General features: G+C 50.3%; 1 protein-coding gene and 1 long non-coding RNA gene across 2 annotated transcripts in view; both read right to left on the bottom strand.

Moving 5' to 3' along the window:
- The window catches only part of LOC116668635, a 5,724-nt gene extending 867 nt beyond the window's left edge, over positions 1 to 4,857 (bottom strand). The window contains exons 1-2 of the long non-coding RNA XR_004325865.1: positions 4,388 to 4,857; positions 711 to 849 (exon numbers count right to left, since the gene is read on the bottom strand). This is a non-coding gene — a long non-coding RNA (uncharacterized LOC116668635). The remainder of the gene's footprint in view (positions 1 to 710; positions 850 to 4,387) is intronic.
- Positions 4,858 to 26,151: 21,294 nt separating this feature from the next.
- IRS2 (insulin receptor substrate 2) lies at positions 26,152 to 56,977 on the bottom strand. The gene is made up of 2 exons (XM_032496670.1): positions 52,490 to 56,977; positions 26,152 to 28,597 (listed from the first exon to the last, which is right to left on the bottom strand). Exons 1-2 carry the CDS (start codon positions 56,484 to 56,486, stop codon positions 28,593 to 28,595), a joined length of 4,002 nt encoding a protein of 1,333 aa, XP_032352561.1. The 5' UTR covers positions 56,487 to 56,977; the 3' UTR covers positions 26,152 to 28,592.
- Positions 56,978 to 71,324: the final 14,347 nt, after the last annotated feature.

Genomic DNA, 71,324 nt, shown 5'->3' with positions numbered 1-71,324 from the left:
TTTATTGGTCTGTCGTGCGGCGAGCAGCACAGCTTGGACCCAGTAACATTTTGTCCATAAACTGTGAGTGCTTTTCAACTAGTCCCAAACTTTTAAGAAGTTCTGATTGGCCCTAAATAATGAATTGCATATTCATCATCATTTTCCTCTCAAATGTTTGATTTCATTAGGTTCGGATCATTCATTCATTCACCCGGTTCAGAGCCTTATACCGGACAGCAGCAGAATTGCAGGGAAGGTATAAAACTATGAATTGACACATGGTAACTGACTATACTTCAACAGATTAAAAAAACCTTTTTAAGAAAGGTATAAAACCATGCAGGGCCCCTAAATTATGATTATTTTTAACTTTTCTAAACCATTAAAATGCAGCTCAGTACGTAAAGATACCTGCCAAGAAAGGAAGCAGGGGGGCGCTGAGCTTTCCGATAGATGAGGACAGGGCCGTGGGACTCCTTGGGACTTCAGGCTCTTCTAAGTCACGCAACCACGCCAATGACATGGGAGCAGGACCCTCGACCCACCGGAAAGGCTCCCATCCGTGAAAGCAGAGCTGGGGTGAGGGAGGGCCAAGAGCGGGCCACCCACCCCGCAAGCTCCCTGCTGGCGGCCACTCCCAAAGAAACCAGAAGGCTCGACCTTTCCTTATGCAACGTCTGAAATTAATCTGGGGCTGAGAATCAGAGGCGGATCAAAGGGTGGATTACCTGAGGCTGCCTCTGTACTAACAAAGGCCTCTTCAGCTGGTGAATCGGTGCGGTGGCCCTGGGCCCAGGGCAGCGATTTGAGAAAATCACCCACGGCAACAACTAGGCCAGGAGTCCTCAGTGGCTGCCAGCAATCGCGCTGAATGTTGGAGGGAGAGAGAACTCATACGTAATCCAAGTTAGAGCAACAACAACTGAATGCTCCCAGTTCTGCTCGGGAGAACCCAGCCCAGGCCTGCAGGGACGCCCAGGGAATCACCAGCCGGGGCGGCGGGCTCACCAGCCCTGCCTCCCGTGTGGCACCGCTGGTCTTCGGGGAAACACTGCTTCTGTAAAGCCTTGGTTTCCTCATCAGTAAAATTGAATATCAGCAAATAACAGCTATTATTACTGTGGTCCTCCAGGTGGCTGTGAGAGATGGGAGGCCACACAGGGGAGCAGAGGACCTGGAGGTAGTTGACTCTCCTCCCCAAAAAAAGAGTACCCTAATTCCCCTAATAGAAGCCCCACAGAGATGCTCTCCACATTGGAGCTCAGAGGGGAGGCCTGAAGAGAGAGCTGCGGAGCTGAGGTTGTCAGCCCCATCAGGAGGGCGGATGTAACCTGTGAACATCCCGAGTCTGGGGGAAAGCATCGTCAGCAAGGAGGAAACAGCAAAAGCCACACAGAAAAGAACATGAGCAGCGGGGGGAGCCCCTCCGGGCCCCAGCATCTCTGACCAGAGGGAGGCAGATCCTGACAGGTATGAATTAGATGAGTGCTGCTTACACAGATGCCTCATTTTCCAACAAAGAACCTCAGCCCACACATGAATGGACGGAGAAGGTGTGGTCACTGGTCAAGGAGCAAGAGATGGGTGAGGACAAAGGACAGGGCAAGCAACCTCAAAGGGGCCGCACTCTGTCTGCTGCCAGACACCTAAGGAGCCACCCTTGCCGGGAGAGGCAGGGGCCCAGGATGAAGCAATCCGCCCGTAACATCCAGCTCTCTTCTATTCCACGTATGCTGTGTGGCAGGCAACGTGCTGGCTGCTCAAAGAGGGTGATATTTTTCATCCACAATGATCCTGAAAGGTAGTATCACTGAAATCGCGTACTTGCCCAAGATACACTGATACGCACAGCGCGTTCCATCATTCGACGTTCCCGCCTTTTAGTAAGATTCTCACTGCAGGTGGGCCGGGGAGCCGCCACTCGGGGTAGACTCCTGGCCCAGGCTGCAGCTGGGCCAGCCCTCAGGGTCCCCAGGTGACTGGTCCGGGAGTGAGCCTGGCACCCTCATGGGGTCAGTCATTTTGAGGGAAATTTGTGTGGATACTGGGAAAATCTCTTTCTGAAATTGCTAACTCTGAAGGGAATGTGGGCCGAAAAGTTTTGAGTTATTTTCATTAAAAAATAAACTTAAAGTCTTTCTGTAAATTGCAAGGAAACAATTATTTCATACTGACAAACTTTTCAACACAGAAGTTCCTCAGGGGCTGTTTTAGTTTTGTTTTGTGTCTGCTCGTGTCTCCTTGAGGCCTGCAAGAGAGAGGCGATGGACGCCCCGCAGACGCAAGCCCTCTCTGACATCGCAAGCGCGAAGCAGTGGAAAGGGCTGCTGGGCACATGGCGTCTGAGCGGCCCGTCCTTCGCACCGGAAGCAGTTAGCAATGTGAGTCTGGGCCACAGAGAAGACAGGGGTGTGGATCTGGCCATTGGATAATACCATAATGAAAAGAGCACAAAACTCTAGTAAAGAAGAGAAAGGTGATAGAAGATGAAATCTTAGAAGGAAAATTTGAAACATTGGAAATGAAACGCATCCTTATTTCTGCTAAATGCATTGAGAAAGAATGGCCCAGAAAGACATCACAGGAGACCAGAGAAGCAGAGTGTGGCCAGTGATTTAAAACACCTCCCAGAGGCCCAAGGCTGTAGGCTTACAAGAGGCCTCCGGATCTGCCAGGGGAGAAGGTTGTTGCGCTGTTTCCCAGCTTAGCTGGAAAGTGAGGCAGGAGACGCCACTGAGCAGTTGTCCTGGGGGTGAGGCTGCCGCCCTGGGGTGCAGGGTGGGGATGGCCGGAGGATGCAGACGTGGAGCCGGAGGAGGGGCGGGGCGGGGGGGGCGGGGCCTGCCAGGCGCTTGTGAAGCAAGTGGACGAATGAGTGCAAAGCAACGGAAAAGGGAGGCGATGTGGAATCTCCTACAGGCAACATCCTTGAAAAAGTGGGGAGGCTCATGGGTGCAGGTGTGGGGGCAGAGAGGCATCACACTCCCCGGGCGGAGGAGGGCGGGGACCCCTGACTTCTGCCCGCTGGGCTCTGCGCCTTCCACCCACAGGTCTGCGCTGGGTCCCCGAGAGAGGAGGCGAGGCAGCTCACTGACCCCGACTGATCAGCAAGGGCAAGAAAGTGCCAGGCTGTTAAGGAAAAAAAGCAAAATAGGTGGTTTCTCCTATTGCCCAGCTGGCACCTTGGTTCCGAGGACACAGCCGCACAACAGGACATTCTATGTCCCGCAACTGCTGCCTCAGTCCCAGGCTCGTCCCCACTGCCTCCTTCTTTCGTTCTCTTTCCCGCCAAAGTTTCTGCTTCAGGGCTGAGCTCCACGGGAGGAAAGAGCCCGTGACCGCGGATGACCGGCCCCACCGGCATGAGGGTGACGCAGCGGAGGCCTCCCGTAGAGGACCCCGCGGCCGATCTGGGGAAGGAGCTGTCACCCACCGGCCACCAGCGGACAGCTCCCCGCCCAAGCGTTTACCCTTTTTTTTTTTTTTTTGCTTTATTCCGCCTTCTCTTTCTCTCTGGGCAATAAAACAGCCTTTTTTTTTTTCTTTTCCACTTGGTGCCTCTACTGAAAAGTCTTTCTCAATTGGCAGGCAAGGACCCACACGTCTGTGGGGGAGGCCTGCTCACCCGTCTGGTGGGCTTTCCAATTTGAGGTCCCTCTAACTGCTGACATCTCCAGAGCCACCCGTCTATTCATCCAACAAATGCTCAGTGAACACCTCCCCAGGCCAGGCAGTGTGGCCGTGCACGGGGAGGTGCAGCTCCCAGCCGAGGGGGGTGGGACTTGCACAGTGGGGACTGGGGCTCTCACTCCCGGCCTGTGTCTTTTCCAACGCTTCAAGCCACTCCAAATATATATATATTGGATATAAGTTAGAACATGGCACTTGCTATGAAATTCAGCTTCATATTCAGCCCCTCCTGGGGCACCACCTCCCTGCAGTCCTCCCTGTAGAAACCAGGGGCTGCCCCTGCCCGGGAGGTCTAGGGATGAGGACACAGAGGACAGAAAGGGAGATCACAGACACCCAAAGTCACGTGAAGGAGGCAGACACTCAGCCAGCATTGAGAAAGCTGTCGGGAGGGCGGGAGGTCCACCCTGGGGGGCTCCAGTGTATTCCTGGGAGGCTCCGAATTCCATCAGAGCAAGGAACTGCCAGAGGGGATGAGAAGGGCCTGAGCAGTGGACAAGTAAGGGCTATCCAGCCAGAGGAGAGCGGGCTTACAGAGGAGCCACTGGGCGAACTGGGAGAAGCAGGAGGGCAGAATGAGCAAGTTCAGGAAAACCCACGCCCAAGGTGTCTGGCGCGCCTGGGGCCAGAGAGGAGCCGCACGGGACCTGACTCCGAGCGAGTGCTTGGCCGTTCTTCTAAAGGGCATGGGGAGCCCCGGGGCACTGCGAGACACCTGCTAATTCTCAAAGAAGTATGTCCGTATCCAGTTTGAAGATGCTTGGGGTCCAGTGGCTCGGACTGGGTGTCTCACTAGGTGATGAGGGGCTGGAGGAGTAGAACAGGAGTCTTAAGCTTCTGGCTTCTCCTCTCCAGGGAGTCTAAGAGCCAGGCAGCCCGCATCACCCCACTGAGACGGCAGAGCCGGAGGGCACAGGCATCCAGGGGTCGGCAGGTCTTAGCTGCTCGTGGTCTTTAATGGGATTCATTCGTCCCAGCACCGAATGAAGCTGTTTCAGTTCAGTCCAGGGAGGACTTGCCAGCCCTGCTTCTTCCCTGGAGGAGCCACATCTCAGCCAGAGGCCGATGCTCAGCACAGGGACGATGTCAGACACTGCACAGGTGAGGCTTCAGGAGCTCGGCCCAGGAAAGGAGCCAGTCTCAACCCCAGGCAAGTACAGAATGGCTTCCCGAGCCGAGAACGAGGACTTGCTTCACACATTCCAAAGGCAGCCGGCAGCCGGGACAAAGGAAGCGCGCGTGCGCGCACGCACACACACCCGGCCGCGCTTTCTGGCTGGTCCCAAACAATTGTCCGCAGCCACTGGGAGGCCCTCGGTGGCTTCACCAAGTGGAGGGTGCATTGCAAATGAAAACAACAGTCTGCCAGTCAAAGGCGATGTTGTTAAGCACAGGAAGAGGAATGCCACCGTGGGGGGGGCGGATAAAAGGGCTCCGAGCATCTCTAGAGCGGTTCACACACAAAAGCACCTCTGTGCCTTTAACAGCAGCTCCCCGGTTTCATAACCTGAATGCTGCCCGTAGTGATGTGGTTTGGAAATTAACCTGGCTTTTCTTCCCACTGCTGTTTTACATATTAATTAAAGTGTTTTCCTCAGATCAGGAATGCCTGCAGGCTGGCCGAGCTCTGCAAAGGCATCCTGCCGCCACGCCCTGCCGGGCCCCAGCCGAGGGCCTGCCATTCGAGGAGTCTGCCCCGACCCTGTCCCCTCCCTGGCATCCTGAGACAGACCACACACTAGTATGGCCTTTAAACAGTCATCCATCGCTTCCCTCCCCCAAAGATGACTGCAGAGCACAACTCAGGGGAGGTGAATTGTGGGAGAAATTGCTGGAGAGGGGTCTGTGTCTCTCCTCGGCACCCGCCGCCTCCCTCCCCAGCCCACTTCTTTCTTTTTCTTGTTTCCTGTTCCGGTGGTGCTTGGAAAACATGTGCAAACAACTCACATTTTAAGAGTAAGTTGACTTGTTATAGGTTATCACAAGCTATTTACACCAGAAACTAACACAATATTATCAATCAACAATGCTTCAATTTAAAAAAGAGTTAAGTTTTAAATCATCTATTTTTAGGGAATCACGGTGGCTTAAACTTTAAAGACCATGGAGTTCCTGAATCCCCAGCATGCAAAACGGATCAGCCCCTCAGGATCCAACACCCGCCCTGCGGTCAGCCTCCGTATCCCGCTTTGCATCTCGAAGTATCTTTCTTTACAAGTTGAAGATTCATAGCAGTGCTTCAGTTACACAGTAATGCCAGGAGTAATTTTCTAGTTCGGCACATGTGGCTCATACATCTGCTTCCCAGGGTAATGCAATCAAGTCACAGTTACTGCCGTGGGCTCAGGATACTTTAGCCCAATACATCCTTTTCAATTTTGAATTATATTTTGGACTGAATCCATGAACTTCTTGCATTATGTTAAATAAATATGCTTCTTTGTGATTTTAGAAAACTTTGTTCCCCATAAAGTCAAGGGTGAAATGATTTAGACTCAAAAATGCAAAATGCAGGGCTAACTGGTCACCTGTAATGAAGGTAATTCAGTTTATATACCGAAGAGCAGATTATTCCAAAATATATGTCATGGATTTCTACACATGGATGTAGACATCAGTATAAATAAGGAAATCCAGTTGATTTATCGAAAGTAAAATAAAGCTACTCTAGTTCCCTACTTGGCGTTTATTTATAAAATTCAAAAAAGGTGAATGAAAGTCAGATTCAACGTAATAAGCGTCTGGGGGCACCGTGGAGAGGTGACCTCCATGCCAAAGGTCAGCTGCAGAGGACAGATCCCATCACTTTCTTGGAAAGATGTCTACAGTATATCCCCCTGCATAGCGCGCCTGTGCCAGCTCCAGTGACAGAACTGTCTCAAACTACTTTATTAACAAGGAAGTGTAATGGCTCCTCTGGCTGTGAGTCCAGAGGCAGGGCCAGCCTCAGGACCGGAGGGGCCAGGAGCCCCAGCCATCAGCCTCGGGTATCTCCATCCTCCCCTTCCTCCATCCCGCATGAGCCCCGCCCCCAGGGGGCCACCTCTCGGGTCCTGGGCTGATTGCCTGAGAACTTACCTACATTCACGGAGCTAGTCGCTTCCAGAAGATTCTCAGTCGTGCTGGGGAAACCCTTCCAAGAGCCCTAAACTTCCCTCACAAGCCATCCAGCGCCCAGAATCACCCAGCAGCAAGAAGACAGATGGCTGGGTTGCCCCGGAGGTGCAGGAATCCGTCTGGAAATCAGCCTTCTCTTAGGAATGCTTGCAGAATGGAGCAGGGTGCTCTAGCAGGGGACAGGCTGCGCACAGTTGCACGTCCCCATCACAAGAATAACTCAAGGAGAGGGAAACGACTGATTACCTGTCGGGAAGGTCATCCCGGGATTTCTGCCCTGAGAAACAGGACTCAAGCCCACCTGAGGCCTCTTCCAACTCCGAGATCCTGTAATGTGACACCTGTTTGAAAAGAAATGCCCCACTTTGTCACGACAAAAGATTCACAGAGGATTTACTGAATGACTGCTCCAGGCAGGGCGCTCTTCTAGGGTCTGGACAGCAGGAGTGACAAAAGAGACATCACTGCCCCGGGTCACTTACCTTCTGGGAGGAAAGACGGACAATACACAAGATGCATGAATAAAACACGCAGGACCACAGAGGGGGGTGGGGGGAGCACGAAAAAGTAACAGGGAGGAAAGACACGCGTGAAGTGTGGAGGCAACGGCCGGAGATTTCATTTTAAATAAGTAGCCAAGGAAGTACTGACTGAGAAAACAGCCATCGTAACTGCACCCCGCCCCCCAACAAAAGGTCCCTGCAGCACGGATTAGGGCTCAAGTCCATCTGGAAGGCAACCCCAGGACGCCTGGAGGTGAGCAAGGGGGCATGGAGAGACAGCTGGCCCTGGGGCAGCGGCGGCTGGGGAGGCTGAGGAGGGAGCACGGCCCAGGACGTCCCACTGACGGGGACCCGGAGCTGCCCCGCGTGGGTGCCTTCGGGACACGCGGCCATGGGGTGTGCTGGGGAAGCCAGCAGGCGGGGAAATGGCAGCTTCGAGGAGAAACGTTAAAGATGGAGCCGGGAAGCGAACCAGAAAGGTTTTCAGGACACAGTGAGACTTTTACTGCAAGCGAAGAGGGGACACATCTAACCTGCTTTCTTCACAGGGTCACCGTGCTTCTTAATGAACAATCCACCGAAAGGGGGACAAGAGCGAAGCTGGGAGGCCAGTCCGGGAGGGAGCCGGAGGCGGGGCAGGAGGAGTGGGTGGTCCCGAGAGCCACGTGGAGAGGTCAGGAGAGAAGGGTCAGGTGTCCCAGGTCAGATCTACAGGATCCCAACGTCCGCCTGCAGCGAGGGAGCTGGAGACGGGGGTGCGGGAGGGGTGGGGGGGGGGAGATGGAGAGGGAGGAAAGGAGAGGGAGAGAAGCGTGAGCAGAAACACAGACCCTTTTGTCCCCGTGTGTGTGTGTTTGTCTCTGTGACACCTAGTCAGGGCTTCCAGTCTTCAATGCAGTCTAAGAACGTGGAACATCCAACTTATGAGAGTGGGGGGTTATTTGTATTTGCTGCTGACAGGGTAGGAAGTGCGGGTCTGGGGGACAGTCCTCTTCCATGAAGATACCTCGGCCTCAGGTGGCGGGGGAAGCCGGACCCTGCGGCCCCCGACCCAAACTCTTATTTTATTCCTCGTTATGTTTCCGCATCTTAAAAAAAATTAATGTGTATATTATGGAGTTTAACTGAATTTTCAGTGAATGAGGGAATCCAGGTAGAGGGTTTCACAAAATACCAGTATCAATGGTTAGATCTTCCAAACAAACATCTAGGATTCTTCTTATGAACAGCTTTTTTAAATCCAAGAGACTAAAAACCAATGATCCACACTTAGGATACATTTGCCCGAGTTACACATGACCCTACCCCTCAAGAACAGACCTCCCGAACGAGACACAGCAGAGAGTAGCCAGGTTAGCCAAACTGGCCACAAAAGTCATTTTTCAAAATCCAAGGGTAGTTCCCTACACAGCTGTCTTTTCATAGCAACACACAATTCCACGGCAAACCATCCTGAAGACCTAAACACCCACCTTCTCCAAGAGATTCAGCAGTGCTGTGCGGACACCTGACCAGCGCGAGGCCGGCCCCTCGCTAGGTCTGAGCCCCCGTCCGGCAGTTCGCCCCTTGGCAGCCACGGGGTGAGCCTCTCTGGGCCGCTCTCCTCTCCAGGAACGTTTTCGCGTTTCTAGAAGGATTATCCCTGAGTTGTAAAAACTGTAGTTACCACCATGCTCTTATCTTAACTTTTTATTTTGAGTCAATTTTCTGAACATTTACATCCATGAGAGTCGAGGTTCATGGTCGACCAGTCATCCATCCTTACCCTCAAAGACCATACGCTTCTTGAAGGATAAAACAGGGACCTCAATTCAGGGGCAACCAGGAGACCCCCCAAAGTGCTATGGGTCAGTCATGTGTGCGAGGCGGTCAGGGAAGTCTATGGAGGAGGTAGCAGTGGATAAAAGCCTTCAGGGTTGGGAAAGCTTTTACTGGGCAGAGTTAGGGGACAAGAGGAAGCAGCACCCATGAAGACAGGGCAGGCAAAGGTGCAGGGGGGCCCTGATCCCTTCCCGCGCCTGGGTCACACAGCACAGGAGTTCAGAGATGAGCCGCTGGAGATCCAGGCCTGGAGCTCCAACAGGGAGCATTGGACTTTGTTCAGTAACAAGAGGGATCTGTTGAGGTTTCGTGCACAGGGCAGTGATGTAACCTGAGCTGAGCTGGACAGGAGATAAGCTGGAACCGGGGGTCCAGCGGAGCAGGCGAAGTAAGCAGCGTGTTGTCGGTGGAGTGGCCAAGACAGGACGGATTCGAGGACATCGCAGACACAGACCTGACTGGATGTGGAGGAGGTAGGGCAGGGGGCTGTCAGAAGTAACTTTAAGCCTCAGTAATTCAGAGAAAATGGTTGGGAGGTGGAACTGGCTTTCAGGGAAGACAATGATCCATTTCCAGACACGCTGAATTTAAGACACCATTAGAGAAGCCACACTAAGCCATCGTGCAGGCAACTGCCAATGAGAGATCGTGGCTTCTGAGATTCGGCGGCAGAGAGATGGGCACAGAAGCCAGGAAGGGGGTCACAGAGGAAGGAAAGGCAGGCCCAGGAGGTGACGGAAGGCTAGTTGGGAGCCAAGGGTGTGGAAAGGGTGGAGCGAGGAGGACAGCAGAGAATGGGGCCCGGGGAGGGCAGGCGCTGCGCGCAGCTGTGGAATCAGACAGACTCCATGTGAGCCCTGATCCTGCCCCTCTGGAAGCGGGGCCAAGTGCTCTCCATCAGCATCCCCTGCAGAAGAGATGCTGTGACCACATGACGCAGATGCGGAGGTGGAGGCAGCCCCTCAGGAGGACCTGTGACCTACTGTTCTGGTGACTCGGAGGCTGTCAGCATAAACGTGTCACCAGCTGGGGGTGGCCGAAGCCACTGTGGGTCTTCCTTCTCTCCCTGCAAAATTCTTCCTGCCTCCTTCCAAGCTGTAGTGGACAGTTTCTCTCTCAAAAGCACTCTTTAACTCTTCTAAACAGAACTCGTGGCTCCAGCCTCCGGTCTTTTTCTTTACTTGAGGCCCAAGGACGCGGTCACTGTCTTACCCGCGAGCGCTGCGCGGCCCGCCCACCCCGACGGGGCTGAGAGGGACTCAACCAGGAAAGATGTCCTTGTCCTGGAACAGCTCAGATCAAGTACTGGTTGAACGGCTGGTGGACGACAAGGGCGGCGGAAGGGAGGGAGGGCGGGGCGGGGGGGGGTGGAGGCGAGGGAGACTTTGGGGGAGAAGGACGGAGAGGCAGCTCTTCTCGGGGAGCAGGACTGTGTGGAAACTAGGGCGCATGCTGGGTGGCAGGACGGGCAGGGGTGGTGGGAAAACCCAGGGCTTGAGCACCCTGGGGACTCAATAACAGAGGAGTAACAAAGCACCAGAGACCCGAACTGAGATGAGAAAGTACAGATTTGACTGGGGTGTCACCTGTAAGCGAGCTCAGGAGCGTGGCTCCCCGGGTCACCTGGGGCCAGGAGTATGCAGCCTCTCCTGAGCCTTCCTAGGCTGATTGCTTGACTCTACTGATGTTCGCACATCTGCTTCGGGAGAAATGTGGATGGAAAGGCATATGAAACCACGGAGGCACAGTCCTTCCCCGCTGCCCTGAAGGGCTAGCTCTGTGCGTCAGCTGGGTGACTTCTCATCTGGACCAGGCTCTCGGGCGTGTTTGGGACAACCGGCCAGACGGGTGTCTGCTCTGTGCGGTCTCCCATCAGCCAACAGACGAGCCTGGGCTTGTACCAGGGCAAGGGCAGGACTCTAGGAGAGCAAGCAGAAGCTGCCAGGCTGCAGGAGGACCAGGGGTGGGACGGGTACCCGTCCCTCCCTCCACAGTCTACCGGCCACAGCAAGTCACAGCTGGGCCAGACTCAGGAGTGGAGAAACAGACTCTGCTTCATAGAGAGAGAAGCCTCCAAGTCACGTCTCAGGGGCTGGGTCTGGGGCAGGGCTGGAGAGGGAAGCATGCGGGATCATTTTTGCAAAGAATCTACCCCAGGAGGCTTGAGAAAGAAGAAGGGGACAAAGAAGAATGGTGCAACGGTAGTGTCATCAGGCAGGGAACTTTGGAGTTGGAGATCTTGGCGATGGATCATTTTCAATGCCTGATAAGACTGAACGCTTTGATAAATAAACCTAGTTACCTCCCCGCACCAAAAAATAAAATAAAATAAAATAAAATAAACACCGAATGCCTTGCTGGTTGATACTATCATCTGTCAGGAAGAACGTCATTTAGCGAATTGGGTGATGGGTCTTTGGTGTTTCTTATGTGATTTATTCTCATGCTTGTCACTTTATTAGAAAATTCATGACCTTTATGAAAGACCTGTGCCTGAAGCAAGGTTGGTGATTGGTATAGATATTTGCTGAATGAATTTAATTCAATCCCCTGTGAGATAATTCACATATTAGGAAGGTAAGGCTCAGAGAGGTAGAAGAGTCGGCTCAGTGTCACACAGTAGAGTCTTTTCTCCTGAATCCTAGTCAATCCCATCTTCTTTTCATTCTTTCTTAATTGACTTTTTTGCAAGTGATAAGAGAAGAAAAAATGACTGAAGACACTAACATTAAGTCACATAATATGCTTTATCATTTTAAATTTGTCTACCCTAGCTCCACCAAAAGCAGTGTGGCCATGATGCTGTATCGCCTGGTATGAAATAGGCTAGCCTGTAGTACAAGGAACCAGATTCTGTGCCAACCACCTAACGCCACAGCTTGGCAAATCAAACCCAAGGATGCTGTTCAATTATTTTATCAAACTGTGTTTATTTTAGCCTCAGAGTTTCCCAGGACACCTCATTTCATATTTACTCCAGATCATCTCTTTAGGCCTGGAGAAGTCATTTCTTGAATAACTCAAGAATGTCTTCACTGCAAGAAGATCTTTGGCTTTTTATTCTTAACCTGCTGGTCAGTGTTTCCCTTTGTCAAAAGCAAACAGGGATTCCAGCCTCAGACTGCATGATGTTCCTCAGCGAAGAGTAGCCCCAGGCTCCAGAGGAATGACACTGCAGAAGACAGCAGGGACAAGAGGAAGTCACTCGCGGATGAGGTTCCAGAACAAGCATGTGCCAGGGAAGTCACTGTCAGGCAAGTGGCTGGGCCAGGAAACATCGCAGCAGCAAGCGCAAGGGCTCAGCAAGCGAGAGCTGGGGGTGCGGGGGTGCGTCTGCCGGCATCACATTATAGAGGAAATCACTGCATCCTGTTTATCCTATGGAGGATCCTATTTTTTTTTAGTTGAAGTACAGCTGATCGACAATGTTTTGTTAACTTCTGGTGTACAGCACAGTGACTCAGCTGTACACATATATCTTCCTTTTTACGTTCTTTTTCCTTACAGGCCATTACAAGGTATTGAATACAGCTCCCTGCGCTGCCCAGCAGGTCTGTGTTGTTTATCTGTTTTATATATAGTGGTGTGCACCTGCTAGTCCCAGACTTAGAGGGTTCTATTCTTATCCGTGGATTATATAAATACGTACATTGATCATATCTAAAATATCGTGTCTGTGTGAACATTCAGATATGTATCTACGTACATATGTATTTTAAATTCAAGTGAATGGGTAAATACTAAATTTAACAGTAACCAGATAATTATTTTTTCCCTTCCCAGTTTCAATTGCTCCCATAGCACCAAAACATTTAAAGATAAATTAATACGTTGATATCTAGACCTGTACTGGTATAGATGAGTGTAACAAATGGTCAGTCACTTGTCAACCATGGAAAGAAGTGGGGGCCCCACTTCAAGGGTGCTGGAAAGCCCCTGGGGAGCGGTCTGATCTGATCCACGTAGCCTAGCCTCACACAGCTGTATAGAGAATGGGGTGGAATGGATGGGGCGGAAAGGAATGGAACTGAATGGGAGGAAGCTTGTAAGTGGGGAGACCACTTAGGAGGCTGCTGTGTAGCCCAAGCAAAAGATGATGGTGACCTGAACTATGAAGAGAGGTGGTGAGAAGGGGTTAGGTTACGGGCGGCCATACTTCTACGGAGAAGTCACCAGGATTTGCTGAAGAATGGGATGGCGGATGTGAGCTGGAAAAGAAGAATCCAAGATGGCGCCCAGCTTCTTGTTCGGCGTGTTTGGTGGATGGTGGCGCTGTTTATGGAAGTGGGGAAGACCGGTTGGTTGGGTGGGCTGTGTTAAATAAAGAGGTCTTTTTTGATTGTGGTGATTTTGAGGCATATTAGACACCCAGGTGGAGCTGTCAGGTAGATGTGAGTCATTGGCACATAGATGGTATTCGGTGCCCTATGATTCTGTGAGATCACCATTCCCGATTCCAGGCTTTAGAGGGAGGCAGATGGAGAGAATGTTTGGCAAGAAGAGCTGAATGGAGGATACAGGAGGAATGGCAGGTCCAGGCAAGAGCATGATTTGCTTTTTTGATATGTTGAGCAGGAGCGGCCGGTGAGACATACTTGTAAGTTGTCAAGTCGGGAGTTGTTCATGTGAGGTTGAGACTCACGGAAGACAGAGGTGAGGATGCAGCTTGGGGAGTTGAAGTAATGAGGGTGCATGAGGGCATCCGGGGAAGGGTGTTAAGTTGACGAGCAGTGGGACAGGCAGGAACGCTGATTTCCAGGCCAGGGAGAGGCAAATGCACCAACTAAAGAGGCCGCGTCGCACAAATGCCAACCAGGAGAGAGCAGCGCCTGCACACCCGGGTCGGCGCTGCTGTGCTTCCTTACCAAGTGCGGGAACCCTGGGCGCCAAGCAGTACAAAAAGAAGAAAAGGGGGTTTGATTTAGTGATCACTCCTAAAGCTCCTTCAGGCAAATCTGCAGAAAGGGAGGGGGAAATTCAATCCGTGGTTACAACGTAGTTGGACCCCAGCGGTTAACAGGGGGAAGAAAAATCTTTCGCCTTGACTTTGAGTGACTTCGCATCACTTTTCCCCAAACTCCAGAAGGCAGCTCCTGCCTGGACCTCTGACACATGGGTAAGGAGATGTTTAGGAAAAAGGCTCTCATCCCAGAGGCTCCTCAACTCTTTCAGGGTGGTTTTGCAGAGACCTTGCCACCACATGTGTCATCAGTGGGATAGCTGATCGCACTAGGGTGCAGGGCATCCTGCCCTGGCGGCTCCCCAGGGGCCCAGGTCCGCAGCCCGTCAGTCTCAGAGGAGAGATGCCCGGACAGCGCATGGTTACAGGGGTCTGAGTACTAGGTCAGGAACTGATCTCCCTTCTCATGTGCTAACAGGGAAAGGCAGCATTTGACGTGGAAGGGAATGAGGCAGAGAACACGGACTGCTAAGAGTTACCTCCTCTTCTCCATACGCATTTCCCACCCACCCTGTACTTGGCGTTATACACCCTCGCTCCCCGAAGTGTGGTCCCGGGACAGACCTGCAGCCGCAGCAGGACCTGGGAGCTGGTTAGAAACGCAGAGGCCCTGCCCCGGGCCCCCTGAGTCAGACTCATCAGAGCTAATGCAGTTCCCAGGGGGCCTGTGTGCGCATTAACGTGTGAGAAGCACTCTTAGATATTATGAAATGGCACTCCACTTCAGCTTTTCCAAAGAAAACCTTCCAAAGAACTGAACAAACCTTGCCCTTTCAGTAAAGGGTGTCACTGAGGTAGCTCAGGTGTGCCCCAGAGCTCCAAAGCAAAGCTGGAGGGCTGCTGATGGCATCAGAGGGGCCAGTGTGGCTTTGACACCTGCAGACACAGGGCTTCACTACCGTCGTGAAGAGGCTTCACGCACGTCCACCGAGTTGCAGGCACAGCAGGGCTAGGAGGGCTCCCGTCTACCACTGCTGGGAAGGGCTCAGAGCCAGTTCACGCGACGCCGTGCGGGGCTCCAGCGAGCGAGGCTTTGGGTGGATACGGCGGGCCCTGTGATGGCTACCTGCAGTCCCCACGGGCTGCCGCCTCCTGGTTTGGGCTTTTACTTGTACTGCGTCACCTCAGCCGCTTCCCCGTCCTAGCCCCGGCGGGCAGTTTACGAAGGTCTTTGCCCCTTACTGTAGCACAATCATCGTAAACAGAGCAGCTGAACCGCAGCAGAAATCTACTCACGGCTCCGGAGGCTGGAATTCCGAGGTCAGGTGGCGGCGCGGTCGGGCGCTGGCGAGGACATCTTCTGAGCTGCCGACTCCTCACTGTGGTGGCTGGGGCTGAGCGGGGCCCCTTGAATGAGGGCACTAATCCTGCCCGTGGCCCAACCGCCACCCACAGGCCTCGCCCACCTCCCAGTGCCGCTACATTTTGGGGGGAGGTTTCAACACATGAATCTGAGAGACACACACACGTTCCATCCACAGCAACAAATAAAGATTAGAAGTTATTTTACAGAAAACAGCATAAAAACTTTTTCCATATATATTTTAAATTTACTCACTTGTTCATCTTGGTGCATTCCAATCTCTTTTTTTTAATTCGAAATCATTAAAAGTCTCACCTTTCTACCCGATCTTGAATGCAAACAAATGGAATTAAAAGTTTTCTTTTCTTCCCCAAGATAATAGCTTTGAGAACAGGGAGACAAAACTGTGGATCCAGAAAGAGTGAGGACGGCCACGTGAAACCCCTTCCCAGAGAACTACGCCACGGAAGGGGAGCTCCCGCGGCCGGCCGGCCGCGTCACAGCCGGCCGGAGTCACAGGCAGGCGGCTCAGGCCGCCGCGAGCTGAGCCCGCAGGGCTGGGCTCCTCCGCAGCTGCTCACCGCCCGTAGGTGTGGATATTTACTCCGGGGGTTGAGCATATTTTCCGCCACACCTGGATGCCTCCAGGTCACCAGGGAAAACTTTCAGTGGAGGGGAAACGACAGGCCTCTGATGGGAACGTGAGCGCGGAGGAAGGTTACTCACGCTCCTCGCACGGGAGCCGCTTTGCTTCCTGCTGGAAACGTGTGCGAGTAAGACGAGGCTGACGTGCTAAGAGGCTCTCCGGTCGATACCAGAGCGACTCCAGGATTTAGGAGGCCAAGCCCGGGGCTGCTGTCCCGCTAACCAAAGTGGGTGAGAGCGTGACTGAGCCGCACGTGGAGGTACCACTTTAAATATTTTATGTCGCCATGGCCCAAGCTGGACACACTGCCCTTCGGGGGGAGGCTTCAAAAGTCAAGGAACTTCAGTAAGTAGCCCGGAGGGGAGTGAGGAGAAAGGGGTCCCCCAGCCTCTGTGCGTTTGCAGAGCCAGCGGTCTCGCCCTCCGGGGGCTGCTCTGCCCACTGGCCGGACGTCCTTGGTCCAGGCCAAGCAGATGAAAGCAGGAAGCAAGCGAGCCAGGAGCTGAATGTTTTAAAAAAATAGACCAGACGGGAAGGAGCAGGGGTTTGCTTTGAGAGCAGCAAGCACAGCCTTGGCTGCCCGCCAGGGAGGAGCTGATGTCTCCAGCAGATCCTGGAAAGCTCAGGGCTGTGGGGGCCTCTCTGGGGCTGTGAATGGGTGGCAGGAGGGCTTCTGGGGTGGGGGTGGGGAGGCCCAGGGCCTAGAGGAGGAGCCCAGCCTGGGTCTGGTGTATGGGATCAACTCCCCGGGGCTCAACTCCCCGGGGCTCAGCTCCCTAAACAGTGGAGGATGGAGAATAGCCAGGCAGCATCCCACGAGCTCCCCTAGCAGGTGCTCCTGGCCAGACGGGACCTTGCTCACGAGAAGGTTCTGTTACCAGGCAGTTGACAGCCTTGGGGTCCTTAGGGAGGGCCTGGCTGGATCTTAGCCCGAGGCTTCCCCGCCTCCCTTACAAGGAGTCTCAGAGGAGCCTGAACACACCCCCAAGTATAAAACCCTTCGCAAAGACAGACCCTTCCCTGGGTTCTGCCCCTGATGCCCTTCACAATTAACTGGCCTCTCTTGCCTTTTTAGGGGGACCTGTCCCTGCCCACTAAGCACAACGCAGTTATCAACCCAATCTTTCATCTTGCAAAGTGGCCGTGGGCGCGACAATTGCTGGGCATCCTCTGGTACCACTGGATGGGGGAGTGAGGTGCCATGTGCAAACACAGTGAGAGACAGCAGCTTTATTAAACCTTTATCCTCAGCCATTTTAACAGGGGTGCCCTCTGCGTGCCCGTAAACGTTCATACCCTGCGAGAATGGGGCTGGGATGTCGGTGTGTTTTGCTCTTTTTGGAGAGCAGGGACATTCAGAGCAGATGTCACTGATGGTGATAATAATGAGATAACGACAATTGTACCAGTGGAGGAAGAAAACACACAGCCTGGTAATTCTGTGATGACACAGACTCATGGAGTGAACTACCTTAAACGTGGGGCGAGGACACCTCACCATCAGGACCTCGTTAGCTCGAGGCCCAGCTCATCTTGCCTGAGGGTTTCATCGGAAGTCCGCACCTGGGGAGCCAGTGAGGACGATGAGGAGCTCAGAGACCAGCCGGGTCACGGCGGGGCACTGGGCCGCAGACTGAGCTTGTCAGCACCTGCTCACGGGCAGGGACTATGCCCCTGGGCCCTGAGGACCTCGGGCCTCCACAGCACATCCCAGGAAGAGGGTCACTATGTGGTCAGCTGGAGTTTCCCCAAGCAGCTCTGTTTGGGTCACTAAGGAAATGCATCACTTGGTTGAAACAGCAAATCGAAGGCAGTTTCCCAAGAAACCTGGGCCTGATCACCTCACTCACAGCCTTTCTGGTGTTCCTGGCCGTCCTGCCCGCCCTCTGCTAGGAGACACGCCAGCCACCATAGCGTCCAGCCCACCCGTGTCCTGCCCCTTCTCATGGAACATACCTGCATCCCAAATGAATAGCCCTTCAAAGCCAAGGGAAGTTCCTGTTTGTTGGCTTAACTCTGTCCTTCCTCCTACCCCATCCATCCTCTGTATGAGGCAGTAAAGCCAAGCTCTGAAGGGTCACACTGAACTGGCAAAGCTTTGATAGACGATTTGTATAACTGATTCTCACTTACAGATGAGGGTTCAAAGTGAACCATAAAACGTGGAATGGTAGACCAGAAAACAGAGTCTTTGGCCTCCTTCTTGTTTATCTAATTTGTCAAGTATGTTCCTGACCCAGGGCCTTTGCACATGCTGGTCCCTAAGCCTTCAGTGCTCTTCCTCTGAATGTCCACACAGAGGGCCACAAGATTAATATCAGACGTAATGCATGTATACAGTGTAACCATTAAAGCAACCAACTCAGGCTGGAACAGTTACAGTGACACATGAGACAAATATTCAACAAACTCAGTCAAAATACTCAACAGGTTTTTGCTGTGGACCTACTATGTATCAGAGGTTGTGTTTGCTCTACCAAAACCTAGTGGGAAAGGGCAGGGATGTGGTCTAAGTGCAGTGAAGTCTGATTCCTTGTTTCTTGGGTGTGTGACCTTGAGCAAGTGACCTCTGCAAGCCTCAGCACCCGGGGCACCACGGAGCCCAGGGGGACCTGTGAACGTAAATGAGGACGGAGGTGAGGGCCTTAGCACAGCGGCACCGCAGTTACAGGAACAGCGCCTTGGTGACTCCTGTCTCTACAGCCTGATCCTGTCCATCAAGGACCTCCCTCCTGGGAGGAACATCCACAAACAGGTAATACATGAAACTCGGGAGATGCTGTAGCAGTGAAGTGAGCGGGGTGCTCCGGAACCCAGAGGAGTGGGTAACTAGCCGTGCGGAGGTGAGTTGAAAACAGGCTGTGCTGGCATGAAGACTCTTCCCCCAGTAGTTCTGGACTCCTCCTTCTGGCCCCTGGACCTGTGGCTTCCCAAGAGTTCCCTCTGAAGATGCAGCCACGGGATAAGCTTCGGTCAGTGGAAGTGAGCAGAAGCAACAGTCTCACTCCTGAGTGTCAATTTTAAGAATCAGGGGACAACTGGCCTTGTTTCCTACTAACTGTGTGGTGACTGTGGGAGCTAACGATGGTCCCTCCACCAGCCCAGGCCTCTGGTGACCACGGCAATCCAGGGCCTGCTCCTGCGTGCCCACTCACTTTGGAGAATGATGCTTCTGAGGTCTGGTGGCTTCTTGTCACTGTAGCATTACCTAGTCTCTCCCAACTGATCTGACAAATAGTGACAATGTCTGTCTTAAAGACTGAGTGCAGGTGCCCAGGGCAAAGGGAACTTTCTATGCAGAGGCAGAGTCCTAAAAGAATTAACATCTGGTGACGGGTTCAGGGCTCCTGTCACCCACACTGTGAACCCGGGGCAGAAGGCAGAGGCTGACACTAGTTCAGGTGGGCACAGAGCACCTCTAGCCTGCGTAAGGCATCTTTGACAAGGCCAGTTCCCCCAAGGCAATTCAAACTCAGAAGCCATTCAGCAGACTCTCCAGATTCAATAAATTAAGAGTTTAAAAATGGATTAGTAAATGAAAATTAGAAAAAGATGAAAAGGGGGATGCAGTAGTGGAGGAAATGAGTTGAGGACCGAGACAGCACTGACTGGTACAGCATCCATAATGCACATTAGAGGTGAAGGACCAGGGCAGATATGGCTGGGACCTGAATTACTGACACAGAGAAAACTTTCATCATAGTGAATACAGAACAGATGAAAGAAGACAAAGATATTAAAACACTTAAAAAGAAGCTAAATCATCTACAAAACAGAAGCAGACTCACAGACACAGTAAACAATCTTACGGTTACCGGGGAGAGGGGGTGGGAAGGGATAAATTTGGGAGTTTCAGATTTGCAAATGTTAACCACTATATGTAAAAATAGATATAAAACAAATTTCTTCTGTGTAGTACAGGGAACTATATTCAATATCTTGTAATAACCTTTAATGAAAAAGAATATGAAAATAAATATATGTAAATATATGCCTGACTGGGACATTATGTTGTATACCAGAAATTGACACACTGTAACTGACTATACGTCAATGAAAAATATTTAAAAATAAAACTAAATACAAATAAAAACAAGCTAAAGATACAGACATGAAGATGTGTCAAAGCCCACTGAAATAACTGTTTACTCCTAAAGGCGAGAACTCAATGAATGTTTTTCTGAAAGTATTCAAAAGTAAAATACAAGAACACTGTCATGACATAAAGAAAAAACTAGTCTCCCAAGGAAAAAAAATGAAGCAAAAATAAACAAATGGGACCCAATTTTACTGAAAAGCTTTTGCATAGCAAAGGAAATCATAAACAAGATGAAAAAACCTATGGAATGGGAGAAAATATTCTCAAATGATGCAACTGACAAGGGCTTAATTTCCAAAATATACAAACAGCTTAATATTAAAAAAATAAAGAAAATCAACCCAATTTAAAAATGGGAAGAAGATCTAAACAGACAGTTCTCCAATGACGACATCCAGATGGCCAACAGGCACAGGAAAGGATGCTCAGTATCACTAATCATTAGAGAAATGCAGATCAAAACCACAGTGAAGTTTCCCCTCGCAGCAGTCAGCATGGACCTCATCAAAAAGTCCACAAACGATAAATTCTGGAGAGGGTGTGGAGAAAAAGGAGCCCTCCTACACTGCTGGTGGGAATGTAAATTGGTGCAGCCGCTGTGGAGAACTGTACGGAGGGTCCTTAAAAAACTAAAAACAGACTTACCATGTCCAGCAAGTCTACCCGTAGGCACACATACGAAAAAGACAAAAACTCTAATTCAAAAAGATACATGCTCCCCAAAGTTCATAGCAGCACTATTTATAATAGCCAAGACATGGAAGCAACCTGAATGTCCACCAACAGACAATTACATAAAGAAAATTTGTCACACACACACACACACACACACACACACACTAGAATACTACTCAGCCACGAAAAAGAGTGAAATAATGCCATTTGCAGCAACATGGATGGACCTAGAGATTGTCATACTAAGTGAAGTAAATCAGACAGAGAAAGACAAATATCATATGATATCACTTATATGTGATTTACAAATGAACTTATTTACAAAACAGACTCACAGAGATAAAAAACAGACTTATGGTTACCAAAGGGAGAAGGAGTGGGGAGCAATAAATTAGGAGGTTGGGATTAATGGAAACACACTAAAAAAGGAAAGAAAACTCTGTACCTGCAAACGCAATGCATTCACAGAATCACCGAAATTATTTGAAATAAAATGCCCAGCACTGAGGCATGTCCTGGTTAAGCTCCTGAACTTCAAGGATCAAGGCAGAACTTTTCAGAAGTGTAAACAGAACAGAGAAAACACTGTAAGAGCGAGAAATCAAGTTGGGTGGGATCTCTATACCCCGAATCCCAGCGCCAGTAGGCAGTGGGGAGATGTCTACGTAACGTTCTTGAGAAAAAGACCGTATGACCAAGGACATTCCACCCAACCAACCCGTGGCTCATCTATAAAAGCCACAGGAAAATATTCTCAGATATGAGAGGACTCAGGCAACAAAGCAAACATAACGTTTCTTGAAAAACATTTTGAGTTTTCTGCTTGTTTTTAGGAACAAAATTGGGACCATTTTCAGAAGGGTCAGAAAGTAAGCCTGTTCAAAACCAGTGTCAGGAAATAAATCAACTTAAATAGACGTTGGATAGTTGAAAATCATGTGAATTATATTATAGACGAGATTTTTTTTCTTAACCTGGGCAGTGCCAAATGAATCATGTAACTCACAAAATACAAGCGGGGGTAAGAGGAGAGGGCAGGAGAGGAGGGTGGGGAGGGTGTGAGGGAACAACTGGTAATGTTTAAATGCATATTTTCAAAGGTGCTTCCAACCTCTAATGTTTTGTGTTAACTTCTCCCAAGGGATCTTTTAGAAAATGGGGTCTCTACCCAGAGACACAGGTATTTGTTTCCAGTTCAGCCATTCTTTCCAGGTTCATTCTGTTTTCTTCTGTCCCCCAGTGGGGTACAAGTCGCATAACTTGGTAAGGTTTCCAGTGGAACTCAGGGGGAGAACCATGAAGACAAGCTAGAAGGAGGAGGCAGAAGCCAGGTCATAAAATGCTCTGTGTCCATGAGGCCAAGGAGGTTGGCTTCCCCTGTGAGATAACGGTTTCACTGAGATAGACAATCACGTGTGCATTTTTATAAAGGTCACCCTGTCACTTCGGCTGCACCGTGTTTTACCATCCCCTGAAGGGACGTGAATTAGAGATGATCTCTCAGCATCATTTTATAGCTAATGGTCCAGATTGATCTAACAGCCTTCTCTTCCATTCAAATTTTTAGCTCTTTCCTTCAAATTTCTAAATATGACTCTGGTACAGAGTTTTACCATGAAGTAAAGTAGGTCAAAGTTGCCATGTTACTGCAAATGGCAATATTACATTCCTTTTTGTGGCTGAGTAGTATTCCATCATATAGATATACCACAGCTTCTTTATCCGGTCCTCTGTCAGTGGACATTTAGGTGCTTCCGTGTCTTGGCTGCCAAAACCCAATGCTAAGGAGTGTCCTCACCCCCAGAGAAGCTGGGACAGGAAACAGGACCAGGACACGCCGGCCAGGGCTTCCAGGCCGCGCCCCGAGTGCACGCAAGTGCCGCTGGCCTGGCACCACGGGCAGCGGCACCCCCGCCCCTGGGACACCGGGGGGAAGGACCAGCTGAACTTGTGTGGTAGACCTGCCCCTCTTCCATCCGTTCAAAGAAAGACAGGTAACAAAGTCCTATTTTTTAAGGCCTCCAAGGGATGTAATCTAAAATTCTTTTGATGTTAATACTGGTATTTAAATTCTCATTTTCATCAAAGTATTCCTTGTGGAAACAAACATGAATTCTCAGTGTCTTCTGTCCCTTGAAGGTCAGCTGACGAATCTCTCATCATAGCCTCTAATACAACGGGTGCGATGAATCACCAGTTTTCCTCTCTCCAACCTAAATGGTCCTCGCTCTTCAACGCACCTTCAGAGGGCCAGCTTTCCACCTGTGTATGTTGACCTTTCATCAAGCAGCTACCAATGCCTCGTAGAATCAGTAACAAAAACCAACATACGTGAAGAACAGAGTGACAGACTTATGCCCAGGGCCTTGAAAGTAATCATTCCGTAACTACAGGCCAGCATCGCGGTCACGGTTTTGATCACACTAAAGTAATCACTTTATTCCACTTGTACTTTGCTAGAAATCCGTTTTTCAAAATGACTGGAGACTGGGAGCAGGTGCGCCCGAACGGGAATAATGCATTTGAGGTATACACGCATAGGAAAAGGGTTTTGATCAACCGTTCCTTCTTTGCTGCTGCTGAAGGCACCGGTAGCTGCCTCCTGCTTCCCAGCGCTCTGTTCCTGACACACCGCTCCCTTCAGTGCCTCGCAGCCTGGTGCTTCACGGGATGCTGGCGCTTCCCTGCCCGAGGGTGAATGTCTTACAGTGTCAGCCAGCCACAGCGCAGCTCTGCTCCTGGGAACCAGTGTCAACATCCGGCCAGAACCTGGTCTGGGGCACTGGGGAGGGAGGCAGAGCCGGCGGGGGCGGCTGGTTCTGGGCCCGTCTGCGTCTCTCTAACGGGGCACCCGAGGAAGGGAGACTCTCTGTGGGGCATCATCACGGGAGGATGTGCTGTTGGGAGCCGCTACAACCATCTTATCAATACGGGGCGGATAAGTCTGCAAGGTAGAAGCTAAGATCCCTAGGTTGGCTGAGTAGGAAGATGAAAAGACCCCGGGCCCCTGACGATGCCACGTAGCTGCCTGACTAATCCAGCCGTGAACTCGTTACGTGAGATAGCACATCCCTTTCCTGTTCAGTGGTCCTCAGAGTGTGGTCCCAGACCAGCAGCGTCAGCATCACCTGGGAAATTATTAGAAAAGAAAATTCTTGGGCTTCTCCCCAGAGGTGCTGAAAAGCAGGTCTGGGAGTCAGCACCGGGATCTGGTCTAACGAGGCCTCCACGTGGTGCAGATAGGCCCCGGCGTCCCAGACGCCTGGGACCAGCCGTCCAGCTGCACTCTCTCTGACGTGTGCTAAGCACATCCTAACTAACCCAGCGCTTGTACGTTTGATGTGCCTTCTGTGAAACTCTATCCATCAATTAGGTGTTTTTGTTTTACTTTGGAGTCATCTGGGAATTCAGGGCTGTGGATGGGAAGGTCTGAAAAGGGCCTGGGCCACCCAGGGAGGCTGGCCAAGAGCTGAGGTAGGTTTCTTGAAGTGTAAAAAATTCTGGTCAAAACTTAAGAGCTTTTAGAGTTGAAAAGGGTGAAAGGAGGGGATTCTGAAATACAGAAAAGGAAACGTAGAAGCCACAGCTCAGAGGGTAGGATTTCTAACCGTGTGGTGACAGAAGCCGTGAGCACCTCGAGGGCTCCGAAGGACTCGGGAAGTAGCCCGAGAGGAACCAGATCGTGAAAGAGCGCGAGTCTCAACACGCGCCCGAGCACGGAATCGAGGAGGTGCCGACAGCAAACAGGGAGCCACCAATGGCGAGGCAGGGTCCTTTGGGGTCGTGGAACAGGAACAGAGACCAAGCTGGAAGAGGCAAAACGCACCGGGAGCGCTTTCAAACTGCCAGTCCTCGCCTGAGACTCTGCAGGGCCATCATCAGAGGTCGGCGCCAACAGGGATCGTCAGCGTCCTGCTGGCTTAGTTGCGCCAGCCAAAGGAACGTGGAGGCACTGCCCTCCTGGGAGGGGACGCAGAGCAGCACTGCACGTTTCCAAAGAAGCCCTTCCGCCCTTTGTCTTCCAGCCGGCGGCCCTGAAGGGCGGTACGACACAGAGGTCAATGCTGGTGGAGCCATCGGCTGGGAGTTAGACGCCCAAAGGAGTGGACGGCCTGCCCAAGTCAGCCTGCAGACTTGCGAAGTGACATTCAGCCTGGCACCCGGGACCAGGTATGAGCCTGCAGGTCCGCTCACAGATGCTGGAGACAGCGCCGAGACAGCCCCAGGACCCAGCGTGCATCTTCCAGTATGGCTCCTAATGGGTCAGAACCCAACTCCCCCCAAACCAACGCAGTGAGCCTTTCAGCCTTCCTCCCGGTGTATCTGAAGCTGACATTCTCCTCCAAGTCTACACACTGGTTTCCAGTGAGTGTCTCTAGCACCTACAGAGCTTTGAAACAACTCTTCACTTCTTTATTTACAGTCAGCTTTTCTGAGCAAACATGTTCGCGGGTTCCTGCCTCACACGGCTCCCCTGGACAGCCCTTCATCAGTAGTTAACGGATCTCAGGGACACTGAACCTTGCAGATCATACCTCCTCCTCAGCGCCTAACGGGAGGACGGTCCGTCTGGGCACTGACAGCCACATGCCACTTATGAGGTCCCAAACACCACACAGAGCTTGCCAGTCTTGTGATTTAAAAGCCATCATTTAAAAATCATCTCCCATATTGCTGGGTTTATTTGTTCAAAAGAGATGACACCCGTGTCATTGCATGGCCGTAATGTGAGGGTAAGGCGGATGGAGAGAAAAATTATTTCTAACAGGAGGTAAAACTGTCCTTGATAAATCAAGACAACAATTGTCGTATTTTCTGCCTCCTGAGTGGTACCTCCCGGCTCTGAGGACCTGATGTCTGCGTGGCCCGGTCCTCTGCATCCCGGAGGCAGCAGGCGGTGCCCAGGCGCCCAGGTGCTGGGGCTGTGCTGCAGCGGCCCGCTTCCCGGCTCTGCGCGCCCAAGCTACACGCCCCTCACGAGTCCTGGCGCCCCCTGTGCCTCCGTCTCCTCACCTGTAGGTCGGGCTGGCGACTCCCACCACCGGAGGCTGCTAGGAGGGAGGGAGGAATTAAGACCTGCCCAGGTCTGGAATGCTCCGTACAGCCCCAGCACGCTCACAGCACTCCTACATCTGGAAAGTGAATGACATGGTTCTGGTTTTGTTTTCTGAACACAGCCCCTTCTGGCAAATTTTGTGATTTGGGGATATTTTCTAGTTTCAGAATAAAACCTTTAAGACGGGACCAAGCGTCTTTAAGGAGCCAAATATTTACCTCTTTAATCCAAAGCACTGAAAGAGTGGGCTTGACGTCAAATTCATCATCCACACAGGAAAAAGCAGCCCCCAGGCTTCCTTCGCTTCATAAATAATGTACTTTATTGTACTGCGTGTGGCTGTTAAGGGGGGCATCCGTGATGGGAACAGACTACGCACACCACGCCACCGCAGTCCCGCCGAGTCCCGCCTCCGGCGGCGCCACAGCGGCCCGTGTGTACCGCGAGGGCGCGGGAAGACAGAGCGAGAGTCTGCTGTCATGTCACAATAGCAAGAAATATATTTAACATCTTGATATCCAGAAACAATACGTACCCCAAAAGAAAACACTGTTTAATAACTATTAAAGTTTATATAGCAAAAAATATTTTAAATTTAAGGTAAGTCAGGCAAAATGTACAAAGACCCAATATACATCGTGAAGTTTTAACAAACATAACATTTATACATTTTGGTTCCATTCTGTAAACTAAATTAAAAATGTAAATATTGCATATGCCTTTTTGAAATGTACAGGATAGAAGGAAATTTAGTATAGTGTCAACTTCTTACTTCGCTTGTTTTAAGTTGCAGGAGGAACGCGAACCACTGGGGTGGCGGCTCGGCTACACTGAGGACGGGGAAGCTACTTAACTACAAGGCAGAGGCTGCGCTCAGCTCAGTCCCACCTCCTGGGGGGAGTTTCGTAGCAAGGACCACCCATCCATCCTTAGTCCCAAAACTAAACCAAAACTTTAGGACATTTTATACATTTCAATAAAGTCTTTGTATGTTACACACTGAAGAATGACCTTCCAACTAATGTTGTGTGTGGTCTCCTGTGCACGTCTGGGCTGTCTGATTCCAGAGAAGGAAAACCTTAAAAACAGTCAGGGGAGTCACTTTACATTCAACTTTGTCTTGCAATACAATCCTCTGTTCTAAAAGTTCAGCATGGGAGGAAGACTTTTGCATTGCGATTAAATATATTTTTAAGACATTGAATTTTTTGGTCTTCCTCTAGAAAAGCCTCATTTTATTAATGCATTATTCTATAGTGATATATATCTATATATTTATATATATTTTTCTCCAAAAAAACCCACCTCAAATCTCCAATGAATTCGTGTAACCTCTATAGGACTCTCAGAGAAGAGGCACTGGGGACGCACCCCCGGGGGTGGGGGGGGAGGCTCTACATGCCCCTCCCCTCCAGTGGCAAGGGAGCAGTGAGATCAGGTGACATTCTGCTGGTCGAGGTCAGCAGTTTTCAGTGACACCTGCCAAGAACTGTCACAATACTGATATTTCTCAGAACACTGAAAACACACAAAACAAGGGCAGCCCTGTCGGGAGTTTTTGTGACAAGTAACGTGTCCTGTGCGATTGTTTTTCTTCTTCGTCGTCTATTAATAACACAGGGGCTATTAATGCCTCCTTCGTCCGTTTCTTTCCTTTTTGTCTTTGTTTTTGGTGTTCTGTTGTTGTTGTTCAGGGTAGCCTTGCCGGCTGACGTGACAGCATCACAGTAAATACAATACATTTTTTTAAAAAATCAGCCAAATCCTTAACCACCCTTGAACCACCCACATGCCTATGTGAATTTTTGGTTAGAGAAATACAAGTTCAAGATTAAGGATAGCAGAGACATTTGAGCTGTAAATAGGATCAAAGGCTTTTGCAATTTGAAGTACCTACAGAAACGTCTACATGGAGAAGATTAAACAAGTCTGTTAAAGGTAAAAAGAGATATTGACCCCTGTCCCAGACCCTCCCCTCCCACCCCCCACTACCCAACAGAGTTGATGATTTCCAAAAGTAGGTTTGCTTCAGTTACATATAATAATTATTATTTATTAATCCATCTTCAAAGTCCAATCTCAAATTTCATCTCCGCGGAGAAACGTCAGTCCCACACTGGGCTCTGTCTGTGAGTGAGCACGTAGGTACCTGGACTGGAGTCCACGAGCAGCCGCGTACGGGACCAGCCGGATGAGCCGAGGGCCACTGGGGACCCAGCAGAGGGGCGTGAGGCCCCGCCGGCCCCGACCACGCCGATCGGCTTCACCTGGAACTGAGGTAGGACGGTGGTAGTTTTGAGCGGATGCCAGTAAATTCCAGATTTCACCATGTTAGTGCCTGTGGGTAGAGGCTCCCAGCATGCTGAGGGGAGACCTGCTCTGCCCGGACGAAAGTAAAGAAGAACTCAAGACACCAGCCACCACTGAAAAGGCTCGTGAAGACATCCAATTTTCTTGTGAACCACTTCTTCCGCTAATTTCATCAAAAAACGAAACAAAACACAACAGGAACAGCACGAGGAGGAACGCCCCCTGCGGGAACACGGGAGAGAGGCAGGTGGCTCCACGCCTGACAGTGGCAGATGCTTCCACACGTGGTAATTGCTCAGATCCCAAAGAAAACAGTAAGCAGCTTTGGATTAAAAAAAAAACAAAAAACAAAAAAAAAAAAACGCTGAGTGTCCTCTTTTAACGTTTTTCTCTGACGTGTGATGTCGTGGGGACAGAGCCAGACAGATCTTCACTCTGAAAGAGGAGAGAGAAGCGTCAGTGGGACGGCCGTGCACACACAGACGAGGCCCCTCTTCCCCGGCCCCGTCACTTTCAGGAAATGACCCCTTTGGGACGCAAACTCTTACTCACTCCGTTTTCCCGAAATGAGCTCAACGGGTGAATTCCCAGCCAGTTTCCCAAGAGGCAGAGCGACTAGGCTCACGGCGAGTCGCAAGGCCCGTGAAGAGGGGTCCTGTTTTCAGCGCAAGAAAACTGCTCACAATTCTGACCCGACCCTTAGGGGGGGAGCCGGGCGACCTGGCGACAGCCCCCGACCGCCTGGGTCTGGGCTCTTCGTGGGGACAGAGAGGGAGGGACCACTGCCTTCCTGTCAGGGCTTCAGGGAGGACGAAAACCAGGACACGTGTCACAGCGTGCTGTCAATCACACTGACGATGCAAACGTGTGTTACGGTCCGAACGTGGACGAAGTAATCATGGCCACGCTTCTGCCCTCGGAAAACCCTTCCCACCAGATAATCTACCCTGTGCCTAAGGTGACGCACGGTTTCAGAAGCTCCTGTTCTGTGCCGTCTCCCTCCGCCCACGGGCCCCCTTGAGCTGAACTGGCTGCACATGTGCTGGGACCCCCACCAGAACCAGCCATTTCCCTCATTCGGGGCTGAAGGATCCAACTTCCTTAACTTCTTCCTAATTCGCAATGTTTTCAGCATGTTTTTAATCTATGTGTCTATTCCTCTTTTATGGGACATAGCAACTGGAGACATCAATATTTCATAGCATGCTGCCCTTTTTTTTCCCGTTTTTGTTTTTGTTTTTAAAGCTTTTTGGCTTTTTAACAAAAATGCCAAGCTGTTGGTCGCTCCTCATGCTGGTGACTACTCAGTGGCATGCGCGCCCGGGGGGCCACGCCCCGTCGTAAACAGGAATGCTGTCTTCCCTTGCAGTTGGAGTCACTCAACCTGCATCTCTGAAAACGCCTTTAAAATCACTTAGAATTCTGACTCTAGGCTCCCACCACGTCCTGGATTTACATTCTTTGTGGATCTATTGCTTTTCTGTTCATCTTGAGCTCAGAGGACTAATCCCGCCAGACAGAAATTTCCAGCGGGTCCCCAGGCCGAGGGTGAGCCCCTGCCTGCTCTGCAGTCGGGCAGTGCCCCCCAGAACAGGAGCCTCACAGACACGCGCTGTCAGCGTACAACACAAAGACAGTATCTTCCCATGACTTTTTTCAAAAGTCCCCTATGTGTGACACTTTGAGGCAGTGCCACTTCTATTATTTTTCAAAAGGCTGATGTCCTTTAAAATGTTTCATTTAACTGTTCAGCCAATGACACTTACTGGAGAGCAGGGCCCCAACATTTCTCTGAAGGAAAAGATGTGTCTCCAGCTACTTTATTCACTCCTGTGGTTTCTGGTCCTAAGAGACTGCGGCGAGAGCCTGCAGGTTTTCGTCCCTTAAATATGAGCATTTGCTAAAATCCACTGGACGGGCGCCTCGCCCCAGATGAGCGCATTTTGTCACGCAGTCCTGTTCATGAGAAGCGCCCCTCACCCCCAGAGGCAGTCAAGACCCCACGAGTCCACTTGCAGGAAGATTTCTGTTGACTTCATTTTTACACTGACGTTTAGCTGAATGCGCCTAAATTGTCTCGTGTTAACCCCAAACCCCATTACCTTGAAAACAGCTAAGCAAGTGAGTTCTTTAATCCTTCAAACTCAAATGCACAGTCATATAAACGAGGGTTACTTATAGCTGAAAACTTCCTTCTCTTTACCCTCTGCAAATTCAGGGACATGTTCACTCTGTTTCTAAGGACGCTTTATTGCTATGAAGTGACTCCTATCATGAGAACGTCATCAACTCTGACCAAGTCGAATGTGTAATTTAATTTTTTTGAAGTTCAACACAACTGTGAAAACCTTCACCTCTGGGCACGAGTGTTATGAAAGAAAACGCAGCTAAAAGGCGAGGAAATCACTGAGTCATGTGTTTATCTGCACACTGAGCTTCCAGCATCATTTTCAATTCTGCGCTGGGGCGGGGTCTCCGCGAGGCACGTGGGCGCGGATGGGGACAATGTTCCCGCCGGCACGGGAGTCACAGGACAACCGATCTCCTGGCAGGGCAGGAAGGCCACGCTCTCAGGTGTGCCCCACGCTCTGAAAACACCTGTCTTCCGAAGGCTGCCCGGCCGCAGTTACCAGGAGAGGGAGAACAAAGCTCCTCCAGGGGCCCAGGAGAAGTGCGGGCTGCTGGCAACCCAGGGATGCAATCCGACATTGGGACAGGGAGGAACGTCATTCCCTAAGATGCTGAGTGGTGGGCCGAGCCGCCCCAGGGCTCCGGGGAGGGGAAGGGGCAGGGACATGCTCTGACACGTGGGCTGGGGGAGCCATGGATGACTGGGGAAGGAGGCCGACCCCACACACGCGGGCACGTGCACACACACACACACACGTGACGTCACAGGCTAAGGCCCAGGAGACCAGCAAGAAGGCGGCCACCAGCTCAGAGACAGACGTCTGGGCACGAGGAGCGCCGGGCTTCCAGCACATCTTCAAATGTGCAGATGGGCCCTGGCGTCAACACAACAACACACCGTGGATGCAGAGGACGCCAAGACCTGCAAGCCTCCTCCGGGGCCTGGGAACTTCAGTCACCTGCCACTGAAATCCCCGGGGCTCAGCCCTGGCTCACTCGGAGATCCTCCCACACGTGCCTCGGCAAGATCCCTGAGCGAGGACCGCCAGGAGGGGACCAGCTGCAGGAAAGGCGCAGGGGAGCCGCTCGGGAAGATGCCCGGGCTACAGGGCTCGCCTGCCCCGAGCAAGCAGGCTCCCCGCGGTCAGGCGGGCATCCCGGCAGCAAAGCGGGGCTGGCCACCTGGGAACCACACCTCACTCCTCTCCCTGCATTCTGCATCCTGCATCCCGCACCCGTGTCCCAGGACAAGGGGATGAAGGCAGGAGCTAGGAGCTAGGAATGGGAGCACACGTTTGCCTTTTCTTTATTTACTTTCAAAGTAAGTTAAACCATCCCTCCCCCTGAAAATGGTTCCGCCAACTAGGGGGCAAAAAGCCTAACATTCTAGCCTGGTACCTTCACCTGGAAATACTTACGCTTCTGAATGGAGAGATTTCCAGCAAATTTTTATTTATTTCATTATCTAGGTTAATTCTACTAGAGACAAAGAACAAATCATTCATTCTGCGATCTGTCCAGTGAACACCAGTTAGATGGGAGACACTCTCTGAACTGAGGAGGCGCCGCGGCAACGCAGAGAAGAGATGCGGCCAGAACCGTGCGCTGCTCTTGTGGCTGCGGAACTGCACGCCGGGTCTGATCCTGCTCCTGGAGGGACGCCTCTGAAAGCAAACTCGCTGATACACCTCGAATGCCATATAACTGCACACTAACATTCCGCAGCTTAGACGCTGCCGTGTAAGGATGGCCAGGCACAGAGACGCCTATCCATACAGTCACTGATTAGAAAGGAAAGCACTATCAGTAAAAGGACCGAAGTTGTTCCATGTGACACGTCACGCAGCCTGGCCGCTCCCCACCTTTTCTTTTCACGCTCTCATTGACAAATGACGTCCATATGGGCCAGGGATCATAACCCCCTGGGGACCAGCATTAATTTCACCCCTTTCCTTCCTATTTAAAGGAGGAATCAGAATGCAAACGAGCACGAGTGTTGCCGGCAAAAGGTCCCTCCTCCAATTTGCTCTATTTTACAAAAAAGAAAGAAAGAAACAAACAAACAAACAAACAAAGAAAAAACAAACCAACCACTAAAAAACCACTAAAATTGTCCTGAAGACAAATGGGAAAGCTGCAGTGCCACAGGCGGCACTGACGTCAGAACACAGACATGTCACACCACTGCTGAGCTGGCCTCCAGGATTTCAAACACGTTAGTGGAAAACACAGTGAGCAATGGATCCAGAAGATTTTAGAAATAAATCAGGTAAATGTACTCTGGTAAACAGACTCGAGCAGCATTCTGGATGTGCGTTCTGACTCATGACTTTTTTATGATTTCTCATGAGAATCTGGGTTTGGATGCAGACCGAGTCTCGTGTGGGCTCACGTGGGACTGGGGCGCGGCACAGCGGAAGGGAACGGGGCCTCCCAGGCCTTTGGTGAGCAATGCTGCACCAAACAGAATCCAAACCCACACAGTAGGTACAAAGACTTCATATTTTCAGGCATATCTGCATGAGGAGCAGTGCAGACACCGACTCGCATGACAAAATGCAATAATATAGTTCTTAACATTAAAAATTGCATTTCTAGTAGCAACTCTGATGAAAAAAAGAAATAAACCCTCTGTGAGCCCAAACACGCCCTTCAAGTCCATTTAGACTTTTTGTTAAACATAGAATTAGAGGAGAAAATAAACTTTTCAGTTACACGAGAAATTCCTAGAAAAGTAAACCTGATAATTCAGTATCTCCCAACTTTACTAAAAGCAAAAAACACTCTCAGAATGTACCAAAAAAAAAAAAAAAAAAAAAGTAAGGCTGGGCGTGATAACAAACTAGCCAGGGATTCTAAGAAAAACGGTCACTTGAAGCCTTCTTTTAAAATAGGAAAAAAAAAAAACAAAAAAAAAAACCTTAAAAGGAAAGCGTGGAAGAGCAGACCCCCAGGACAAGAGGGCACGGCGAGCGCTGTGGCCGCGGCTGCTTGTGCAGGTCTAGAGCCTTCCTGCAAACGAGCTCATCGTTTCCACTGATGGTTAAGCTCATCTCATCCCGAATGCGTGTGATTAAAGAAATTCCCTAACAGCACGTTGCAACTTGATGTTAATGACACAACATGAAACAGGATGAGACGGCCAAGTTTTCCTCTGACGCTGGGTTAATAAAAGGCATCTCTCCTTCGTTAGCTCTTGATTAATCCTTCACGTAAGACCTTGTTTTAACCACCAAAGACTATGGCAGTCAAGGGTCCCAGACTGTCAGCTACCAGACCTCAGATTCCCTCCGTGTCACCAAAGTTCCACTCGCAGCAGCCTGCGTTAACTCCAGCTGCACAGGGCGCACCGATTTCATGCCGTAACACTTAAGTCTTTGTCTCTTTTCCACTTGTTACTAAAAAGCCTGACGTGTGCATCCGATACGCCACCTTCTGTGGCGAGGGTTTCCCCCAGCACCTGTGACGGTAACGGCCAGGATCAAAAGTGCCCCGAATCTGCTGGTGGAGCCTTCTCTTAATGTTTAAGAGGTCAGACCTTTTCTGGGTGAAGCAGCACCGGTGCCTCAGAGCCGGTCAGCAGGCAAGGACGGTCCTTAACTTCTCCCAGAACTTTCCTCTCGGCTGCACTGGAGGCCCTCTCTGTCTGTTTCAGCAAACAAAAGACTGGAGGGCCTGGGGGAGCAGTGAGAGGAGGTCTAACTTCCACTTGGGCCCTGAAGTTCCGACCCTGACATGGTACCATCAGCCATTCATAAACTACCCCAAGACATCAAACCTGCAGACTATGGATGCTGGCTTCATGCGTCCGTCTCCCCTGCTGTCCGGGGGCTGGGCCACATCAGACCCAGCATCTGCAGGTGCCTGCGAGGTCCTTCCTGAAGACTCGTTGAGTTAAACTGAAATAAGAACCCACGCGGTTTATGCCATTTCTTCCAGGAAGTAAAGTGGAATCAACTCTTCTAAAGGCGCACAAAACTTTAGGGCGGTCTGAGGCTCCAGAGAAAAGAAAACCCTTCTTACCTCACACGAGAGGGGCACTCTAAGAGGGAGGTCAGCGAAGCATGGCCAAATCTGCTTCTGCAAATAAAGGTTTCCTGGAACACGGCCACGTTCACTCCTCTGGACATGGCTGCATCTCAGAGGAACAACAGAGGTGAGGGGCGGTGGCAGAGGCTGTGCCACCCAGGACTTGAGGAAGACAGTGAGGAGAGGGAGGGGTAAGTCTGAAAATGATAACATAAACTTCCATGTGCATGTTACACCTGAGACTAACGGATGCCGCCTGGAACGTTCCCAGCAAGCTTACTGCCTTCAGGACGCCTCGTCTGCTTACAAGCGCACCGTCCCATTGTAGACCCTACTGAGAACGAGGAGGCAAGTCACAACGCCAGCTACGAAGCCGCCACACACTTTTGGAGTTAGTTTTCCTCACTCTTCTGTTCGGTGTTTCATGTATGACACAAAACTGCTGAATAAACCTGATTACTACTAAGTATATCCTCCAGTGTTACTCTTCCAACCTTAACAGAAGGGAAGTCCTGCAATTCAAAAAAAAGTCCAAACCCCTTCTCTTCCTGGGGCCATCTGAGCACGTAACTGTAAGCACTGTGTTTCTGCCCTTCGAAACAGTAAGAATATTGTGGCCAATTGATAAAACTTGCATTAAAATCACAAATAGTCTATGAAGGTTGTGATTCTTTCCTCAGATTTAACACATTATTATATTTATGATTTTTATACTGGTGTAAAAAATATGCATTTCTGTACATTATAAAAATGTTTATATTGTGTACGTAGGAAGTTCTCAAAACTAAATATTGTTTTCCTATAAAGCGAAGAAAACGGAGAATAACAATTTATTCAAAATATATCCGTTCCCAAATATCCTGTTGTTCTGTATTATTTAAAGTAAACAATTCTTTTCTTCAATTAAATAGTTAAGAGTGCTCCTGGGTTCTTTTTGTTTAGTAATTTGATGCCTTTTTGTTTTTATTATTGAAGTTGAAATAAGCATTTCCCGGAAGTCTGAAATTATGCCAAATGCAATTCAAAGCCCCTCTATGATGTCACTGACTGGGAACCGTACTTACGAGTGTAGCTAAAAAGGCGTACCTTCAGGACCCTGAGCTATTCTCTGGTTTCCACATTTAATGCTAATGCAGTAATTTGGAGATGTAGCAGAAGTGCGTGTGGTGGGGCGAGCGCTTAGCGTGCACGAGGTCCTGCGTCCCATCCCCAACACCTCCATTAAAACAAATAACAGTCAGCGTTGTGACGTGCTTGCCTGTCATCACAGGAAAAAAATAAAGGAAAAAAAGCAAGAACTAAATGAAAAAGGGGAACCTGTTCCTGCCCCCCACCACGACATCTCCCTGATGCAGGACGCTGGCTCCTTTCTTGGGGGAAGGAAACACCTCGTCCGCGCGGGCACCTGGCCTCTGGATGCAGGATCTGGCAGCGGAGTCGAGCTGAGAGCCGAGTTCTGTCCCGGAGCAGGCAGACCCCCCGCCCACAGCGGGCGTCTCAGGGGCACGGCCTGGGTCCTCAGGAAGGACCCCAGGCAAGCCGTCCAGACGCCTGAAAACCACCTGCCTTCCCCCAAGCCAACTCTCTGCCACGTGGGTGTGACAGCCACTGTCCCTGCCGGAGTCGGGTCTCGGCCAGAGCCCACAAGCCTATTCCCGCTTCAGAAAGTGGGGACCTTATTCTCCTGCCGTGGATTCCTCCTGGGCCACGGGGAAACTACCAAAAGGGGTGTATGTAGCGCCCGTCTGAATAGGTAGTGCAAACACATCGTTTCTTCGTGTACGGAGAAGCGCACGCTGCTGCCGTGACTGGCACCTCGGGGCCGCATCCCTGCTCCGCGCACCTCCAGTGACAGATACGCGTAACCGCTCGTTCTGCTGTGAGCAAGGCAGACCTGAGGGGGCGGCCGGGGACGCCTGGGCCTCCCACCCCCGCCGCTGGTCTGTGTGGCTGCAGCCGGGCTCCCCGGGCACGTCGGCGGCCACGGGCTCAGAATGACACCCGTGAACGACACCACCCACAACTCATCTTCCAGCAGCAAGTAAACAGCCATGGACGCACAGACACAAGGGCAAACAGCTCCCGGAAAAACAGCAAACTTGCTTTCACTGGACAGGAGCAGAACAGGAGCAGAACTGGTTTTTCCCTTTGGTCGGGGGTGACTCTGGGCCATTGAGCGTTAACAGCTCTCTAGCGCGGCTGGGCGCTTCCCCCACGCCCCGCGCGTGGGGCCTGGGGCTCCCCGGGGCAGGATGCTGCCAGCTAGCTGGGCCCCGGGCACAGAGCCTCCGTTCCCGCGGGTTCACGCACAGCGCTGCCCCGAAGCGCACATCAGCATTTAAATTCCTCCATTGCCAATGAGGGCGATTTACAGCCAGACGACCTAGGCTTGATAAAAATTTCAGTAACGATGAAAAGTGGAAGATGCTAAGTTACAGAACCGTCTTTATAAAGTTTACTTACTACAAAATAATATGAAGTAAGATAGAGGTGGCTGATGGCCGCACCTCCCCGGGGAAGTGCAGACAGCGCCCCCGCCGGCCAGGTTAAGCTACCGTGCGCCCCCTCAGCCCAGATGCCGCAACGTCTCTGTGTCATTCAAAACTTGAGTCTCAGCCTTGGCAGAACCTAACCTAGACATTCTTACACGCTCATCGGCTGGGAGAGGCCCTGGATCTGGGATTTTCAAAGGCCCCTCGGGAGAGGCGCAGGAGCTGGAAGGTTGGCAACCATGGCCCCCATCGCCTCCTGGGGGGCCCAGGACAGCCAGCTGTCGCACGCAGGGCTGGGAGGGGGCACCTGCTGCTGCCTCCTGGTGGGAGGCCTTCATGCCCGGGGATGGAGGGCACCCAGCCCTGTCCAGACGGTGACACGGGGCACTGCTGGGACATCCTTGATCATCACCCCACCTCACCCCTCCCTCTTCCCCGGCGAGGAAGAGGCCAAGTGCAGCCACCTAACGAGAGCTTCTCAAACCGCAGCAGGCTTGAAAAAGGGGGAAATGATGAACTCAGCATGAAGACAACATTCCTTGCGGTAAAAGAAGGTTGGATTGTGAGTGCTAACTGGCCTCAACACATTCCCGGGCACCAAAAGCTGGGCAGGGCTTCCTGAAGACATTTAAGAATGGATTTATGCATCCACTGTGGAAAACAGTATGGGGATTCTTTAAAAAACTACAAATGGACTTACCACATGATCCAGCGATCCTACTCCTGGGCACACATCCAAAGGGAACTCTAATTTGAAAAGACACCTGCACCCCAATGTTCACAGCAGCACTATTTACAACAGCCCAGACGTGGAAGCACCTAAGTGTCCCCTGACAGATGACTGGATAAAGGAGATACAGTATTTATTTAAAATGGAATACTACTTGGCCATAGAAAAGACTAAAATATTGCCATTTGCAGCAACATGGATGGACTTGGAGGTCATCATTCTAAGTGAAGTGAGCCAGAAAGAGAAAGAAAAATACCATATGAGATCGCTCATATGTGGAATTAAAAAAAAAAAAAAGACAAATGAACTTCTTTACAAAACAGAAACAGACTCAGGGACATAGAAAACAAACTTCTGGTCACCGGGGGGACAGAGAGTACAAAGGGATAAACTGGGAGTTCGAGATTTGCAGACACAAAAACTACTACACATAAAACAGACAGACAGCAAGGTCCTACTGCGCAGCACAGGGAACCCTATTCAACATCTTGTAACAGCCTATCGTGAAAAAGAGTATGAAAATGAATATGTGTGTATGTGTGACTGAAACCTCATGCCGACCACCAGAAATGGACACAACGTTGTAAAGTGACTATAATTCAACTAAAAAAATTAAGAACTGATACAAAATGTTTAGAAAAGAATGGGTTTAAGTAAGAGGTTACTTCCTAATCACCTCTTTAGAAGTCGAGACAAACTCCAGGCGGAACAGACGGACCCTTCACAGACAACGACCGTGCCCTGCGCCCCACAGACACGGCCCACGCCCTCCCAGGAGAGCACCGCACGGACCCACGTGGCCCGTCCCGGGAGACCACTTCCGCCCTTTCACATTTAGCAGCTGCATGAGTTTGCGACACCCTGTATGTATGAATTCATATAAAGTAACATACTTTCCATTCTCTTTGGACAGCAAAGGGCCATTTTACAATTTCTACTTGTTGAACTGAACAGGAATGGGGCACTTTGAAGCCAAAGGGACCTAAACAATGAGAAACCAAGAGAAACAGCCCACGGGCTCATCCTTTACACACTTGGCACCCATATAAGAGTATGCGTGAATCAAGTTATTTACGAATCCATGCTGGCAATCTGCCAGGAGGGCGAGTGTGGCGGACACGGGGCAGGGGTGCAGTCCCCTGCGGCGTGCGTCCTCGCCAAGCCCTGGGTGCTGGTCACAGACCTTCCCGACACGCAGCCCGCTGCCACTCACCGCGCCCTGCCCTGGTCCCTGACACACCAAGTTCCCACAAATTCCTTCATGAACCAGAGAACTCAAGAGACCCGTGTTTCCTACAATAACGCACTTGACAGCGATCACTGACGTGTCATGCTTCCGGCCTGGAAGAGGCAGCAGCAAGCTCTACGGGAAGGAGTAACCACTAATGCAGCTGAGTGAGTCACAAGGAAGGATGCGCTTCTGCAAGACGCTTCACACGTGCATGCTTTTTCACGTCTTTCAGAAAAATTAAGTAAAACTAAGTCAACATTCTAAACAGAGACTTAAACCTATGTCAGGTCCTTAAAATGACACAAGCTACAACTAACCACACACAAGTCCATTTACCAAGTGTGCTTTCCCCACAGACAGGCTAAGAGGAGGAGAGGGTCTCTGACTACTAGTTTTTCTTGACGTCCTTCACCCTGAGCACCAGACGCCCCGTCAGAGCTTTCCTGTTAGGCGCAGTCTCCCCGGGATGCATGGAATGCTGATTAATCTATCATTTTGTTTCCAAATCAGCTGAAGAAAGAAATCAGTTTGTTGCAGAGCCTGAATGTAGTGCTCCTTACAGGAAAGCCCGCTGTGCGGATGCCCTGGGGGTGGGGAGTAGGGAGTAGCTGACCCAGTTTTTTAAAGGAAGGCATGGTGGTACCCGGAAGACACAGAACCAGGTATCAGCAAAGGGGCCGGGGCAACGCTCCCTACAGCCCAGCAGAGACCCTGCGAGGCATTCGGAGGGGTGGGGTGCCCACAGCTAGATCCCCTCGCCCTCGGGCTGTTCCTTTAAAAATAAGGATAAGACAGATAAACAACGAGGTCCTACTGTGCAGCACAAGGAACTAGTCAGTAGCTTGTAATAGCCTATAATGGAAAAGAATATGAAAAAGAGTGTGTGTGTGTGTGTGTGTGTGTGTGTGTGTGTGTATATGACTGAGTCACAACGCTGTACACCAGAAACTAACACAACGTTGTAAATCAACTAAACTTCAATTAAAAGAAAAAAGGTAAGAGCAGGAACCTTCCCCCCAAGGAGGTTCTGAAGATGAAACATCACTTAAACATGTTTTACAAGGCGCTTCCAAATATGTCTGTGTGGCTGAGTGTGTCATTCGACGACTAAATGCTTGTGCTCGGATTCCACTGTTCATCCTCTGAAAACTTCCCACTGCCTTCTGCACCGCAGTGACCTCTCAGACCCTTCCTTCCCCTGGAAAACTTAGGTCTCTTCACCTTTGAGACTCTATTTTTGAGAAAGAAAGTCAAGAATGGACATCTACCTCACCAAGTAAAAAAAGATGCTACAGCAAAATCATATGAAAAGTGTTAAGACACTTTACGTACTGTTCCAAAGAAACATTTTCCTCCTAGGCTGTTAAACATGAACAGAGTGTTTAAGGTGGTTGATTGGGCTCCACACTTCATGGTCAGTTGTTAGTCCTTCACATTATCCACTATCGTCGCCTGCTCCCTTTGTCAGCTACATGGGTCTCCTCCCCACCAGCAGTCTTCTGCCCCAGGGCCTTTGCACGGCTAGTCATTCCCTTTGCTCATCTGGACCACCCCTCTACCAAGTATCTGCAGGACTTGCTTCCTCTCCACCTCCAGGATGCCGCCTTCCCCCCTCCCCTGCTTTATCTTCATTTCCTGGAGCACCTGCGACGCTACATGTTCTGAACACATGTCAGCATTATGCTTATTTCCCAGATTTCAAAGGCAGGCCTTAAGATTCAGTATCTTTGTTTTGGGTTTGGTTTTTTTTAAGTTTGAAAGCCAAATCTCTTTCTTTCTAGACTGTACCTTAATATTTTTAAAATGGGTGAAATAGTTTTAAAGTATGCAACATGTAACAATTGGCATCTCTGTAATGAAAAAAAAACCGAAAATGTAATGATTTGGTTAAATCTGAAATCTGAGGGGAGACTGAACCTTCTCTGCTGCTGCCCCTCCTGCAACATAGCCCACCTTTCCATCCTCCCAAGAAGCCCTTATGGGAAGTTCCTATCATTTGTTTGTTTGCTTTTTTGGGAAAAAAAACATTAAAAAAATACACTTTTAAAAAGGACTCAGTGGTGCCTGCACATGGTTGCAAACGTGTCTTGAGAAAACAGAACCCTACGTGGACATTACTAGGACAGCTACAAGCTAAGCAGTTTTGAACCTAAAATATACAGACGTGTGACGTGTTAAATGCCTGTGGACCCTGATGAGAAAAGTATTAACTAGAATCCGAATGTTCACTTTTCACGGACAGGCACGGGGGTGGGAGGGTGGCTGCACTGAACACATCTCAAGTGTGAGTTTCCACATGTGTGCAGCGGCGATTGCGGAGGGAAAGGTGATGAAAGCAGGGATGCACTCACAGAAAGATTCCGATCACACAGACTAGAGGGGATGCCTCCTTGTAAGCGAGAGTTGAGGGGGAGCAGGGAAGGGGGGCCCGTAACCTAGCACTGTGAAGTTCCTGAATACGAGGGCTGACAGCAAAGACGGGGCACACAAAGAAAGGCTGAGAGTTACGGGGCGAGGCCGCCAAGACCTCAGAAAGGCTGCCATCAGGAGCCGGGGCCCAGCAAAATCAAACCTAGGGTTTCCCAGAGAAGGAAACTGCCATGGAAATTCCACCCCATCAGACGCACCCCCGGCACAGGTGGGGGGCATGAGACGTCTGAGGGGTCCCACCAGAACCTTCCAGCAGGGGCACCGCAGCCCAGGTGGGGACAGCCCGTCTTCTGTCTTCTGTCTTCTGTCCAGAGTGGGCACCTGCTGAGGACTGGTTGCCTGGGAAACAGCTGGTGGGCGTGGCCCCCGGGGACAGGGGCTGTTTCGGGATCCTGAGCCTCCCACCTACTCCTGTGCTGGGACACACTGACCTCACAATCAACTGACTGGCCGGAAACGTCAGCCACGCTCCAGTTTTAGAAACGGCCGAAGCCCCAGTGGATTCTGAACATTCCAGCTCAATGGCACCGACTCCAGTCAGGAAGATGCGTGCCTGTCACCCCGAGTTATCCTAGAATTTGAATGCTCCGCGCCAGGGAAACGTGGGTATTTTACCGCAGTGGTTATTTCATTTGGCACCAGGACTACGAACAACCAGTACTACCGACAAGTTAGACTGCAAACGACAGTGAGAAGCAAACGGGATTGAGATTAGTCGGTTCTACAGCATCTTGATAATTCTGGCACAACCCTAAGGACCAAAATGACATCACATTTGGAAGCTACATAAACTTTCAACTTCAAAAGAAAGTGTCTATTTTAAAACTTTTTCAAAATAAATAAAATCTAAAGAATGTTGAAAAAGTCATTAATGTTCTTATTGATCGGAGTTTGTCCATGTTTCGTATCTAATGTTTCCAACACCACCGTTCCTTTAAAGCGTAAAGTATTTTGTTTACTCAGAGTCTTCTGAAACTGACTGAAATAAATGGACACTCTTGGTTTTATAATATCCTAAAGGAAGAAAAAATACAGATTTTGCAGTTTTACAACTAACATATTTTGCTAAATATTTTCAACTGAACTACACATTTATTAGAAGTCTGCTTGGTGAAGTAATGAGAGTAGCTTCACCAAACTTATTTGATAAATGTAACCAGAAGAGCTTATGAGGAGCTTATGGGTTTCTGGCTTCATCTGCGTATGAGAAGTGTTATTTTTAGGTCACTTTTATGCTGGAAAACAATTCTAAAAATGCCTACATCATATAAGAATAAGACAGAAGCCTACCACCACCACGAATCACATTAGCAATTTATCTTTTAAAAAATACAGCATAATGATTCAGTTATACATAATACATACATATATATTCATTTTCATTATAGGTTATTACAAGCTATCGGAGCTATTTCCCTGTGCTGTATAGTAGGACCTTGTCGTTTATCTATTCTGTATCCACAAATCCCAAACTCCTAATTTATCCCTCCCCTCTTTTCCCCTTTGGTAACCATAATTTTGTTTCCTATGTCTGGGAGTACTTACTATTGTAAATCAATTATATTAAACTTCAATTTAAAAAAAAATGCATCCAGGCTGTGGTGTAAGACACTGACCCCTGGAGTCCCCCTTTCTAGGAACTCCTGTTGTCTGAGCAGCTCTGGAGCCTCCTGGTGACCATGGCGGACCAGGGTCCTGGAACCTCCACCTCCGATCTCCAGCAAACAAAATCCAGCTTCGTAGCACCCTCTAATCCATGCCCCGCTTAACCCTGCTTATTGCCTGGAGTTCCTCAAGTACTATGTGCATAGCTTTTAAATTTAGCAAGAACATCCTGGCCTGTTTGCCAGACTTCTCCCTCACCTCACAATTCCCCATCCACCCATGCATCCATCCATCCATCCATCCACCAACCGCGGGCTCGGGGAGTCCTGGCGGAGGGACGGGAGGCCTGGCCGGGCAGAGGCGCGTCACTCCCGAGATGGGAGAGGGTGGCTTCCACGGCAGACCTGGGGATCCAGGGGCAGCAGCTGGTCATCAACCTCGGGCTCTGTTTTCGGTGGCTCCCCACCGCCAGCACTGGGTACTGCAGCCAGCGCTCGGGCCCCCGGTCCCCGGAGGAAAGGATGTTTTCACGGTGCAGACCTCGTCCGGGGCAAGGCTGCTGGGCTTCTTCAGGAAGAGCCCCTGCCCAGCACAGAAGCCCCCTCACTCCCCTCCCGACGGGGCGAGTGCCCACAGAGCCAGTGCTGGAAGACGGGGGGCTCTGAACTCTGCTTTCCTCTTAACCCGAGGGGCAGTTCCAGGCGCTGCCTTAATTCCTGGGAGGAGGAAGAGCACTCGCGTTCTGTTCATCCCGCGCCGCCGGTGGACAGCAGCACCGGGCGCGTTACTGGTGCGTGTGGCTCGGAACAGCGGGCGCGTGGCCCTGGGGCTGTCACCGGCCGGGAAGGAAGTCCTCTCTCCTCGGATGCTGGAGAGACTGACAGCTCCTGTAAACACAACCCCGAGTCACTCCCCAGAACACGAGGCCACAGATTCTTGGCTGCATTTTCTCGAACCTGGATAGCTCAGGGATCGTTGTGGTGGCTCACCTCTTCCTCTGTGCCTTTCCAGGGGGGCCAGGGGAGGGGTAGGCTCACATCTTAAGGAGGCGGACCCTTCTGAAAAAAATTTCTCAACATGTAAAAAGTAAGCTAAATATATATATATATATATATATATATATATATATATTTTTTTTTTTTAATTAAAAAACAGGAAGGGCACAGGTGAAATGACCGCCTGCAGGACGGCCACCCCCTGGCAACAACCGACCAGCTGCTTCTCGGTCCTCAGGCAAATTCTCAAGTGGTTAGTTTTCAAGTAAACTCATCATTACACAGGGGGATGACTCATTTCTTCACAAACAGTAAACGGATTTATTAATCATGAGGAGTACGTGGTTTACAGAATAAACGCATCTGAAGGGTCCCTTAAGCAGAGACTGAAAACACAGACAGACCCACAGACGCTGGGTCAGTGGCCCAGGATGAACCACCTACACGGAATGAGGACCTGTATTTCCTCAGATCATGGAGGCCTTTCTATTTAAATTATCTCAAGAATTTTCTTTCTTCTTTTTTTAAACAAGTAAGCACACGACCTTGAACGCTTGCCAAACCTTCACTCTCGGGCAGCATCAGTAAACACTGCCCACACGGTGGCGGGCAGCCTATTTCTCTGACGTGCTAGGGGCTTCCTCACTGGAGGGCCTCCGTGTCCCCTTTCTGTTGCTCAGCATCCCTCGCAGCGCCTGCAGGTGGCAGTCTCCTGAAATGCTCCCCAAGAAAAAGGCCAATATCACTTCTGTGAATAAGAAGTGGTTTAGCTGGAACAGGCCGTGTGCTGGGAGAAAGTTACTCATCGGCACACAAAGGCCATGGAGACAAGAGCAACCCTCTTCTTTTCTGACAATATTTACCAACATCTCCACCAGCTAATTAAATCAGTGACCTTGAAAGGATGCCCACCCTCCCTGGGCCTCCATGCTCACAACCTCCAGATGAATTACATCACGCCGACGCCTGCCAGCCCTTCTCACTCAAAGCGACCCTGTATCTGCTCTCCCGACGGCCCCCACGCCGGGTGGCAGGAGTTTTCGTGTACTTGGTGCTGGCAGGGAGGTATCTTATCAAGTATAATATACAGTTTGATTTACTGAGACAAAGACAGCTGGAGGAATAAAAGTTTCCACTCTGCAGGCCAGTAGATGTCCAGGAAGGGAGCCTCGGGTCCCCCAGAACAGGTGACCTAACCACCATGTGACTCAGCTCTAAAATTCACCAACGGAAAGAGAGTCTGGAAGACAATACGGAATCCCAAGCTCTTCAAACCGGCAAGTATGGAAATGAGTTTTTAAAAAGAATCTGAACTAATATATATATATATATATATATATATATATATATATATACATGTATGTATATATACAACTGAATCATTTTGCTGCACACATGAAAACTAACATTGTAACTCAACTACACTTCAATAAAAAATAAGAATTTAAAAAAAAATCAGGGAACTCTCCTTCAACATCCAGTCTTCCTGCTTAGCTGTCCCCGTTTCACTCTGAATGAATAATGTGGGGACGAACAAAGAGAGAAATTAAGTAACTACCACCAAATGAAATGAAAGCCAAACTGTTAACCTGAAAGTTGCCTTGAGGCCGGTCTACAGTGAAACCCCAAGGTCACTGCTGTCTAAGACCACCCAGCGCAGACAGCGCGGGGGCCCTGGGGATGACGGGGTTCACTGCAGCAAAGCCCCGGCCGGGGGTCAGGCGCTGAAACAGCCTCTCTGTGTCGTTCACCCACCAGCACTCTTTCTGGCTTAGGGATTCCCGGCCAAGTCGCTGGGATTCTCTAAGCTGCAGGTTCCTTATTCCAAAAATGGGGATCTGGGTGCCCCCGGCTACATCATGGGGTCTTTGGAGTATTATGTAAGATTCTATGTATGAAAATATCTTAACACTGTAAAGTGAAGAAAAACCCCTTTTGAATTTTAACCACTTCTTTTGATTGAAAGGGGGGAGGGACATGCAATTATCTTTCAATATTGATCAGAGTAATGGTTCCATTTTCATCATCTCCACTTCTGCAGAATTTTTTCAAAATCATTCATTGTCCACCAAGTTTCGGGACTGTTGCTTACACTTGTAATTTGGAGGTCAAAGATGGACGGATTTAAGTAACTATTTTTAATTTGCATAAAGCATGACGTTGCATGCATAAATGTTAAAGGTTACTCACTGATTCTGTATGAAAGAAGTTATTCTTAAGATATACATATAGATTTTAAGGTAACTATTAAAATCATTAATATGATGAACTCTACTATAATTTCTAATTTTGTCACATTGAAAAAATTGGAATTTAACACTACACCATAATTCACTCAAGTATTTCTACCAATACCATGTGGGCAGATTAAAGTAATGGTAAAACTACAGTTATACTTACGGTCATAAAGTATTAACATGATTAGAGAACACACAACTACTCAGTGTTGAAGCTTCAGTCACGAAAAAAAATCCACATCCAGCCTCTCGGACCACGACTGGGCGAGATATTATGGTCCTACACACACGTACTCGCCACAAACGCACAGCATCCCAAAACAGTATAATTATTTCTAGAAAATTTGGGACTCTTTAAAATTGATACTAAAAAGCCCAGTATTTATAAAACGCTGTGCATGCGATCATTCATCTCTAAGGTATATTATAGATAAAAATATTTGATCAAATATTTCAAATTTCGGTAAAAGCACAATAAGCAAAGAGCATTTTCTAAATCTCATCTTTGGGCATAACTATCACGTATGGCATGAGAAAACTGGGCCAACTTTGAAGACACATTTTGCCTGATCAACTTTACAAAGGGCAGGTAGAAGTAACTTTATGCAAATTTAATATTTTCTAGTCCAATCAAGAAGAAATCAGAACGGCTAACTTGACTATCCTACCATTTGTAAATGTGCAGCCTCGAAGATTTAACCTAATTCTATTTCAGCAGAATTCAATGGATACAGTTCTAACACAATGAAGTCAATTAAATGAGACCACCAAGCACAGAGCGTCCTGTATTGTTTGCACCCACAGAGCAACTTGCCAGTATCCAGCACGTGCTCCAACTTTCTCTATTCAAACTTTCCTCTGCGCCTTTCATTTTAACGCAGTTGAAGTCTCTGCAACCATGCAGGAAGAAGTGAAATAATCAGTAGCAATTACTAACCTCAGCACTCCCTCGGTCTTGAGTGATGACTTCCCCAGCTCTCTTCAGAAAAAAACCTACCCCTGAACTCTGTCCACAATAATCGACCTTGAATGACTCAAAATAACCACCGCCATCTTGAAGAGCGCATGCAAATTAATAAAACTGACACAGCAAGAATGTCCCCGTTTAAATGTGGACGGTGCTGTTCTCACAAAACCTACCACCTGGCAAATGACGTGTCTATCACTGCTGATTTGGGAGGTTCTGAAAATGTGTTGTTGATGAAAATGCCATCATCTTATGAACACTCATTCTCCTCTAACATGTAGTGGATGAAAGTCTGCAGAGATCACCTATTACAGGGGCCGCACTGAAGAACTGGGTGTGGGGGCGGGGCACCATGGTTTCCTTCCCCGAGTGCCCCCACCGTCTCCGGGGACTTGGCAATGCAGATAAAAGAGTTCAGGTACGTTTTCCCTTAAGTTTCTAAGGTGAAATGGGAACACTTGGTTCTGTGCTAACCGCCCCCCCTCAAAAAAACAACACAAAGAACCTTTCCACCTGCCAAATCTGATACCAAAAGTTCCCCGGCTCTTAGAACTCGGATTCCACAGAAAATGCATTCGTGGGAATTTAACAGAAAACCCATTATCCCCGTGCTGGGAGCGAAACTTTTGCAAGTTCTTTTCAGAGAAAGAAAGAGATTCATTTTAATACTAATCATTCAGAAAAAAAAAATCAAGCATTCATGATCCAGTAAAACTCCTTCTCTGGGGGAAAGTGGGCCTGTGGAGGAAAAGCAAATCAAACCCTGGAGGTTTTCCCGACCCGGCTTGACAACCAGACAAATCAAAACAGGGCAGGAGTGATCACCCTAATCAACCCCGAAGAGTGAAGCCTCAGGCTGAACAATGGACGATTCAACAGCTAAAAGTTTAAGCTGTTTTTCTTATAAGGCATCGCGTAGCAAGGGCCAGCGCCGCCCCTCTAAAAACCCTGCGCTCTGCTTACCCATTTGCATCCTGGCAGTGTCTCTGAATACACAGCAAATCACAGAAGGTCGTCAGAGTGCAGTCCTGATACGGTTTCAGGATTAGAAGGCTGTTTTCCTTCATCCTTATTTTACTACGTAATTGAAAATGCTACTTCATTACTGCTGATAGTCATGCATGAAAAAATCTCCAGTTAAATTAAGAGGAGGATGAACAGTGGCTCCTGGAGATGGGAGTGGAACCAGTGCTCAAACAGAAAAGGCCTGCAGTTCTTAGGCAGGTACCAGCTCTGTTTTCAGACAGCTATGAGCTTTTTGTTTGGTTTGGTTTGGTTTTGAATCTAAGAACACCCATTTACAGAAGTGTCTTTCCTGGATGTACTCGTGGTTTCAAGGCAATGAGTATCAACAGCATTCCTGGATTTATTTTCCTTTTTAGAAGACCTTAACCGCTCCGGATGCTGACAATCTCCGGGGCCTCCCGGCGGCCCTGGGACCCAGAGGAGCGGGTGCCAACTAGCCCATTCCACAGACAGAGAAAGTGAGAGAGCGACTGGACGGCTTCCCTCTACTCATACACCACTCAGGAAGGTCAGGAGCTAGGAACCTGGTTTCCTGATTCCTGGGTTAGTGTCCCACACGGCATGCTTCCCTCCCCGAAGCACTATTTTTGTAAACGTTTCTCTTTCAATAAAGGAACTAGAACAAGTCACGTGACTTTCATTCACGAAAGCCAGTGTGTTTGCATTAGCACCTTAGTCGTCGGTTCCCGGGAAGGGGCAGGAACAGCGCACACGCCTATCTCCTGATGACAAGAGCCAGCCAAGCCAAGCGGAAACGCAGGCAGGGCAGAAAAAAGAAAGCGTGTGTGGTTTGTCAAGCCATCTCACTGGAGCTCTAAAAATATGCAAGTCCTGTGCTTTAAGACTTCAACAGGCGATGCTTTGAAACATAAACAGTGATTGCGTCCTTCCTTCCGAAACATTTCTCTTATCCCATAATTCTTTCACCCTGGGATGTGACTAAATAGTCCTTTTATCAAACAAATTTAAATACAGATGCTTTCAGGGGCAATTCTTATCTAATCTGCCTTGTACATACACATAAACCAATTTTAGAACAAACACCCTACTAAAGAGGAACAGTGAAATAGCACAGTTTATGGTCTACACCACGCTGTAATCCTAACAACCAGATTCATAAAGTTCATTTTAAAAAGCAGTTTTACAAGCTTATGGTCACCAGTGGGGGAAGGGGAGACGGAGGAAGAAATCGGGAGTTTGGCATTAGCAGACACACACCACTATATACAAAATAGATAAACAACAAGGTCCTGCTGTAGAGCACAGGGAACTATATTCAATATCTTATAATAACCTATAATTAAAAAGGACATGAAAGAGAATATATATTTGCATAACTGAATCACTATGCTGTACACCAGAAACTAACCCAACACTGTACATCAACCATACTTCAATTTAAAATGATGGAAAAAAGAGAAAAACACTTTCAGAGCACAGTAAATTCAGAAGCATCGTTCCAGTTTCCAAACAATGACACTTGAACAGATAGGTTAGATTTTTCCACACGCATACTCACAAAATGCACGGCAAGGAAGCTTCTCCTTGCTCTTAAGTGAGATGGATAATTTAGGGTTACATGTTCACCTGCTCTGGACTGCATACAGACACACACACGTATTTGTATGTAAACCTAAGGGGTACTAACTTTTTAATTGGCTCTAGCATTGAAATCCCACCCCCATTGCCAATTCTGCCGAAAACAGCTGTAAACATGGCTGGAACCTTACCTCCTGGTCACTGCTTATCCAAATACCGAACACTACCCAAATGACCCCAAATGATTCTGCTTCAGCATAACTAATGAAGGGTTCCCATGCGGAACCCAAGGAGCTGGATGTGGAAACACATTCCACTTCTGAGAGCCAGGGCAGGGCACCCAATGACCCAGGAAGCCCATTTCCCATTTCATCTTCAAAGAAATGCCTTGCAAGTCTTGCTTCCACTAACCATGCTCCCGGAAGACACTTCTCTCCCGGGAACTTTTTATTTACGGGCACCACAAACCAACGTCGACGCGCATACGTGAGTGACACAGCAGTGAGTGTTCCTTCTGAGTTTCTCAAGGGTCCCTTCCTGGCTCCGCAGAACGCAATTTGGCTGCCACATTAATTAAGATGACATCCTCGTCTCCCCTAGTCTACTGTTCTCTCTGCTCAAATGAGTTTACTAGAAATCCATTTAGCGTGCAGTCCTTTTTTTTTTCTCTTTAATGTGGTTTTGGCACAATGGATCCATTGTAGTTATCTATTTTGCTTAAAAATAGTCTTTTTCCTTCCTCAGAGGGTATTTGCCATAATGCCCACACAGCTTTGGAAAAACAACAATCAAAAGCCATCACTCCGCTTTGTTCAGTCACCCTGAAACATACAAACCACTGTTTTGATTTCAGAATCCTGAATCCTATAGGTTGAAAGGAATTTTCTCCTGGTGGGAAAATCTGAAACAAAACAAGGCAAATCAGGTCTCTCTCTCAACTCATCTCTTGCGGTTGAAAATTTTCCCTCATCTGAAAAGGGCAATTGTATCGTACACGAATCCCGTTTCTGGACATACCTACTTTATCAGAAAGGCCTCGAATTCTTTTAGGCCTGTAGGCCAAGGGCTAGCTCATGCCTCCTGGCACTGCGAGAACCCACTCCCACGGCCCTCCTCAATCCAGCCCAGGTTTTCACTGCCTACTCCACCAGCAGCAGTACAAGGTGTTATGTTCTCAGGCTGTTTTTCTGATGAGAGTCAGATTTCAGCAGAATGCACTTTCCTGTTCACTGCGGTGCAGATCCGCTCGCCTGTGTGTTGTCACCCCCACTCAGCTGCGGCTGTGCTGGGGCGCTTCTCCGGCCTGCGCCTGGGACAGCAGCTAACCATCCTTCAACTCCCAGACACACGAGCCATTCTTCAGATGCACCTGGAATGCGTAACTCCAGCAAAGTGACCTTCCGCTGAGAGTCACCATTCATGAAACACATCCTGACAGCTTCTGATTGACTTAATTAAATGCGGAAGCGCCAAATTCCTGACAATCCTCTGCGACTTTCCATCTTCTGTTCTGTGGTTTTCATAAAAAGGCAAAAAGCTTCTCCCCTATTCTGTTAGAATAACAGGGTATTCCCCCTACAGCTAGAACTTCAAATCCCGTGGGTACCATGAAACATAGGCTGGATTTAGACAGCGTTGGTCAGGTCTGTTTACTTTTGGAACAAAAGGTGTGTGAACCCCAGAGCCGACTCGATCATCACCTTTTAACCCTTGCAGACTGCTGACCTTGGGCCAGCACTGGACACCACTTAGAAGAGTGCTCACTACCACGGGCTTTGTAGCTCCCACGAAGCCTCTATCTTACCCGCAACCCTGCAGGGAAGCAGCTGCAAAATTAAAGAACTCTCCTGAACAGAATGCCCATCCCCGCCCCCCTCTTCCACCTCATCATTCCGAGTCTGACACAGTCAGATGCACCACCAGCTGCAAAGCACAACCTCCTCATGGATATTTGATGAGAACGTTTAGAACAATACTCGGGGCACCATCCCATCCAACCGTTCTGAAAAGATGGGTGCCATCCTCTTCCAACGTCTTCTCTGAAGCACAGATTCACATCACCTGGGCAACCAAAAAATGCTGGTGTCTGGGCCCTGCCCATGGGACACTTGACTTGCGCCCGGGATGACGAAGCCCCAGAGGTCACTTCTCAGCCCTCCACAGGGGATCTAACTGGGGCAGGTGCTCCCAGGATGGTCCCCAACCAGCAGCACCGGCACAACCCGGGGGCCCCTTAAGAACACACGTCCTCGGCCACACCCCAGACCTACTGCATTAGAATCTCGGGCTCATGCAGGTTTGAGGACCATTGCGTGTAAGCTGTGTGTAAGCAGTGCGACCACGTCAGCCCCTCAGGAGAACAAAGTCTGGCGAAAAAGCTCCCCCGGCTGACGTGTAAACTTCAAACGGTTAACTGTTCCCCGCGGCAGAGACCAAAATGGACGTTCACTTCCTAAACAACTTTGGGGCCTGTTTTTATAAACTTTGAGGCTGAGCAAGAATCACCGGGCGCGGCTCCAGGAAAACAAAGAGGAAGGTGAGGGCTGGAGCCCGGGCCTGCGAACCTTCAGGCGCCTTCCTAGCACGTTCCCCGCCTCTCAGAACAAGAAGCCCCCCGTGCCACCTGCTGGGGCGGCCGACCTAGGGGGTCCACCGGGTGCTGACGCTGTGGGAAAGAAGAAAGGGGCTGGGCCAAAGAAAGCAAGGCAAAGTCTCCGGGGCAGGAAGCCTCGCATGCAACCCAAAGACGGCCGAGTGCTCTCGGCAAGGCCTCCGGGGAAAGAGGGCCGACGTGCGGCCAAAAGCAAAACAAAACAGGAAACCTGCGCCCGCTCTCCGGCATCTGGGTCAAGGAACCCAAGGAAAGAGGAGTTGACCCCCGACGCCCCCACCCTCCCACCGCCGCGCAGGCCTCACCTTTCACAACCGTGGCCTCTTTCAGGTGATGCGACAGGAAGTCGATGCTCGCGTAGGTGCTGGCGGAGGGCAGGGCGCCGGGGCCCGGCCCCCCGCACGCCGCGCCGGCGCCGCCGCCCCCCACCGTGCTGATGAGCCCCCCGAGGCCGCGGGCCCGGCCCCAGGCGCTCCTGTCTCCGGTTTGCGGGTGTGGATGCTGCTGCGGGGGCGGCGACCGCTCTGGCTCGTCCCTCACGTCGATGGCGATGTAGTTGAGGCCGTTCTGGAAGCCCGCAGAGGTCTCCCGGCGCATGGGAGAGCCGCTGCCCCCGGGGCAGCTGACCAAGCCCCCGGGCTGACCCGGAGTCCATTGCCGAGCCTGCTGGGGGAGTGGTGGCTGCAGCTGGCGGGGGGACGTGGGGAGGTCCTCGCCCCCACCCAGGACGCCGCTGCCGCCCCCTTCGCTGCTTTTCCTGAGAGAGACGTTTTCCACGGAGGCCGAGTTGTGGCGCTTGGGGTTGTGGGCGAAGGACGGGGACACGGGGGTCACAGTGGTGGTCGAGGAGAAGGTCTCAGAGCTGTGGCGGCGGCGGCCCCCCTGCGGGTCTGCGCGGATGACCTTGGCACCCCGGTGTGGGTCTGGGGCCTGGCTGGCCTGCAGGAAGGCCTCGACCCCCGACACCTGATCCATGAGACTCAGCCTCTTCAAGCCGGCCACGGGGCTGCTCACGCGGCCACCGTCCGGCTTCGGGGGCGCCGCGATGGGTTGTGGCGGGGTGGCAGCCACGCCGAAGGCCATCTCGGTGTAGTCACCATTGTCCCCCGTCTCCGAGGACGAGGAGGAGGCAGCGCTGGGGCCCTGGGAGGTGGGGGCCGGAGGCAGACGGTATAGCTCCCCGGGCGGCGGAGGCGGAGGCGGGGGTGGCGGCTGCAGGGCAGAGGAGGGGGCGGCCGGGCGCGGGGGCAGCGGCGGGTAGGCGGAGGCCTCGGGGGACAGGAGTGCGTCCAAGGAGCCCACAGGGTCCCCGCCCTGGGGGCCCGGCTGGGGTGACTTGGGCGAGCTGAAGTCGAGGTTCATGTAGTCGGAGAGCGGAGAGCGCTGTCGGCTGTCGCCGCTCGTGCCTGGGGTGCCCGAGCCCAGTGACGAGGCCGGGCTGCTTGCGGACAGCAGCGAGGACGACGAGGCGGCCGAGGCCAGCAGCGGAGGGGCGGGCGGTGACAGGCGCGCGCCCGCCTCGCCGAAGTCAATGTTGATGTACTCGCCGGGGCTCTTGGGCTCGGGCGGCAGGGGGTACTCGTGCATGCTGGGCAGGGTCTGCAGCCCCTCCAGGGACAGGCGCGTGGGTCGAACGGCCCGGCAGCGCTGGCCCAGGAAGCCCTCTGGGCGGCCACTGCCGCTGCCACCCGGCCTCCCGGGCGAAGGCACTGCTGGGTGGGGCGGCTGGGTGTGGCCGCCGCCACTTGCCCCAGCTGCGAAGGCGCTGGCCGACTGTGTGGACCCCGGGCTGGCTGGTGGCTCCAGCCTCTCTTCCTCCAGGATGCGCCCCACGGGGGAGCTCATGAGCACGTACTGGTCGTTGTCCCCTGTACAGGTGTATGGAGCCTTGTAGGAGCGAGGCAAGGAGCTGTAGCAGTAGCCGGGGACGCCCCGCAGCATCTCCCCGCTGCCATGCAGGGCAGCAGAGAAGTCCGGCGGGGTTCCCGCGGTGCCTGCGTCGCTGGGGGACATGTTGAGGTAGTCCCCGTTGGGAAGCAGCTTGCTGTCAGCGTTCTCCATGGACAGCTTGGAGCCACACCACATGCGCATGTACCCACTGTCCTCGGGAGAGCTCTCAGCCGGGGAGCTGGCCTTGTAGTTGCCCCCGTTCCCTGGAAAGGCCCTGCTGACCGCCGAGGTGGGCGTGGGCACTCCAGCTCCCGAGGGGGGCAAGGCCGTCGCGGCAGCGCGTGGCTGCAGAATCTGCTTCGGGGCAGACACGCTAGTGGGGCTCATGGGCATGTAGTCGTCACTCTTGCAGCTCCCGCTGCCACCGCCCATGAGGGCCACGCCAGGGGTCATGGGCATGTAGCCATCGTCCGTGCCCAGGTTGCTGCTGGAGCTCCTGTGGGACCCGATCTCGATGTCACCGTAGTCTTCGGGGTAGGGGTGGTAGGCCACTTTGGGAGAGGACGCAGGGCAGGAAGGGCAGAGACGGCCCGAGCTGCCAGAGAAAGTGGCCCGCATCAAGGTGTATTCATCCAGGGAGGCGGAGGAGGGCTGGGGCACTGGCCGCTGCCGGGCAGGTGTGGTCAGAGAGTAAGTCCTCTTCCTCAGCCCTCTGTCCAAGTCCTGGGCCCCGTCCCCTGAGACTCTGCGATAGGGACGGCCACAGTGGCTTAGGGGCCGGTCCATGGTCATGTATCCGTACAGCTCGCCCCCGCTGCCGTCCCTGGCCGGGGGGGTCTCGGCGATGGATTCGGGCGTGTTGCTCCTATGGCTGCAGAAGGCTCTCAGGTCCCCGGGGCTAGAGCCATACTCATCCAAGGACATAAAGCCAGGGTCGCTGGGGGAGCCCGAGGCCGAGGCGCTGCCGCTGGAAGGTCGCTGGGGGTGCAGGGGGTGCTGCAGGTGCGGGTGCGGGCCTGGAGGCGGCGGGTAGGAGCCCGAGCCGTGCCCGCTGCTGGACGACAGGCTGCCTGGGCTGGTCGCGGCTGGGGGCGAGTGCGCCACGGGCATGGACATGGAGCGGCTGTGATGCAGGGCGCCCCCTGCCGGCGCCAGCGTCACTTTGCTCGCGCGGCCGCCGCAGCCGCCGCTCAGGGTGTGCGAGCGGCTCAGGGGCGCGCGCACCGGCCCCGGACTCAGGGGGCTCCCCGCCACCGACACCGGCCTGCCGCCCGCCGCCCCGGTCCCGGCGGCCGCGCCGCCGTCGCCCTCGCTGGCCGTGCGCACCCGACACGAGCTGCATTTGGCTGCCGGCGGGGTGGCGGCCAGACTGTCGGTGCGCGAGCGGCGCACCAGGCCCGTCTGGCTGGGGGGCAGGTTGACCAGGTGATGGTGGCGGCGCGCGCCGGGGACGCTGATGGGATGTGTGGCCGACGAGCCTGACGACTGGCTCTTGCTGCGCGGCCGGAACTCGAAGAGCTCCTTGAGCGCCTTCATGGCCTCCAGGATCGTCTCATGGATGTTCTGCGCCACCACCGAGTCGTCGGCCTGCATCCACAGCTCGCCGGGGCCCGTGACGGCAGAGCGGCCCACCTCGATGAAGAAGAAGCTGTCCGAGTGGCCGCAGCGGCGGATGTTCATGAGCTGCAGCGTCACCGACGGCTGCTCGCAGTTGAGCTTCACGAAGCCGATGGTGCGCGCCGACAGGCACAGGCGGTACACGCCCGTCAGGTTCTTGCTCTGGCCCAGGCCCTTGGGCTTCAGGTTCACCTGCCACACCTCGCGGTAGGCGGCCGTGGCGGGCGCCACCAGCCCGTAGCTGTCATCGGCCACGGCGGCGCCGGCCGAGCCGCCCAGGGCGCCGGGCAGGGAGGCGCTGCAGGACCCGGCGGTGGCGGCGGCGGGGGACGCGTCGCCGGCGCTCGCGCGGCCCTCGCTGACCAGGTCGGTGAGCGCGCGGTACCAGCCCTCCTGCTCCTGCTCGTTCTCGGCCGCCACGGCGAAGTACTCGTCCTTGGTGTAGAGGGCGATCAGGTACTTGTGCTTGGCGTCGGCGCGCTTGTGGATGTTCAGGCAGCAGTCGAGCGCGATGACCCGCTTCGGGGCCCCCGCCTTGCTCCGCCACTTCTTCTCGCTCTCGTAGTACTCGAGCCGCGGCGGCTGCGGCGCCGGCCCCCCGCCCGCTGTCGCCGTCGCCTCGTCGCCGCCCGCGCCGGGCCCGCGCAGCACGAAGAAGCGCTTGTGGCCGTGCTTCTGCTTGCGCAGGTAGCCGCACTTGCGCACGCTGTGGTTGTTGTTGTTGTTGTTGTTGTTGAGGTTGGGGCCGTCGCCGCCCGCCGGCCCGGGGGGCCCGTGGAGCGGCGGGCTCGCCATCGCGGGCGCTTCAGGCCGCGCCGCCCGGCCCGGCTTGGAAGGGCTGGGGGTAGCGGAGGGGGGCGCGGGCGGGGGCGGCTCCCTCCCCCCCTGCTCGCCGGCGTCCCTCGGGCCCAGGAGGTGGGGAAGGTTGGGGGAGGCCCGCGGGGGCCGGCACCGCGCGGTGGCGCAGCGCCCTCCCCGCTCCGGGGCCCCAGAGGATGCCCGGCGCAGGCGGTGGCCGCCCCCTGGCCCGGCTGCCCGCGGCTGCTGCCTCCCGGGCTCTCGGGCGGCGCCTGGGGACTCGCTGGCTGGGCCGAGAGTCGGGGTCCCCGAGCCGCGGGGCCGAGCCTAAGGCGCGCGCGGCCGCACGGGTCTCGCCGCCGCGCCGCGTTCCGGGGTGCCGGGGTGTGCCCGGGTACTCGGGGTCCGCGCTGCCTCTGGGGCTGCTGCTGCTGCTGCTGCTGCCAACGGCGACCCGGGCTCGTCGCGGTCCCCGCCGCACAGTGAGTAACACATCGCGCACCGAGTGACTGAACTAAGAAGAGCAAAACAACATGTGACTCGGCGTTACGCAGGCACACACGGCGCGGCCGCCCCGCCCCGCCGCCCGCATTGGCGCCGTGCCCCCCGACGGACGGCGCGCGCGGCCAATGGGCTCCGGGCGCGGGGGGGGCGGGCCGCGCGCCCCCGCCCCGCCCCCCTTTCTCCCCAGGCCGCGTTTCCCGCCGTCCCCTCCCCCTCCCGCGGAGGCCGGGGCCCGGGCGGGGTGGGGGCCCGCCCGATCCTCATTAATCAGAGGCTCGTTGTGGATGCCGGCGGAGAAGATGCCACCCAGGGCGGGAAAAGGGACGCGCGGGAGGGGCGGGGGCCGGCCGCCGCGCGGAGGGCCCTGCCCTCCCGCCTTTGACTCAATTAATTGGGCTCGGAGCTTCCGCTGGGGAGGGGACCGGGGGAGGGAACACTGCAGGGGGCTGGGGCCGGCGGAGATCAAGGGCGGAGACCGCCAGCCAGGGCTCCATGCAGGGGAGGGGGCGGTTGCACCCCACTCGGGCCCCGCATCGCTCCGCCGCGGCCCACTCGCGAGGGCCTAGAACGGGCAATGAACTTGGCTGCCCTCTGAGAACCCCCTTCCCCCAACACACTTCAGTCTGCAGATCCGGCGCCCAGGCTTGAGAAGGGCGCGCGCCCGCCCGCCTTGGGTTTGCGCCTGGGTGGTTCCCGGGTGACCGGCCCGCGGCTTGTTTACGAGCATCACATTAGTCACCGGTGAGCTCTGGATCGATAGCCGCTTCGTGCCCCTTCCTGGAAGGAGAGCCGGGATGCGGGAGGGAGTGCGGGTGCGGCGCCCCCAACCCCAGGCCGCGCAGGGTCCCACCCGCTCAGGGGCGCCCTTCCCCCGCACCCGGTCGTGGGCCCTTTCCGGGGCGTCATCAGCGCCATTCACTTGTCAGGTTCTCGGGAAGTTGAAATCGTCTGTTGGGGATGTAATGGGAGAAAGAAGGAGGACGAGCAGGAGTAGAAAACTGCAGTTTCCACAGTGGCGGGCAGAGGGCGGGCTCCGGCAAACAGCCCAGGGAGCCGGGTCCCCGCGGCGGCTGCCGTCCTCCCGGCAGACCCTCCGCACCCCGCGGAGGCGCCGGAGCGGGCGGCGGCCGGACCTGCTCGCCCTCAGCCGGCGGTGGTTGCCGCGCGGCAGATGCCCTTGAAGAAGCGCTTCGAATTGTTACACCTACGTGGCTTTTGTGACTTTCAATGTCAAATACAAATAGGACCCACCGTACAAGCAATCGCATCTTCTAAACGACAGTGAGGGCTGCCGGTGAGGGTGGGGGTCCCCGAGTTCGGATCTGAGCAGGCTCCGGATCCTGCGGAAACTAGCCCTTGTCTTTTTTTTTTTTTTTTTTAATGCACCTGTGTCGTCATGAAATAATTTGAAACAATAATGTTGGCTATTTTTTATTAAATCCTGGAAGTTTGTCTTTGAATGTTCTCTATACTTTATAAAAGTCTTTATTTTAAATACAATGAAGTCAAACTTAAGAAAAATAATTTAAGATTGTAATTTTTGAAAGGATGATATATATATTTTAACATGTTTGTAAAAATGTGACAAAATATTACTAGTTAATTTTATGGGCCAAGAGACCCCCACTTACAGTTCCTAACATTTTGTTTCGTTGTGTATGCAAGTTATGATTATTGATGAGTAACAAACAGAATAATCAATGACACAAATAGCATCATAGAATTTGCCTCAAAGAGGTACATTTAAAGTCGAGTCTTCATTTTAAAGCATGCTTTAAAAATTAATACCGCTAGGAGTGCCATTTTAAGTGTGTGTACCTGTGTGTGTTTCTACGTGTGAATGTGGGTGTGTACATGCACGTATGTGTGTGTGTGTGAGATTGTGTGTATGTTGGGGGCACCACCCTTGTGGACACTACCTGGTTTTCTGTCCTTTGTAGCTCTCGTTGCCCTTTTTTATGGTAACAGATGTTGCCTGCTCAGAAAGGAGGGATGAAGGCATTCTCATCTGGAAGCTGGAGCAAACGGAGCCCACTTTCATTAGTCTGTGCTGATTTACAGCAGGGGGACTGCCTCTGTGTTCAGTAACCCTACCTAGCAGAGAACGATGGTGGGGCAACCTCTTTGCAGCATCATGTGACAATCATTTCTTCTGAGAAAGTATCTTTTCTTTTTGATTTTGGCTTTTCCTACACAATTAAGTTTTCAAATGTTCATTGAATATTTACTGTACCCATCGGATGTTAACAGGTCCATCTTGGGTTGTTCTGGTCCTTCCCTCAGAGCTGGTGGGTGTTCAATGCCAGGGTTCAAGTTGAGGTGTTGGAAGCTGTCCGTCAGCAGTTGGCACTATCCCCACTACTACTGCCCCATCACTGGTTGGGGCGGACAAGGTAGGGTGAAGCATTATCACCTGTATGGGAGGTGTTCTTATACAGTAAGGTCACACAGATCTGCAGCAAAACTGCAAACTAATTGTCATTCTGAGGTCCTAGAACCTCTGACTACAAGTGTGGGGGAGTACAGTTTCCATTCTCATTAAGAAGTCAGTCCATGAAGCCAGCAGAAAAGAACTCTGTAATTAGAAGTAGCCCAGTCTTCTTCCTCAACGAAGGAACTGGTTGTCTTTCTCCCTTTCAGGGGCCAAATAAACGATTTATTTATGTAAAGCTGGTTTGACACCTTGTGATTTTCCAACTGTTCTCCCATACTTTTGCATCAAAAGTCAGCTAATAACATCTGCCAGCCTCCTCTCTGCACTGAGCTGGGTGCTACTTTTGTGGCCGGTTGCCAGCAAGAGCCTGGATGAAATATTTTCTCATGGACCAAGATCTTTTGTTGGAAGTTCTCTTTCCTTTCATGGATAACAAAATAGCTGTATCTTTTAGCAAGGAGTGTTTTTTGTTTGTTTGTTTGTTTTTTAACATAGAATCTTACACAATGATTCTTTTACTAAAACAAAAAGTCCTTTCTGGAATAATTTATACCTTTTATAAAGTAATCAATTTCCTAAAAATGTAGAATTAAAAGTGTATCATCAATACATAATACAAATAATAGTAATGCAAATAATAGTAATAATAATAGTGACCATCATTCATTCTCTTCCCTGTTTCATAGAAGAAAGGTATGTATAGGAGGAAAAAGTAGGTAGCATTCCAGTGCTTGAGAGTCCCCCACCCCCACCTTTTTAATTCTTAACCCTACATCAGTTTGACAGTATTTTCTATCTGATGACTGTCATCTACAAACTGACTATGCAGATCATTAAATTGAAATATTATATAGACAGTTAGAATAGCTTTAATTTAAAATGTATTTTAGCAGTAGAGATTTAAATGTCAGACGTTTATGTCGTAGTCTTTGAAAAGAATGGCAACATTTCATGAGTTTTGCCATACTAAGTAAAGTGTTTCAGCTGCTCATTTAATAAATATCCCTTTCTGTGATGAATGAACCCTGCAGATGACTTCCTATCTAGGGTCCATACAGGGACTTACTGCACTTGAGAAGCTAGTTGGGGTTTTTTTTTTCTCCCTCGCAAGTATATTGCTAATATGTTTCAACTGAAATTTCACAAGGATTTTGTAACCTGCCAGCTCTGTGCAACAGAATAATTTACACGCGGGAACGCAGCTGCTGTCGGACTGTTCACTTGTGATGCGCTCACGTAGATTGTGTCAATTAGAAGTTATAAAGGCTTTCCACCTCAAGATTTATTTTGCTCATTAAAAATGCTGATGTATTTTACATAATCCTTTTCTTAAGTACTCATTTGGGGAAGAGGGATTTTCCAAACTAAATGATTTCTCATTTGTGTTTATGCTAGAGCAAACTACTATAACACTTAAAATAAAAATTATTCTGAAAAGTGTATGAATGGAATGAATACTATTTGGGATAAAGCTCATTTATGGAGTAGGCACAAGAAGAGCTAATCTAATATTCAAAATATTTTCATTTCAAATAAAATCATGTTGAAGAAATATTAACACAGAAACAACTGATTACATAGTGACTGCAGTTAGTAACTTAAGATTCTTATTCATTCACCCCTGAATTTTGTTGTGTTTGAATTTTGAGAATGTATCTAGATTTAAAAAAAAATTTCCCCAAAGTTTCCATGACTGAAATGAGAATTTCACATTAATGACTGTATAATATTACTGAATCATTAAAAAACAAAAGTTTTCCTTCTTAGAACATCCCTCTTCCTTGGCCCTGGCACCTAATAGCCTGGTACTTTGCATGACTAAATTGATGTGCTCGCTGTTAATGTTCTAGCTGCTAGGTTAAAATGTTGCTTGTTCTGTTGTATTGTGTGTTTGTTTTTTTCCTGCAGAGTAGAACAAAAGTGTCTGCTTCTCAATATGTAGTTCATGAGCAGATGACATTTTTTTTAAAAGTCTCTAAAATGACACAGCTATATTTTCTGGGCGGAGAGCGGGGGTGAGCAGGGGAGCCAGCTGGGAGTGTCCTTGAACGGAGCACAAGTGTTAGGAAGGGAAGGATCAGCCCAAGTTCATTGATCCCACTGTTTGTTCTAGAAGCAAGCTTTCGCCCTGTTTTTGCAAACTGCCCAGAGAGGCAAATCAGGCACAGGCTACCCAGCTTTTTGCCAGATGCACCAGTGTTTTGTGGACTCGAAACCTTCCTCTCCTCTGCAGTTATTCGTGGGCTGTTCCAGGCTTGCCTTTCAGTCTGGTTTTTTTTTTTTTTTTTTTTTTTTTTTTTTTCTAGAGTTGTTTTGAAATCCAACCTAAAGATAAGAGAGGAAATGTGACCCGCTCTTGTGAATGCTGCCACCAACTGGCAATGCTTTTTCCCAAGGCAGGACCAGCTACCAGGCGACTTGTCACAGCCAGACTGGTGCCTGCTTTGATAGAAAGCTGGTTACAACCTCACCTTCACTGGCTCTGCTCAAATCTTTAAATAAGTCGATAGAAACTATTTGAGATAAAACAAAGATACCAACAATGAGTGACTAAGGACAGATGACAAAAGAGTAATGACTGTGTTAGTAAGCTTAAGAACTTCTTTTTAATGGATTGGTTATCAAGCTATTATGTTCACATTTTCTAATACATTTTGTATCTCAATTTGCATCTTTATTTACCCAGAATAGCTATTGTATAAAAATATATATCAATGTTCATTTAAGAGTTTATCTAGCCAGTGAATTAAACACAAGAATCTAAACAGGATTGTTTCAGAATATTTACTTGAGCAAATCTAAGGGATACAACTGAGAGGTCCTTTTCTTGCAAGCAAACTTTTTATTGTATTTCTCCACTAACTTGACCTAGTCAGTCTCTCTCTCTCTCTTTTTTTTTTTTTTAGAATAAGCCACAGTCATCTTGAGAAATATTGGAAACAAGATTTGAAAAAGTATGAAGGAAAGAAAATATATTTTAAAAACTATAAACTATTTTTAAAGCTGTAAGTGACAAATGGCAGTGAAGTGTCAAATGTGGCTACCTTTTTGATTAAAATAGTTTGAATTTATGAATTCATGGCTTCCTTATCAAAGCTAAATGTATAAATTACATTTTCCTTCATAACTGCTTCAGTTCCAGCTTTTAGGCAACGCCAGTGCCAGAGACAGTCAAGGGAGTGGCGGTGTTTGAGCTAAGCCATCCGTGTAGGGTGAGGAGGTCAGAGGATATGATTTATTTGCCACCAAACATTTTTTTAAGTACCTTTATCGTGCATGAAAGAGAAAAACCCCAGTATATAAAACAGCAAAAATACTACAGCTGCTAACAAGAATGACGGGTGAGGACAGTTCCTCAGCGTATTTACATGTTGTGGCCTTTGATTCTCACTGAGCTGCGAGATAAATAAAAAATACGTCATTCTCCCATGAGGCCAATATTATAAATATATGATTTGGACACAAGTGGGAATCCAGCTAGGTCCTTCACTCCCATTCCAGGTAACCCTTTATAACCTGTCCTGTGAGCCCACATGCAAGGGTGCAGAATGACTAGCTGTTCATATACGTAGGATGCTTTTTGCCTTGTTTAGAACACTGGTAACACAAATGACATTCACTAAACTCAAGTAACTTGAGGAAATAGGCACCCTTGAGGTTCACAAGAAAATAGAGCAACAACTTGTGAAATTAAAGCAGGTGCCACATTTCACTGTTTGCCACTGACTGTTAAGTGTTAAACGGAGATTTCAGTTCAGATAAAGACATTCTAAGAATCACCCTGTGAGTGAAACGTGTTCACTGTTGTCAGCCGGTGTTTTCATGTCTGCCGGTCCTTTATTAAAGTGTCTATCTATCTTGTTTCTAAAAGAGAAAAAAAAGAATAATATATGGAAAATTTCTTAAAATTACATTTATACTACAAGAATGTCTTTTTAGGTAGTTACTAGCAAGAATGTAAAAGCGCTATTTTTCACTGCTATTAAACAGCACACAGAAAATGACACACATTGGTATTTTGAGACTTGATATTATTCTGTTTTTATTTTGGCAGGGATGTCCCTGATTTTAAAAGTTTTATGCAGTCGGAGTGGATCACAATTTCAAAATGACAACTGTACCTCTCACAGTATAAATTAAAAAGGAAATTATTACGAGATTGTCATTCAGCATCATTGTTTAAAGTCACATTATTTTTCAGTTATAGAGTAATAGAAAAGTGGGATTATCCTTTATTATGTAGGTGAATTTATATCTTTCTCAATTTAAAATATAAAAACCAGCAAGCACTAAATTACTAAACATACATGAAGTATTTGAGTATCTAACAGTTCAGGAACTGTCTAGAGCATAGGTTTTTGCCCCTTCAGTTTTCTATCTAAATAATAAAGCATGATTTTTCTTCAGTGATTTATGTTTGAGAAATTTCTTTTTTCTTGTGCCTTTTGTTACAATATTGTCACATGTAATTCAGAATAAAAAATTGTTACATGTCTTTACAACCATCATCCGGCATTTTTCTTGACTTCTTACTGCTGTATTCTAATTCCTAATGCAGCTGTTTTCGCCTCTGTAATATATGGTAGAGAAAGCCATTTTCATCTGCAAGCCCAGCGAGGTTCACAAAGTTTCTCATGTCACATCAGATAACATTCAGGACAATTCCAGAAAAAAAGAAGAGACAGTGAGAAGAAGGTCATCTGGGTTACATGGGACTGTCTTCTGGGTCAGACTGTGCTTGCACTTAGGCGAAAGGAGGGATGAACTGAGGCAACTTTAAAATTGATCTTGTTCTAAATGGCAGTTTAGTTTAGTTTAGTTTTACTGATGTGAGGTGTTGAGCAGTTACCATTTAAGCTCATCTGCTCGTCGCCCTGAGCTGTCAGAGCTCTCCCCGCTGCTCTCATGGGAGCCCCTGCCTGGCTCTTCCGTCCTCATTCATTCCTCAGTTACAGTAGCAACCCCGTTTCTAATGGTATCAAAGTCCCCGTCCTTCATTTCAAAATGTTTCCTAACTATAGTAAAACTATTTGCTACTGTGTCTCATTGCTGTTTTCCATCAGTTCTTTTTCTTCTTTTAAGTTCTCAAGCAAGTTCACCTTTCTCTCTAAGTGGTGCTGGCGATCTCCGGCTAACTCCATGGGAGGGGGAACCCATTTTGTCTCCCCAAGTTTGCTTTCTGGATGTTGTTTCTAGTCATGACTGGATTACAATTTCAAACATAGCAATGCGTAATTAAAACATTTTAGCAACAATAACTAAGTGCTCATTTTAGAAACAAGACACATCCATTTAAAAGAGATTGAGGGTCCTTAAACCCTGTGCTTGCCAAGTTATCAGCTGAACACTGCGGGAAACGAAAACGGTAAATGAAGTGTCGACATCTCACCTAAGGGAAATTACTTTTAACTAGTCAAACACTAGAAATTCTACCTGGTTTATTTTTGGGTTAATGTTTTTAAAGCTAATGATATAACTACTGATCCTGAAGGTCTACAACATGAGGAACTGTCTGCTGAGTTGGGAAGACTCGTAGGTGGTGCCCAGTTGCGTTATCTGATGGTAAATCCATGCTAAACTAACAAAATGTTTGATTCTATCGAATTGATCAACGTTTTAGCCATCCGTGTGTGCTAGACACGATGTGTGGTCCTGTCGGCACCGAGACGCAGACCTACAGGAGCCGCCCCACTGTGCCCCTCGGGAAGGACCGTCCTCCACGGGTGTCTCCGGCTCTGAGACCCCTTGCTGGTAAGTGAAATGTGCAGGTCCTGGATGACTCCCTCCAGGAGAAGCAGCAGGCTTGCTTACCTCCTGCTACAAAAGAGGCGGCGCCCCCGAGCCTGGCGCACCCGCTCTGACAGCCCCCCTGCGGGGACTGCCACCGGGAATCTCCGTGTCAGCCCGGAGATGTGTGGGGGCGGGGAGGCGAGAGGAACAGAAGTGTGCTGCTGTTTCCTGTGACACAGGGCTGTGGCCCCAGCAGCTCAGGTCCTCTGCCAGCGAGCGTGTCAGTGACAGGCTAACTGAGCAGCTCAGAAGGAAAGCACAGTAAAATCCCAGCCCGTGGGGGATCCTCAGGACCCTCACAGCCCGGGGAGAGAGGGAGCCGGTGTGTATATAACCGGAGCTGGGGGCCCCTGGTGTTCCGTGCAGGAACAGATCCGGCTTCACAGGGGAAGAGGGTGTCTCCTAAAGTTGGCATTTTATTTCATTTCTGGAGAAGACAGACTATTTGATAAATGGTGCTGGCATAACTGGAAACTGTATCTGAAGGCATGTTAAAGTTGCACCCCTGTCTCCTTCCACTGAAATGTCAGATGAGTCAAAGATTCAAATATTAAACCATGAAACTGTAGGACTTAGGAGAAAAGGAAAGAAATATTGACGCATTTAACTTTCTGAAGTAGTGTTCTGTGGAGAAAAATATGGTAACAACAAAATCAAAGTGCAGACAGCAAACTGGGAGGAAATCACGGCCAGTATCACAGATGAAGAGCTTCTTACGTGCTTGTTTAATGCCTTAAAGGCTCCTCCTGTGAGGCGAATAATGAGGAGACCAAAACCAACATGAACACAGGTGAAGGGTCTGAACACAGAGGTCACAATGATGAAAACAAACGCAGGAGAGTCTTAAGCCTATAAAAGCTCATAATAAGGTAAATGCAAATTAAACCACAGAGTGGTACAATCACTTACCTACCCGGCTGGCAGACTGAGAAGTGTGATAACACGGCGTGTTGGCCAGAATGTCCGGCAGGCTCCCACGCGAGGCTGCCGGTGGTACGCACTGAAGCAGAGCCCGGGCAGGGCCATTGGACTGTACGTATCAAAGGGACACAAGCCCACGTTCCTTGACTGACAATTTAACTTCTAGAAATTACTCGTGCATACATGAAATGATTTATTTACAAGAGTATTTATTGCATTATTGCTCAGAATAGAAGTTGATATTCACGTGAAATAATATGTATTGGAGGAACTTCATTACAGTCTTGTCTGGAATAGCCAAAATTTGGAAGCAAATTGACTGCCAATAATTTAGAACTGGTCAAATCATATATGTCTGCAATCCTATGTGACTGTGGCGTGATCCAGGCAACACGAATCGCACGGACTGTGATAGCCTAAAGATGCAGTGTGCACAGGGAAAGTAAGTTACAGGGCAGTGTGTAGAACAGAGTGATACCATTTTTATTTAGAAAAAAAATATGTGTGTGAATGTGGGAAGACATTTTGGAAACCTGCTCACAAAGCTGGCCACAGCAAGGACCTGGGTTCCTGAGGATGGGAAGTTGGGGGACAGGGGAACTCACATTTTATTACTTTTTGGATTTTCTGAATTTTGTAACACAAGACTCTATTAAGAGGGGAAGGTACAGCTCAGTGGTAGAGCATGTGCTTAGCATGCACGAGGTCCTGGGTTCCATCCCCAGTGCCTCCATTAAAAAAAAAAATTAATAAACCTAATTACCTTCCCTCACCCCCCAAATTTTAAAAAAGAATCTATTAAATATTCAAAGGTGTAAAAGTAATGCACTTTAAGGTCTAACGGCTCCTAGACCTTGGTGATGGTGTGGCTGTGAGGCAGGGCAGGAGAGTCCAGAAGGGTTCCTGGGAAGTCTTGCACAGGAACTGGCGGATGGACGGCAGCGCCCTGTCCCAAGGTGGGGCGACTGGCAGGCGAGAGAGGGCTGGGGAGGGAGGCTGACCAGAGATGCTGGAGGTTTTTGACACAACTGTCAGGATCCCGAGGGAAGGTGCTGGGCAGACTGCCACAGAGGTTTGGACCAGAGGTCTCAGTCTGGGACTCACAGGGACACAGCAGCATTTAAATCTACGGGACTGGCGTAAACTGCAGTGAGACGGATGAGCTGGGGAGGAGCACTCACGTTCCCGAGTTGGGGGGGGGGGGCGACACCCGGAAGGAGCAGCCTGGGAAGCCGGAGGAGACAGCAGAGCCTGTGGGAGGAACCAGCCGCCAGGACAACGATGCTGAGTGACCAGGGAGGCGGGCCTGGCCACGCGGACGCTGCTGTTGATCTAGGCGTGAGTAGTTTGCTCTCGTGCAGAGTTCACAGGGACGGGGAGGCTGGAGTGCAGCCCAGACAAGGCGTGAAAGATGAGCAGTGTCCCTGAGGATGACATCTGAGGAGTGAAGTACTTCCACCGGGGGTTGAAAGCACTGTCCTGGCAGGAGCCACGGGGGGTCAAGGAGGCCACAGAACTCCAAGGGAAGCTCGGGTGGAGGATGAGCCGCGTCCTCAGGGCTTAGCTGGCGTCCTCGGGATGGAAGGCGGTTCAGATAAGACAGACTCGGGTTTACAGTGGGAGGATGCTTGGAAGAACCTGACGTGTTTGGGAGAGACAAGGCAAGGACCAGTTAGGAGAACCCCTAACCCCATGGGAGCAGGTAGACCCTGAGGGGCTCCTGCCTGGGCCAGAAGGACGACGAAGGGCAGGTTGGGTTTTCACAGTGTCGTGAAGATGCCAATGAAGCCGAGACCAGGAAGGGAAGCCCAGCACGCGGGACCCCTTCCTCTCTGGGCTGGGGTGTCCTCCACGGTGGTGCAGCAGTAGCTGTCATCAGTGGACAGAGGGCTTCCAGCTTTGGGGTCCTTAGTGTGGGACAGGGTGAGGCAGAGACCCACGAGTGAGTTGGTGCCCCTGGGATCCCAGGCTCGGAGCTGTTGGGGTCTCCTGTCTGCACAGGGGGGCTCCATCCATCCCCTCCATCTCACGGTTTTGTCATAAAGCTTAGAACCCCTTAACCAGCTTTTTCCCCAAGTAAATATCATTTTACCCCTTCAGTTTTTGCATTTTTGGAAGTTGGAATCAAAATCTACACCCTCTCCCTGTTTTTTTGACTCTCAAGCTAATAGCTTGTTAGAACCTGCTCATGTCATGCCTGGAAGGGATGCAACTGCTGTGCAGTTGCTCAGAAACTCCTTCCAAGCCTGCGGGTCGAGAGCGTGTCGACGCTGCTCCACCAGGGACTGATCGGTGCCCCCGACACGTGGGCCCAGATGCTGGCATCATCTTGGAATAGAGACGCTGAGGTAACGCTGGCACTGCCTTCCCCTCCAAAGTCCTGCAGCCTGGCCTTTCTTCCTGTGCGTCATCGGACGGCTTCCGCCAGCCCTGGGCCTGTGGAACCCTACATCTGTGGATTCACTCTTGACCTTTGCTGCGCTTCCTTAAAGGACCTACCACGTAGACGTCAGTACGTTCTTGTCAGGGTTGCTCAGCTACATTTTTGGATTATATGGATATACTTTTTCCTCTGATTAAACATCTTTTGTGCTTATAGAAAACTATGGAAGTTGACAGAGGGGGAAACCGAGATGACACCAGGTGTGGTCATGCCTTTTTAGATATAACAGCAAAGATACGATCCATGAAAGAAGTCATTGAGGAGCTGGTCTTCCTTAAAATTAAGCATGTTTGCTCTGCAAAAGACAGTATCAGGAGACCTGGAAGACAAGCCAGAGACCGGGAGAAATTACTTGCAGGAGACACAGCTGGTAAAAAGCTGCTATCCAAAACGTGCAAAGAGCTCTAAAAACTCAATAATAAGAAAATAAACAACCTGGTTAAGAAATAAGGCAAAGACTTTCCTAGATGCTTCACCGAAGAAAATATACAGATGGCAAATAAGCCCACGAAGAGATGCTCCGCATCTGTCCCCAGGGAAATGCAAATTAAAACAAGGAGATACACGACACACTTACGAGCGTGGCCAAAACCTGGGACGTGAGCGACAAAGACAGAGCGCTGGTGAGGTGTGGAGCAACGGGAATTCTCACTCACTGCTGACGAGGACACAGAATGGCGTGCCTGCCATGGGAGACAGTTTGGTCATTTCCTACAAAGCTAATCAGTCTTGCCACACAGTCCAGGCCTCATGCTTCCCAGGTGTTTCCTCAAAGGAGTTGAAAACTATGTCCGTATAAAATGTGAACACAAATATTTATAGCAGCTTTATTCAGAATTATCAAAACTAGAAGCAACCAAGATCCACATTAATAGTGGTTAAACAGACTGTGGTACATTCACACAATGGAGTATTATTTACTGATTTTTTAAAAGATGAGCTGTCAAGCCATGAAGGATAGCAAAGAACCTTAAACGCACATTACTAAATGAAAGACGCCAGTCTGAAAAGGCTACACACTGTACCAGTCCGACTGTATGACATCCTGGAAAAGCCGAAGTTCTGGAGACAATAAAAGCGTGTGGACTTTGGGGGAGTACAGCGTGTTCCTCGTGGTGAGAAGTGTATCTGTCCTCCTGGTGTGCCACCGTGGTATTGGGGGACGCTACGTATGTGTGGGGACAGGAGGAAGTCTCTATAACTTCTCAGTTTTGTTGTAAATCCCAAACTGCTTTAAAAGATAAAGTCTTAGAGGGGAGGGTACAGCTCAAGTTGTAGAGCGCATGCTTAGCAGGCATGAGGCCCTGGGTTCAATCCCCAAACCCTCCATTAAAAAAATTAATTAATAAGTAGACCTAGTTATCCCCTCCCCGCAAATAAAAAGAAACAAAAAAAACTCAAGGAAAAAAAAGATAAAGTCTTAAATTAAAAAAAAAAAAATCTACCACGAGAAAGTACAAATTGTCCCTGGATTGTGTGTTTGAACACAGCTATTTTTGATGATTTGAACCTTACCTGAAAGAACGGGCCGTGATCAAGGCACCTGACCTCTGCAGAGAGCGTTCCAGCAACACCGTGGTTATCCCACTGCGTTAAACAGACAAAGCAGAGCATGACCTTTCTTCTAAAAGATGTTCTTCTTTCAAAAAGAAGAAACAGCGGAAGTGGACAGAGACTATTAAGGAGAATGGGAAGACGAGGCTAAATACCAAGATGCTGGCATTCCCCAGTTAAGGAGAAGAGAAGGCCAGTGGTGCTGCAGGCCCCCCAGATCAAAGGTGTTTCTGGTAGCTGACAAGCCTTCTCTCTACGGGGGTCAGTGCCCGAGGTGCGGGGCACTCACTTTGATCCCCTGGGATCCTTTTGCTCGGAAGGCACTGGATCCATTATCCTGCATTAAAAGTCTGAGGGGACGTTCTAACTTGATCGCCCAAAGAGGCTTTTAACCCCCAGCCACATAATTATTTCATAACAAGCATACATTTCTCTACCCCGCTGGTTTCCCACAGCACACACACAGTTTCACATGGGACTTTGCGACCCACCTAACGTCAGGGCCTTAACATGCCCTTGAAGGGACTGGCAATGATTTTAGTTGCCATATAAAATGTTACGTATATATTCTGATTACGGAAGAAATCATTGCTTAGTGTGGAAACATTTTAGACAAAAGAAAAGTGAATAGAAGAAGATTAAAGTGAGTCGTAAGTGTAGCACCCAGAGACAGCTGTTGTCAGCACTTTAAAGGTGTCCTGACCGTCTTTTTACACGCACGCGTGTTATTGTGCAAAATGGAAACCATACCGCTTTAAAATTTTTTAATTGTTGCCAATCTCTTCAAACACACCACTCTGATGGCTACGTGCCGTTTCCTCCTGGCAGTTTCATCGGGATTCGCTGTCTTGTCCTCGCCCTTTTCCTTATTGCTAATTTCTTACTATGGAAAATGAAAGTGTGCTGACTAGACACTATTTGGGGGTATTCTTTAGCTTGATAAGTAGGTCCCCCAAAATCCAGCTAGGAAAGGTGGAACCTACCAGTCATTCTTGCTGTGGGTCTCCCTCCTAAACCCAATCCCTGTACCAAGTGTGGTTCATTTTCCATCCAAAACGTCCTGCAAACCATAATCTATAACGAAAACGAATATATGTGTGTGTGCATGACTGGGACATTGTGCTGCACACCAGAAACTGAACATTGTAACTGACTGTACTTCAAAAAAAAAAAAAGCCCACAAATTTAT

This window comes from Camelus ferus, chromosome 14, assembly GCF_009834535.1.
Source record: "Camelus ferus isolate YT-003-E chromosome 14, BCGSAC_Cfer_1.0, whole genome shotgun sequence".
Classification (NCBI taxonomy): domain Eukaryota; kingdom Metazoa; phylum Chordata; class Mammalia; order Artiodactyla; family Camelidae; genus Camelus; species Camelus ferus.
Note: the sequence above shows the minus strand (reverse complement) of the source record. Positions and strands in the feature narration are given on the sequence as shown.

Excerpts from the sequence above, each read along its gene's own strand:
- IRS2 (XM_032496670.1), bottom strand. The coding sequence starts at position 56,486 with ATGGCGAGCCCGCCGCTCCACGGGCCCCCCGGGCCGGCGGGCGGCGAC.